We start from the raw sequence: 62264 nt of genomic DNA on the forward strand, positions 1-62264 counted from the left end.
TTTACACTGTAATAACATGCATTACTGCCCATTTACACCCCCAAATTTAAACAATGCTTATCCTCAAGCATAAGCTAAAGATTTCCTTTAGAAAGTCGACCGCCTTCTCTTTCCTAGATTTCTCAAGGATGCCTTATTCAAATCCTATACACCAAAATCTCCTTAATTCTTATCCAGGTCTCTTCTTAAAATATTTCTAACATTTAGGGACCACAAGTTTAACCTTCAAAAATACTTTACTCATCGCATGATTTATTTCAATAAAAAAACTTTTTCACTGGGGTATTTTCAAATGATTTTTTTATCCTTGCGTATTTTAGACACATTATATTTTTTCTTCTATGACCTTGCACTGATCCAAGTGCCTAGCCTTCGTTTTGGCTTGCCCCCACGTGTGTTATGCAGACATCCAACTACGAGCAAGGCACTTTTTCTTAGTCTAAACTCATGCCCATTTGGCAGTGGAGTTGCGATCATTTATTTATTCGTTGATCATGATTCCTACCTTCGTTTTGGCTTGCTCCCATGTATGTCATGCGCACATCCAACTACGAGTAGGATCCGATCGCAACATCATGACTTTTTTTTTAAAGCTAAAAAAAAATAGCAAGGTCTAAATTGAATACTGCACCCCAAAATTTAAAATGCAGCAATGTCCTCATTGCTAAAAGATTGAAAGAAGTCATGTGATGCTCTTAAGAAGTTTTGTAAAGGGTCAGTTTGAAAGAAAGCTAGCAGACCACTAACTTCTAGAAATATTTCATAAGGTGACTGTCCTAAAATTAAGTTGACTCTAGTATATACGAAAAAATAGAAGTATGTGTTTCATCATTGAAATCATAATTGGCAAAGAGAAATTATGCGGTGAGTTACTAAATTAATCAATGTTAAATGATTGCGCCAACTAAAGAGAATGCGATGATAAAAATTTTAGAGTTAAAATGCGATGCGATAGTGCAAAATTTGGAAATAATGAAGTCAAGAAAAGATACAACCCCCAAATTTGCGCTATCGCCCGTATTATTTGTGGACGCATCCTGCTTTGCGGCGAACTACTTTCTTTGATTGCAGTGACGAAATAAAGTACTTGCATCTTCGTGTAGCACCTCCGAAACTGTTCACCTCGATCATTGCAAAGAAAACATTGAGAGGGTCAAATAATAATAAAACAAAGTTAACAAAACACCTTCCTTTTTTTTATATATAAAGATAAATATACGATACTCAAAATAACATAAGAGTAATGAGAGTTTATGAATCATTGGTAAGAAAAGGATATTCCAAAAGACTTGTTCCCCTAATGATTTTCTGTTTCATGCCAACATAGGGGTCCCTCGATTTTTCTTCATTCCAGACTTCTCAGGTCTATAGAGGTCTTTTCCTGATGAAAATCACCCCTGCAATATGTCTTGACTCTTTGCCCGTTAACCTTAAATGTGCGGGTCCCTTCCTCATTAATCGGTCTAACCGCACCATGCGGGAATATTTCTTTGATTATAAAGGGTCCGGACCAGTGTGACTTTAATTTGCCGGGAAAAAGCTGTAGCTGCGAATTGAAAAGTAAGACCTTTTTTCCGACGTGGAGATTTTTCCCCCATAGATATTTGTCATGCCAACGTGTTGCTCGTTCTTAGTCAATTTTGGAATTTTCATAAACTTGCGTTCTCTACTCATCAAGCTCGACCAATTGGAGTTTCCTTGTTTCCCTTGCTGCCTTTAAGTCGAAGTTAAGCTTTTTCACCACCCACAGCGTTTTGTGCTCCAGCTCCAGTGGTAAATGACATGCTTTACAAAACACCAACGCATACGGAGACATGCCTATAGGTGTCTTATAGGCGGTTTTGTATGCCCACAGCACATCGCCTAGCTTTGTTGCCCAATCTTTTCGCGAAGGCTTTACCACCTTCTCCAATATCAGCTTGATTCTCCGGTTGGACACTTCAGCCTGACCATTCGTCTATGGATGGTATGCGGTGGCCACTTTATGGAGGATATTATATTTGAGCAGCAAGTTGTTGACTATGTGATTGACAAAGTGGGAGCCTTCATCACTTATTATGGCACGTAGAGTACCAAAATGAGCGAACATATTTTTCTTTAGGAATTGGAGACTACCACCACATCGCTTGCGGCACATGCTACTGCTTCTACCCACATGAAATGTAGTCGACGACTAACAAAATATATTTGTGACCATTCGATGGTGGAAATGGTCCCATGAAGTCAATACCCCAGATGTCGAACAATTCTAATTCTAAAATGATGTTCATGGGCATCGCATACTTCTATGAAATATTACCTGTGCATTGGCACCGATCACATTTCATCGCGTAGTTTCTTGCATCCTTAAATAGTGTTGGAAATTAATACCCACTTTGTAATACTTTCGTTGCTGTGCGTTGACCTCCAAAGTGCCCTCTATAAGGCGAGTCATGACACTAATAATATGTGTTGATGAGCAGTATCTGGTACACATAGGCACAGAATCTGGTTTGACCCCTTCTTATAAAGATTTGGCTCATCCCAATAATATGATCTGCATTCATGTTTGAGCCGCCTCTTTTGGTGGTCGGTATAATCTTCGGAAAATTGCTCGCAAACCAGATAATTTATCATGTCTGTGTACCATGGCAATTCTTTAATCTAAAATAACTGCTTGTCTAGGAACGTTGCGCTCACCTCTGACTGATTGCAGTCAACTTTTGGATTTTCTAATCTGGATAAATGATCCACAACTTGGTTCTCCGTCCCCTTGCGATCAATGATTTCCATATCGAATTCCTAGAGGAGGAGAACCCATCTAATAAACCTCGGCTTCGCATCTTTCTTTGTCATCAAATATTTTATTGTCAAGTGGTCAGTGTGGATGAGTACTTTCGTTCCTAGCAAATATGCTCTGATTTCTCCAACGCAAATATCACCGCAAACAATTTTTTTTCTATGGTGGTGTAGTTTGTTTGAGCAGGATTCAGGGTTTTACTCGCATATGCGATGGGATGTAGTATTGTTTTCCTCTTCTGTGCCAGCACTGCTCCCATCACATAACCGCTTGCGTTGCACATTAATTCAAAAGGCTGTGTCCAGTCTGGTGCGATCAACATAGGTGCGGTCGTTAATGCNCATCACATAACCGCTTGCGTTGCACATTAATTCAAAAGGCTGTGTCCAGTCTGGTGCGATCAACATAGGTGCGGTCGTTAATGCGTTCTTCAAAATCGTGAATGCATTGAGGCATTGGTCATCGAAGTCAAACTTCTATCTGCCTCCATCAACGCACTTAGTGGTCGTGCAATCTTTAAGAAATCTTTGACAAAACGTCTATAAAAGTCAACATGTCCCAAAAAGCTCCTGACAGCCTTTAAACTCACTGGAGGTGGGAGCTTTTCAATCGCCTCAATTTTTGCCTTGTCCACCTCCGACCCATCATTGGAGACCTTGTGCCCAAGCACAATACCTTCCTTTACTGAAATGGCATTTCTCCCAATTAAGCATGAGGTTCTTCTCCTCATACACCTTTGAAAAGTTGTTAAAACAGACTTCGTATGTTTGCCCATACACAAAGAAGTCGTCCATGAATATTTCTACAAAGTCTTCGAGATATTAAAAAAAGATGACCATCATACACCTTTGAAAAGTGCTCAGTGCATTGCAGAGGCCGAACGGCATGTGTCGATACGCAAATGTTCCATACGGACAGGTGAATGTGGTTTTTTATTGATCTTCGGGAGCAATCATGATCTGGTTATAACCGGCATACCCATCCAAGAAGTAGTAGAAGTCATTTCCAGCTAGGCGATCCAACATTTGGTCGATGAAAGGCAGAGAGAAATGATCCTTCTTTTTTGTTGCATTTAATTTGCGGTAGTCCATGCAAATTCGCCATCTGGTGACGGTTCTTTGTGGTATCAGTTCGTTATTTGCATTAGGGACTACTGTTATCCCTCCTTTCTTTGGCACGCATTGAATGGGGCTGACCCACGTGTTGTCGGCTATTGGATAGATGACGCCCGCATCTAACCACTTGATTATCTCATTCTTTACGACCTCCTACATACTTTCTCAGAATGCTCAGTAGCACATTTTCTTGGCATTCATTAAATGTAGAGGAAATGATTACAGGTAGCTTTTCATTTTGCCCTAGAAATGCATACTTCAGGTGGTTAGGAAGGGTTTTCAGCTCTATTGTTGGTGATTGTTCTAAGGATGGTTTTGTTGTTTTTCTTTCTTCGTTCGCTGTCAGCTTATCTTCTTGGGATGCGATCATCTCATCTTCTTTTATTGTTTTTTTTGTGATCGCATTACATTCTACAATGGTGCGATCACATCCTCATCTTCATTTTCATCTTCAGGTTTCTCTTCGTCATTCAAACATTGTTCATCGTCGGATTCATTAAGGTCTTCTTCATCGGGATATTTCATGGCTCAGATAATGTCAAACCTGAGCTTCTATCCATTCACGCACAGCATGATATCTCCTTTGTGCACATCAATCTGGGCGCGACCGGTGGATAAGAATGGTCGCCCCAAGATGATGGGTGATAACGGGCAGAAATGCACGTTATCATAGTGCTAAATTCTTAAACAATGTTGGATTGCGTTGATGAAATATGATAAATTGCGTCCATTAAGCATAAATTCTATAATATTGTGGTTGCATGCGTCCAACGCATTAGAATATTTGATCTTTATATTTTTGTGCAGAATATGCATTAACGCAATGCAAAAAATGCGATCATAGGAATTCATTGGCCGAGCACAACTTCACCGCAAGGCTTTGCGTTGATCATGCTCGCACACATTCGCCCTAGAAGGATCGCCGCAACATGGTCAGCGCAACAAGATGAGCGAATCTGGGTGAAAGGATAATTAAGAGCGATGGGACAGAAAGCTAATGACAGTCGGATCCAAATTAAGTTGACAGTCGATAACGGTCATGAAGTACATTCAGCTTTATCAGTGACAATTATCGGGCGCATCAGTCAGGAATTAAAGCTGTCCCATCTATACAACCAGGAGAGGGAAGTCGCCTTTCACCATTGAAGCTCTATAAATACCAAGTGCATTCTTCATAGAAGGGTTAAGCAGTCGATTAATTCACCACTTTCCATGTTCACGCCTCTGTCTATAGTTTCTTTCATTTTAAGGTGAATGCGAGGAGGAAAGTGTGCCAGTAGATCGTTCCGGTAAGCTTGGGAAAGTGATGTGTTATTTTTATGAATGAAAATATGGATGATATGCGTTGATGCATTGTGTTGATGCACTCAAGTTTCCCCAGTGGAATTCAAGTGTAAATTCCTCTGAGTTTCCTGGTAAGTCCAGGGTCGAACACAGGGACTCATGAAAATAATTGCGTTGGTGATTTTTATGAAAACTTGTGGTAACCAATTAAATGAATAAATCATTAGGTCTGTTGTTTGCGTTGATGAAAATAAATAACGAATGTGGAAGAGTTTGAAAAGAGTTGGTAAATGGGAAATACGATAAATATGCGGTGAACAAGTTGAGAAAAGTTTCGGCTAACACTCCCTAGAATGCATCCATGCCTTGCGATCATGCAACATTCATATAATAGTAAACCACCTCTCAGCGTGAATGCTACGGCTTTTAAGGCTAGAACGCATGCAATAAATATGCGATAAGTCTATAGGATTTACACATAAACCTCTATCTCTATTTATGCGATGACAACATGACATTCACACAAATATGCGACCACATAATATCACTCCCATTCCTAGGATGCATGCGATGCAAGTTGACAAACAGAGCTTATCTCTAAGTCCCTATCTCTTGTTTATGCAACTAATCTTGCTCTTTCGAGTCCAGATTCTAACCTAGCTCTCTCGAGTCATTAGGTTCTTTCTTTAGACTTTCTCAAGTAATTCTAAAGGATATTTTGCACAACATAAAACAAGACAATCACACGCAATGAACTTCCTAGGTCATGTTAGCTTAGTTCTTCTCAACCTATTCAACTTGTTTAGCTACTATGCGTATTAAGAGAGTGAGCAGATGTGAAAATAGAACTTCCATTGAATAGATATGAGATAAAATACAAGATAACAAAGCAAGTATAGTAAAGAGCTTGGTAGCAATTTCTTGCTGCCAAGCGTTTACATTGTTTCTACTCGTGCTCTAAAGATATTCTCGCTCTTGCGATAGTCAGCCCACTCCTGCTCTTACGCCCCAAAGTTCTCTTTCGAGCTGCCCTGGGTGATCTCTAGCACCACCACTCTTCTCTTGCTCCACCGTAAATGGAAAAGAAAACTATGAATAGAAGCGCTGGTGAACTTGTTAGTTGATCGACCGATTAACTAATTTTCTGAAGAATGCACTTGGTATTTATAGCGTATCAATGGTGAAAGATGACTTCTCTCTCCTAGTTGTACGAATGGGACAGCTTTAATTCCTGACTGATGCGTCAGATGATTGTCACCGATAAAGCTGAATGTACTTGTGACCGTTATCGACTGTCAACATAATTTAGATTCGACTGTCATCAGCTTTCTGTCCCATCGCTCTTAATTGGCCTTTCACCCAGATGCGCTCACCATGTTGTGCTGACCAAGTTGCGATGATTCTTCTCGGGCGAATGTTTGCTAGCACAATCAACGTAAAGTCTTGCGGTGAAGTTGTGCTCGACCGATGTTTTCTTATGATCACAATCTTGCATTGCGTAAACACATATTCTACATAAAAATACAAAAATCAATAGTTCTAATGCACTGAACTCATGCGACCACAATATTATAGAATTTATGCTTAATGGATGCAATTTGACATATTTTATTAACGCAATCCAACATTGTTTAATAACTTAGCACTATGATAACGTGCATTTTTGCCCGTTATCACACCCCTAAATTTAAATAATGCTTGTCCTCAAGCATAAGCTAAAGATTCCTTAAGCAAGTCCACCGCAAAGTTCTTTTCCTAGATTTCTCAAGGATAATTCACTCAAGTCCTATATACCATAATTTTCTTAAGTCTTATTCAAGTCTATTCTTAAAATATTTCTAAGACTTAGGGACTGCAAGTTTAACTTCCAAAGGGATTTTACTAAATTCCGGAACATCGCATGATTTATTTCAAAAAGAGAAAATTTTTCTTACCGGGGTGTCAAATGATTTATCCTTGCACAAAAATTTTCTTCATATATAATATATATATTCTAACCTTGTGCTGATCCAAGTGCCTTGCCTTCGTTTTGGCTTGCCCCCACGTGTGTCATGCAAACATCCAACTACGAGCAATGCACTCTTTCTCAAACTATACTCATACCAATTTGGTAGTGGAGTTGCGGTCATTTATTTATGCATTGATCCTGGTGACTTACTTTCGTTTTGGCTTGCCCCCACGTGTGTCCTGCGGACATCCAACTATAGGTAAGTGTCTTTCACAACTAAACTCTTATCAACATGGGTTTCCCATGCGTTGATAGTGGAGTTGTTATTCTTAATTTTTTTTTTTGTATAAATATAACAAGGTTGAAAATAAATACCTCACCCCCAAATTTAAAATGCAACAATGTCCTCATTGCCAAAAGATTAAAATAAGTCATGTGATGGTCATAGAATGCACTGTAAAAAAAAGTTTGAAAGAAAACTAACAAACCCCTAACTTCGAGAAATATATCATGAGGTGACTATCTTAAGATGAAGTTGACTCTAATATATATGAAAGAAATAAAAGCATATTTTTCATCATTGAAATCATACTTGGCAAAGAAAAAGAATGCGGTGACTCACTAAATTTATCTATGTCAAATGATTGTGGTGATTAAAGAGGATGCAGTGATAAAACTTTGAAGACTAAAATGCAATGTGATAGCGCAAAATTGGAAATAAAGATAAGGAAGAGTACACCCCCAAATTTTGCACTTTCGCCCGCATGGTATTGATGCATCCATCTTTGCGGCGATCTCTCTTCTTTGATTGCGGTGATGGAATAAGATAAGTGTTTTTTCGCATAACAGCTCTACAATCCAGCGTCTCGATCATTGTACGAAAAACAAAGAGAGGGTCAAATTATTTTAAACAAAATAAAAATCGTTATCGTAAATTTTTTTTGTATAATAACGATAGTAATAGTAAAATAAGGATAAATCAGAATTGAAAAGATATTGAAAATTCCGAGTAGTGGAGAAAATAGTTGAAAACTTGAAATTTTCCTAAAACTTGTGTCCCCGATAAGTTGCGATCATGTGATAATGCAGGGACCACCTACTTCCTTCTTTATTCAAAGTCTCTTAGTCCACGGAGTCGATTTGGCGATGCCAGTCTTCTCCATGGTATGCCTTTACTCGTTGTCCATTGACTTTGAATATGTTGGTTCCATCGTCATTTGATAATTCCACCGCGCCATGCGGAAGTACTTGTCGAATTATGAACCGTGACTTTAGCTTTCCTGGGAAGAGTCACAGATGTGAATTGAAAAGCAAGACTTTGTACCCGACTTAGAGGTTCTTACCGCATATGCGTTGATCATGCCAGTGCTTGGTGTGCTCTTTATAAATCTTCGCATTTTCATATGCGTTGTTCCTCCATTCTTCTAGCTCGACCAGTTTCATTTTTCGTGCTTCCCCTGCCTTCTTCAAATCAAAATTCAACTTCTTTACCACCCACAGTGCCTTATATTCTAGCTCCAAAGGCAAGTGACACGCCTTTCCGAATACCAACACATAGGGGGGACATACCTATAGGTGTTTTAAATGCAGTCTGGTATGCTCACAACGCATCATCAAGCTTCATTGCCCAATCCTTCTGCAAAGATTTTACTACTTTCTCAAGTATCAATTTAATTTCACGATCAGCCTGGCCATTTGTTTGCGGGTGGTATGCGGTGGCCACCTTGTGGAGGATATTGTACTTGTGCAACAGCTCCTTTATATTGTTGTTGACAAAGTGTGATCCTTCATCACTTATGATGGCACGGGGAGTGCCAAAATGAGTGAAAATATTTTTCTTCAAGAATTGGGAGACTACTACTGCATCACTTGCAGCGCATGCAGTTGCCTCTACCCACTTGGAGACATAGTCGACGACTAATAAAATATAATGTTTACCGTTTGAAGGAGGGAATGGTCCCATGAAATCAATCCCCCATACATCAAATAGTTCCAGCTCCAAGATAGTATTCATTGGCATTGCATACTTCCATGAAATGTTGCCTGTGCATTGACACCGATCACATTTCATTGCGTAGTCAGTAGCATCCTTAAATAATGAAGGCCAAAAGAATCCACTTTGCAAAACTTTGGCTGCAGTACGTTGTCCTCCAAAGTGCCCTCCATATGGTGAATCGTGAAACTGTGACAATATGCATTGTTGAGTAGCGTTTGGTACACATAATCAAATGATTTGGTCTGCACCTCTTTTATATAGATTCGGCTCATCCCAATAATAATGCTTGTGTTCATGCTTGACCTTCTTCTATTTATGGTATGTGTAATCTTCAGGGAATTGTTCACAAACTAAATAGTTAACGATGTTCGCATACCAGGGCAATTCTTTTATGTGGAACAGCTGCTCGTCCGGAAACACGACACTCACTTCAGATTCATTGTGGTCAACCTCGGGGTTTTCCAATCTGGACAAGTGATCTGCAACTTGATTCTCTGTCCCCTTCCGATCAATTATTTCAATATCAAGTTCTTGAAGGAGGAGAACCCATCTGATCAACCTCGGCTCTGCGTCCTTCTTTGTTATCAAATATTTGATTGCCTAGTGATCAGTGTGAATGAGTACCTTGGTTCCCAATAGATATGCCCAAAATTTTTCCAACGCAAAAATCACAGCCAGGAGTTCTTTTTCAGTTGTGGTATAATTGATTTGAGTAGGTTTCAGAGTTTTACTCGCATATGCGATGGGTTGCAAAATAGTTTTCTTCTTTTGCGCTAACGCGGCTCCCATCACCTACCCACTTGCATCGCACATGATTTTGAACGGCAGTTTCCAATCCGGTGCAATCAAGATGAGCACGGTAATCAATGCATCTTTTAAAACTCCGAATGCGTGGAGGCAATTATTGTCAAATTCAAATTTTCTGTCCGCCTCTAATAACGCATTCAGTGGTCATGCAATCTTAGAAAAATCTTTAACAAATCGTCTATAGAATCCAGCATGCCCCAAGAAGCTTCGTACAGCCTTCACGCTGGTTGGAGGTGGAAGCTTTTCAATTGCACCCCATCGCATATGCAAGTAAAACTCTAAACCCTGCTCAAATAAATTATACCACTACTGAGAAAGAACTCCTGGCTGTGATTTTTGTGTTGGAGAAATTCAGGGCATATCTGTTGGGAACCAAGGTATTCATATTCACACTAATCACTCGACAATCAAATATTTAATGACAAAAAAAAAACGTAAAGCTGAGGTTGAATAGATGGCTTCTCCTCCTTCAAGAATTTTATATCGAGATAATTGATCGGAAGGGGACAAAGAATCAAGTAGTGGATCACTTGTCCAGACTGAAAAATCCCGAGGTTGACCGTAAGGAATCTGAGGTGAGTGTTGTGTTCCCGGACGAGCAGCTGTCCCACATAGAAGAATTGCCCTAGTATGCAGACATCGTTAACTATTTGGTTTGTGAACAATTCCCTGAAGATTACATATACCATCAATAGAAGAAACTGGAGTATAAAGAATTGTGGACAGTCAAGAAACTAAATTTTGATTTGAAGAAGGTAGGGGAAGCGCGAAAAATACAGCTGGTCGAGCTAGAATAATGGAGGATCAATGCATATGAGAATGTAAAGATTTATAAGAGCACACCAAGCACTGGCATGATAAACGCATATACGTTAGAAACCTCCAAGTCGGGCAAAAGGTCTTTCTTTTCAATTCAAGATTGCGGCTCTTCCCGAGAAAATTAAAATTGCGTTGGTCCGGTCCCTTCATCATCAAAGAAATATTTCCATATGGTGCGGTGGAACTGATCACCGAGGATGGCAGTCAAACATTCAAGGTCAATGGACAGTAGATCAAGGCATATTGCGGAGGAGATTTCCAGCTAGAAACAGCCTCCGCAAAGTTGAAAAATCCGGACTACCCTCTTACATGACTTTTGAACTCTCTTTCCTTCGTCACTTTACTTTTACAAAGATATTACCAGAAGAAGCAAATGATCTCACTCCATCACCGTAATCCAAAGAAGCAAAGATCGTCACAAGGATGGATGCATCAATACACACTGCAGGCGACAGTGCAAAATTTATGGGTGTACTCTTCCTCATCCTTATTTCAAATTTTGTGCTATCACATTGCATTTCACTTTTCAAAGTTTTATCACCACATCCTCCTTGATTACCATAATCATTTAATAAGTAGATAAAATTAGTAGTTTACTGCATTTTGTTTCTTTGCCAAGTATGATTTCAATGATGACAAATATGCTTCTATCTCTTCTGCATATATTAGAGTCAACTTAATCTTAAGATAGTCACCTCATGAAATATTTCTAGAAGTTAGGGGTTTGCTAGCTTTCTTTCAAACTCTCTTTATAACGAATTCTATGATTATCGCATGACTTATTTTAATTTCTTTTGGCAATGAGAACATTTCCGCATTTTAAATTTTTGAGTGAGGTATTTATTTCGACCTTGCTATAAAAAATAAAAATAAAAAAAAAGATATAATAATATATATATATATATAGTGTTTTAGAACATAACAACTCCACTGTCAAATGCAATGAGAAACCCTTGTTGATAAGAGTTAAGTTGTGAAAGGCACTTACCCGTAGTTGGATGCCACATGACACACGTGGGGGCAAGCCAAAACGAAAGTAAGTCACCAGGATCAACACATAAATCAATGATCGCAACTCCAATGCCTAATCGGTAGAGTTTAGTCTGAGAAAAAGTGCATTGTTCATTGTTGGATGTCCACATGACACTAGTGGGGGCAAGCCAAAACGAAGGCAAGGCACTCAGATCAGCGCAAGGTCAGAAAAAATAGCAATAAAGAAAATTTTTATGGAAGGATAAATCATTTGACACCCTGATGGAAAATTTTCTTTTTAAAATAAATCATGCGATGTTTCGGAATTTAGTAAAGTCCTTTTGAAAGTTAAGCTTTCAATCCCTAAGTCTTAGAAATATTTTAGGAAAAGACTTAAATAAGACTTAAGGAAATTCTGGCATATAGGATTTGAACGAAGTATTCTTGAGAAATCTAGGAAAAGAAATTTGCGGTTGACTTGCTAAAGGAATCTTTAGCTTATGCTTGAGGACAAGCATTGTTTAAATTTGGGGGTGTGATAACGGGTAGAAATGCACGTTATCATAGTGCTAAGTTCTTAAACAATGTTGGATTGTGTTGATGAAATATGATAAATTGCGTCCATTAAGCATAAATTCTATAATATTGTAGTCGCATGCGTCCAACGTATTAGAACAGTTGATCTTTATATTTTTGTGCAAAATATGCATTAACGCAATGCAAAGATTGCGATCATAGAAATTCATTGGTCGAGTGTGTCATGCATTCGGTATGTATGATATTAAATGCTCACAATGATGCGATACTACTACTATTTATGCGTTAATTAGGGATTGCTCATGTAGTATGCCGTGCGTTGTCACAAGTTTCCTTACGATGGAACCAAGTGTAATTCCACCGCAAGTTTCTCGATGTGATCCGAGGTCGAACATGGGGAAGTGGTGTTGGTTATTGCGGTATGTTCATGGTATATGCGACCAAGTTTTTAATTCTTTATAAAAGGTGTGTACAGTATGTAAATTGCAGTAAAATAAAGAAAAGCGGTAAAGATGCGATAAGACATAAAAATACAATAAACCTAAGTTAGATGTTACAAGATACAGGCTTTATGTGCAAGATACTAGGATTAAGGCTAGCTATGAAGGTTGTGCAAAGACGTGGGATGCGACGACAAGTCTTGTGAATAGATTAGAAAAAGAAAGATAAGTATTACAAACAACGTAAGTTCTTAATTGAATTGAAAGTACAAATACTGTTCCGCTCTTCTCTTGGCGTACACCTCTCAGTGATTGGCTGCATTTCCCACACGTCTGTGGTGAAACAAAGTCTAACATAATGAACACAAGGTTGCTTCCATGTCTGGAAGTACTACTAGCTTTAGTTAATGCACTCTTCTGACCTTCTCTGGATAGATCAAAATGACATCTTCACTTCTGCTCTCACAGGTGAAGATGCCGTCTAGCATGTTTTAGCTAAACGTATTTTATAACTTTAATACATATTAAGTTCTTGGTGATTCATACTGCTCATTAAGGGATTAAGAAAACATCATGAAGAAAGTGACTAATGGGTGAACGAAAATAGACAGAAAACGGTAAACGAAATCTATCAAAACATTTAATATTTCTACTAAGTGTTTGATACATGATATTTGAACGAAGAGATAAAGAAAATATGGAATACAATGAAAGAAAGATAGAACAGATATAATCCGGTGCCAATGTCTTGGCACAGATTTGATTGAGATCTGCTTCCCAGATCAGATGGTTTCGATGACAGGAAGAGCTTCCCTCTCGAGCTTGCTCCACCGGTAGCAGGGGTCTCTGCACAGAGCTTCGATTGGGTATATGACATGTCGGATCTGAGATTTACCTCTTGGTCTTATCTCGTTCTCTTCCTGGATTTCTTCTCTTCAGCACTCAGCTCAGCCTTTTCTCTCTAAAATCTTACAGCACTTAGCCCAGTATCCAATGGCATACTTTTCTCTTAAATCACAGGGGTATTTATAGGAGCAGATCCTTTGACTCCAGCCTTGTGGTCCCCATGTGATGGTTATGGTAATCCCACAGATGGAGGGATATTATTCCTTCTGTTATGCAATCAGACCATCAACTATACACAACCATTAGTTGTACACGTGTCTCAATCCTCCGCTCTCGCGTTGCTCAGTTGCATCTTTCGATCATGGGTTCGTATGCGATGTTTATTTTTATTACCGCATGCGGTCGAAGCGTAGCTCTAGACCGACTGTCGCATTGCTCTGTTACTTCGGTAATTGTCTCTTCATGGTTGATCGACGGGTACAAAGTGACAGAGATGTGTTGATTAGTTTCTCATGAGCCTTGAGCGCAAGCGGTGAACTTGGTCTCCTGCAAAACAGAGTAAAGATTGGCTTGTCCTCCATCTCTTTGGCGTTAGTGGGTGTAATTGCAAACATTTATAATTATTGTCATACTAGGTTAATTTTCATACAATTTTGCGCATAATTACTAACTTTTGGCTGCAATATCTATATAAGGTGGCATAAATAACTTGTATTTCTATAAGTTATCACACCCCCAAATGTAGATATATGCTTGTCCTCAAGCTTATCTTCTACTAAGGCAATCATGCTCCATTTTTGCAATGATTGGTTGCTCCGAATGTTAAACTTAGGCACATTACCTGACATCGCACTTTCCTTCTATCCTTACTAATTCTTACTAAGCCTTACTTTATTCTTCTATGTAACAAAATTCTGCTCAAAAACACTTTTCGAGTTTTCAAAATAGAAAGTTTATCTCTTCTTTATCAAAACAACTTGATGTATCTACATGCGGTGAGCAACACTTTGCATCATTTATTCACTTAGAGACAGTTGGTCATGGTTACACTCTTCCTTTTGGCTTGTCTCCACGGGTGTCATGCGAACATCCAACTACGGTAGTGTGCCATTTCTAACTTTAACTCATGATAATCAAAGGAGCTATCCCTTGCATTCTTTTTGGTTTATACAACGTCGTTCTTGGAAACCCACCTTCATTTTGGCTTGCTTCTATGGGTGTCATACGAACATCCAACTACGAGTAGGCTCCTTTCACAACTAAACTCTTATCAGGTTGGGAACAGTTTTGAAATTTTCCCTTGCGCTGACGTTGGAGTTTTGCAATTTTTTCTTAAACGAAAATGGACGCATTTTCTGAAATACTGCATACTTTTGATTTCATCTGCTCAGACCTTCCTCACCCCTAATTTAAAGATGAGCAAGGTCCTCATTGCGTTTTTTTGATAGATTATACAAACACTTAGAAGAAAATTCCAAAAAGAAGGTTTGAGCAGGACTTTGAAAGATAGAAGGTAAAGTACTGCTAAACTAAGAGTTAACTAAGTGTTAGTCGAAATTTACTAAGTATGGGAAATGTTTCTAAGTGTAATATATAATACATCATAGCAATGCAATGAAGATCGTAAAAATACAAGAGTACAAATATAGCAAAGATTAACAAAGGAAGATAGAGAAAGAGACACAGGCAAAAAGTAGAGTGAATTATGTACTTTGATTGTATTGACTATTAACAAAGTATGTGAATATATTACAAATGGGCGCATTACAAACAAAATTTTCTCATGCCTGTACAAGAGTCAAAGAATTTGGTTATTACAAAATAATAAAAGAATTGAATAAAATTAAAGAATGGCCGCATTAAACTTAAAATTGAAGAAAGAATAAAAACTAAGGTTGAGGAGCAGAGGGATTTGGTGGAGGGTATTGAGGCGGTGCAACAGAGCCATCGTAAAAAATAAAGGGTTGCCTTAGATGTAGAGGCACCATCGGACCATGCAGATAGGCGGTGAGAAAGTTAAAGGATTCTTGATTGCGCTCCGCTATCTGCCGCTGGTATTGGAAGATCCTGTGCATATTACGCTAGATATTGATGAGTGCTTCCCTTGAAGTTGCAGCACTGCGTTGAATCTCATCAATGCGCTCCATTGCTACCTCAAATTGATGGTTGAAGAAGTGATGCTGCTGAGAGACAAGTTCTTGCTATTGGGTGAAGAGGATTCTCATTTCAGCTAGCTCAGCAGCTAAGGAGGTGGAGGATGGTTGTGCCTGCAATGTCTCGCCAACACCGTTTTGGGGTTGGCATATGTGGCCTATCACTCAAAGCGTGTGGGTCAATCAACTTGCCAAGCGGTGGAGGTAGTGGATGTGGTGATGACAGTTGTTGATGAAGGTGGGGCTGCTGGTTGAATAGGGGAGTTGGGAATAAGAGGAAGGTTGGTAATAGGTTCGTGAAGAGGGGAGGAAGTTTGCACAGCAGGCTTAGAGAGGCTTGGAGATTTGATGACTAAGGGAAAAGGGTTTATGGGCTCTAGATCATGCGCTGGTGACTCATGTACCCTCTCTTTCCTTTATCTTCTCTTTTTCTTCTTTTTGGTCTGGGTTCCTGCGGCGCATTCAAATCAATCACACGGTCTCTTTGCTGGCAGTTCCGAGCAATGTGGGGAATCCTTGAGGAGCATCCTCAGAATTTTGATGTTGATGAGGTTGTGCATTTTGGCATGGCTTCCTCATCAATGCCTACACCTGCACTTGGCATAAGCTTGAGACGATCCACGGGAAGAAGTACTGCCCCCATATATGCCCCCACTAGTGCTCTGATTTTCCCTCCAGATCAACTTCCCACGTCAATAGGAATGCCGCGTGCAATACAAAATGCGCGCCATCACTCGATCCTTGATACAGTTCTGTCATGCATTGTTGGGATCAGTCGCTTCTTGACCAAATACACCCAGAGTCTTCCCTCCGGCAGCAACGACTTAGACTCCAGAGTGCGGATGCCTTTAGGGGAGACTGTCCATCTTGTGCCTAGATACTTAATACCCTCAGCGCGTCTTTTATCAGTTCTTCTGTAGGATCATCAATGATTATGTTCTCTGGTGCATCAGGGTTGTCCCTCATCTTGATATAAGTTCATTGATGTCCTTTGCGCTGAAGTGTACTGTCTCACCCTTAAAAGTGACTGCATCCCTATTTCCATGCAGACGCTCGCGATAGAAGTATCGCACTACTGAGGCACGATGATGGATAGGAACTGACAGAAAGTGTCCCACCCATGCTCCACAATGACTCTCGTGATGAGATCAGGTAGTGGGGTCGACGTAGGTAGAAGCCCATCTTGATCAGCATGTTCATCATTCCTTTCTTTTAGCTGATCACTTCTTGGCCGATGCAGGCTCGCTGCTTTCTGCTACATCCTTTGCTGTTGATTTTTCCATGCAAAGTTGGGGTGGTTTCTCCACCCAGGGTTATATGTGTTAGAAAATTGATTATTCTTCACAAAATAGATTGACTGTGGGTTTCACGGGCATTCCTCTATTTGATGTCCTTCACTGCAAGTAGCACAACTTGCGGTCATTTGGTTGATTGCGTTTACTTGCCCACTATGCGTTGATTGGCTATTGATTGTGATTCTCTGTATCAAGTTCATCATACCAGTCATTTGACTCTGAAGGAATGCGATGGCACCATTTTTCGCGTCACTGTCCTTGATTCTCAATCTTTGATCGCTTTCTCTCCAGTCTTCATGTTTTTTAGAAATGCGATCAAGGATATTCTTGGCCTCATCATAAGTTTTATCTAGCAGACCTTTAGCTGCTGCCGCATTGGCAGTGGTCTGTGATGCAGGGTTTAATTTGTGATAAAAAATCTCCATCTGTAAGCTATCTGGTAAGCCATTATGTGGGCAATCTCTTACTAGCCACTTAAGCCTCGCCCACACGTCACTGAGCGATTCGTCAATATCCTATTCAAAATTGGTTATCAACTTCCTTCTACTAGCATTCTCTGTCGAAGGGAAGTATTTCTTCATAAACTTCTTTACTACTTGTTCCCATGAGGTAATCTCTACTGGCTCGAGAGAATAAGCCCATTTTCGTGCCTGGTCACACAATGAAAATGGAAACAAAGTTAGTCGAACCTCCTCAAGGGAGATGTTAGGGAACACAAAAGTGTTTCAGATCTCGATGAAACTTCAGAGGTTGGCGTGCAGATCCTCGCCACGACTTCCACTAAACTGTCCGGCAGTTTGGATCATCTACAGCATCACCGGTTTCATTTCGAATCTCGATCCGTCAAGAGCAGGCCTCATGATTCTTGGGGAGAAATCGTAGAGGTTGGGTGACACATAGTCCCGAATGGGCCTATTGCGGTCGTTCACCAATAGTATGGGATTCGCCATGACATTATTTTGATTTGGTGATCCATTTCCTGGTTGTTACGCCATGTTATCTTTCTCTTGTTGTTGTTGTTTGCGGTTATCTTTCAATCTTCATCGGAACATTCATTCAATCTCTGGGACGTAATTCGCCTGAGATTGAAAGCTGCAAAGAAAATAAAAAAATTACCGTTAGCACAATGTATTGCCGAAGTCCCTGACAATGGCACCAAAACCTACATTATTTTATGCGATGAAATAATGATAAGGATTGCCTGGTAAGCCCAGTAAGTTTTCCCAGTAAGCCCAGAAGTTGGTGGAAAATGCGTTAAGCATTCAAGTTTTCCCAGTAAGTTCCAAGTATAAATCCTACTGAGTTTCCTGGTAAGCCCAGGGTCGAATTCAGGGACTAAGGAAAACAATATGCGGTGGTAATTTTTTGATCACTTTGCAGTAACAAATAAATCAAAGAGTTGGTTGGTTTGTTGTTTATAGTATAAAAAGTATGCGGGCGGATTTGAGAAAAGAGTAATTATGCGACAGATACACTGAGTATGCAGAGGAACGGGTTGAGAAGGTCTTTAGCTAGTGTTTCCCGAGAATGCATTCAAGCTATGCGATCATGCTACACTCATGTGACCGCAACTCATTTTCCAATGCAAATGCAATGACTCCTAATTTTAGGACACATGCGATGAATGCGATAATGTCCATAAAGCTTATTCCTAAGTCTTTATTTCTACCTATGCGATGATGCAAGATGCACACAAGGACAAGGTGACCGCATACAATCATAACCTATCTCTAGGGTGCATGCGATGCGTTAATAGCAAATAGAACTTATTCCTCAACTTCTATCTCTTGATGATGTATTTCTAATCTTACTTTTCCAAGCCTAGATCCTATCCTTAGACTACCCTCTCGAGTATCTCTAATGGACGAATGACGCATACATAATACAAGATAATCACATAGAATGAAGATTCAAGGTTATGCTAGCTAAGTGCTTCTTAACCCATTTGATAGATTTAGCTACTCATGCATAATGTACAGAGAGTGAACAGATATAAAGATGCAATTTCCATTTCTATAAATAAGTTCAGAGTACAAAATGGCAATGGAAATAAGGGTAGAGAGCCTGGTAGTAATTCCTTGCTTCCCAAGACTTTTACACTGTGTTATCTCTATTCCGCCCAAAAGATGTTCTTGCTTTCGAAAGATTCAACCCTCTTTCTGGTTTCAACGCTTCCCGACACTCTTCCAAGTTCACCGGAGTGATCTCTCGGTATAATCTCCCTTCACTCGCTTCCACCTTCTAAGTAAAAGAAAAATATGAGCAAGGCTACTTCTATCTATAGGGAAAATTCTTTAAACTGAACGAACTCCTTCACTAAAGGTGGCCTTCGGTATTTATAGAGCTTCGGGGTGAAAGGTTTTTTCTCTCTTATGATTACACTGATGGGATGTCATTAATTCTCTGTCTGATGCGCCAAATATTTGTCACCGAAAAGTTGAGTGTACTTGCTACAGTAGGTCATTAACGGCTTGTCAACTTAATTCGGAATCGACCGTCATCAGCTTTCTATCTCATCGTGATTTATTAAGCTTTTCACCCAAATGCGCCCACCATGATGCGTCGGCTCTATGCGACCACCTTCTCGAGTAGATTTTCGAATGCAAACGATCGCATAGCCTTTCGATTGCAATCTTGAGAAGATTTTTGCGAGCGCAAATGATCGCATAGCCTTGTGGTCGCAATCTCTTATGTGTTCGAACGTTAATTTCTTCGGATCGCATTTCCGCCTTGCGTCAATGCATTTTCCTACACAAAAATACATAAGTTAACTGTTTTAATGTGATGGACGCATGCGATCACAATGTTGTGAACTTAATGCTTTTGGACGTAATATTGTATATTTTTATCATCGTAATCCTGCATTGTTTTATGACTTTGTGCTGTAATAACGTGCATTGTTGCCCGTTATCACACCCCACCGGTAACTTTTGTCCTGTCTCACTAGGGCATCATTGCGAAATAGATGTCATTTCACTTAGGGTACCTGGAAATTATTTTGCTAAAACTAAAATTGGTATTAAAAGTGGTAATGCATAGATTTATTAAGTTTATTCATTTTTCTGTAACATAATGGATACAACCACATTAGCTCTATTAAGCGTCGATAAGTTGACTGGCGAGAATTACGCTAGTTGAAAACACACGATAACTACAATTTTGATCATCGATGATCTAAGGTTTGTCCTTACGGAGGAGTGTCCTCATATTCCGACTCAGAACGCCACTCAAAATATCCGGGAGGCTTATGAGAGATGAACATGGGTGAACAAAAAGGCCCCAGCTTACGTCTTGGCCAGTCTAAAAGATGTTTTGGCTAAGAAGCATGAGCCTATGGTATCAATGCATGAGATCATGGAGTCCCTGCAGGGAATGTTCGAAAAACCGTATGGACAGCTCAAACACGAAACTCTGAAATGCATCTTCAACTCCAAAATGGAGGAGGGTACATCTGTTCGTGAACATGTTTTCAACATGATGGTCCACTTCAATGTGGCAGAGATGAATGGGTCATGCATCGATGAGGGCAGCCAGTTTAGCATCATTCTACACTCGTTGCTAGATAGCTTCCTGCATTTTGTCAGTAATGCTATATTGAATAAAGCTGACTATACCCTTACAACTCTCCTCAACGAGTTGCAGACATTCCAATCATTGTTGAAAAGTAAGGAGAAGAAGGTAGCTGAGGCAAATGTTACTTCATCTTCAAAGAAGTTTCATCGGGGTTCGACCTCAAGGACTAAGTCTGCACCTTCAACTTCTAACACTTTCAAGTGGAAGAAGAAAAAGGGTGGTAAGGATAAGAGGAAAGCACCTACTAACCCACAGCTTGTTGCACAACGGGGTAGGTGACCAATGCCATTTAACAAAGGAAAGTGCTTCCATTGCAACCAGGATGGGCATTGGAAGCGGAATCATCCTTACTGGTCGAAGGAGAAGAAGAAGGCTAAGGCCAAGGCGAAACAAGGTAAATATGATTTACTAGTTTTGGAAACCTGTTTTGTGGAGAATGATGATTCTACCTAGATTATTGACTCTGGGTCCACTAACCATGTTTGTTCTTTTTTTTAGGGGATTATATCTTGACGGCAGCTTGAGGCTGGTGAGATGACGATGTGAGTAGGCACCAGACACGTCGTTTCAGTTGTGGCAGTCGGAGGACTCCATTTGACTTTACTAGAAATTTATCATTTTGAATGATGTGTATGTTGTTCTCAAGTTAAAGTGGAACTTAATTTTTGTAAAGTGTCTGATTGAATGTAAATATACTCTACACTTTTTGGTGAATAAAGTGTTTATTCTGAAAGATGGTGTTGAGATTTATTCAGCAAAATTGGAAAATAATTTGTATGTGTTAAGGCCATTTGCAACAAATTCCCTCCATAACATAGAGATGTTTAAAACTATCGTAACTCAAAATAAACGACTTTTAAGGTTTCTCCCAAGGAAAATGCCCAACTTTGGCACATTCAGTTAGGGCACATCAATCTCAATAGGATTGAGAGGTTGGTGAAGAATGAACTTATAAGCGAGTTGAGGGAAAATTATTTACTTGTGTGCAAGTCATGCCTTGAATGCAAGATGACTAAAAGGTCTTTAACTGTAAAAGGTTATCGAGCCAAAGAGCCTCTAGAGTTAGTGCATTCAAACCTTTATGGTTCATCACCATTTATTGTGATAATAGTGGTGCTATGACAATTTCCAGGGAGCCTAGGAGTCACAAACGCGACAAACATATAGACGGAAGTATCATCTCATCCGTGAGATAGTGCATCGAGGGGATATGATAGTCACAAAGATCGCTTCAGAGCACAACGTTGCTAACCCGTTTACAAAGGCTCTCACAACTACAATTTTTTAGGGTCACCTTCAGAGCATGGGTTTACAAGACCGCCCGCGGCTGGACTAGGGCAACTGGGAGATTTTTATACTGGGCCTTAGTGCCCTAGTTTATTGTTTTGTACTTGTTGTTAAGCATATATGTGGAGACATACAAGTGGATCATGCCTTAAGTGATAACCTAAATGGTCTATAGTATAGAAGTGTTGTGATGTGCTATAGATAGTCCGCTTTGTAGATAGTTACAAGTGTTTTAACGTGCTACAGATGGTTTGATCTTGTTCATTCATATGGAAATAGAGCGAGGGTGTCCTATACAAAGGAGTTTGTATAAGACCGGATCACGAAATGTTTAGTCTCGTTATATAACGCTGTTCATGACAGAGGCTTTCATTTCACTAGGATGACCATGGGTAACATGACCTTAATCCTGAGTGAGTAGGAAACTCCTACCTATGAGAGCGGTCCTTTAATTTGCATGGGTGTGAGTGGCCAAATTGCTGACTCAAACCTGCCACTTTGGGGATTCGTCTGATTGGGGAGCTGGGAACTCAACTACACAAGATGGAATTCACTCCTTCCCCGAAGTAGGGGTAAGTAGATAGATTACTCCCTTAAGGGCTTATTCCAGGGCTTGAACGATGTGGCACCACACACCTTCTCATGGCCCAAGAGGTGTCCCCTCATAGTAGGACTATAATGTATTGTTCATTAGAAGGATCGGTGGTACTTAAGAAGTTAGATGTAACTATTGTTGACGCATAAAATTTGATGCTTCTATTTTAAGCACATGCACTACGATATATGATGCATGATACAAGTCCATGTCCCCGACAACAACGCCATAAACTTGTAAGCACATAATGTGTAATGATATACGTAATGCGATGATATGTGATAATACTTCTAGATGTATGCGTTATTAGTGAAATGTTTGTAGTATGTTATGCATTGTCACAAGTTTCCTTGCGTTGAACCCAAGTATAATTCCACCGCAAGTTTCTCGGAGTGATCTGAGGTCGAATACAGGGATTGCATAGTTAATGCGTTATGTTCGTGATAAATGCGACCAGGTGTTTTTGAATTAATAAAAGTTGTGTTTATACAGGTATTTAAATTGCATTAAAGTAAAATTATGCGGTAAAGTAAAGTTGCGATAATAAAATAAAATGCGATAAAAGAAGCTATTATGATACAAGATACATGATACTGATATATGATACTGAGTTTGGGACTGACTGTGAAGATTATACAAAGGGTCGTGTTATGTAGTAGTAAGTCTTTATGTATGAAACAGAGATAGAAAGGGTAATTAATATAAACATCGCAAGTTCATTAATTGCATTAAAGATATAACTACGGTTCCGCTTTCCCTTGGCGTACACCTCTTGGTGATTGACCGTGTTCCCATATCTTTGTGGTGAAACAGAGATGAACGTAATGAACGCAAGGTTGCTTCCATCTCTGGAAGTACTTCTCGCTTTAGTTAACGCATTCTTCTAACCTTCTCACGACAAGCAGAATGGCATCTTCACTTCTGCTCTCACAGGCGAAGATGCCGTCTAGCATGCTTTAGCTAAACATATTTATTCCTTTAGCACAGATTAATTTACTTGTATAATTCATTCTAATTACCAAGGGATTAAGAAAACATCATGGAGAAAGCGATTAATGGAGGAAGGGAAATAGACAGAAAGATGGAGATGACAATGATCATGACATTCAATACTAATATTTAGCGTCTGATACATGGTGTGAATGATAGGAATTAAGAAGATGAATACAATTGATGATAAGAGATAGAAACAAATACAGAAAAGTGCCAACATCTTGATACAGATCTGGACGGTGGATGTGCTTGCCAGCGAATGGAGTGAATGGAAGAAAGAACTTCCCTCACAGGCTTGCTGGTCTGGTAGAGGTGACCTTGGTACAGAGCTTTATGGTGAGGATTGAAAGGATTTGCCCTAAGACTCACCTCTCGGCCTTGTCTCTTAAATCTTCCCGAATCTTCTCCGATCAGCACTCAGACCAGTCTCTCTCTCAATATACAAATATCAAAATATGCTCGTATCAAGTATATTTTCTCATAGAATTTCAGAGGCTCAGCTTTGACTCTCTACAGTGTGGACCCCACTTTATTGTTATGGCAGCTCTGGAAATGGTGGAGTGAATATTCCTTCTGTTACGCGATCAATCCCGTCAGAAATGCACAATGGTCAACTGTACACGTGTCAAGATCCTCCGCAATTGCGTTGCTATTTTGCATCTTCAATCGTTTGCCTGCATGAGGTGTTGTTTTTTATTACCGCATGTGGTTGAAGTTGCGTTGATCGCTTAGCTCTTGATTGATTGTCGCATGCGTCGTCATTGCGTTGATCGTTTATTCATTTCTGAATGATTGGTGTAATACGACGTACATGCGTTGTTCTTTTTATCTTGAGCCATAAACACATACAGTGACTTGATTTCCTGCAAAACAGAATTGAAATATTCTTTTCTACCATCGCAATGGTGTCAGTGGGTGTATTGATGACAATTTATAATTCTTACATTTCTTAGCTAATTTCTCTACAATTGACACAACTTTCCTTTCTTTTGGCCACAATATCTAAATAAAACAGTATAAATAACTTGTGTTTCTACAAGTTTATCAACTATAGGGGCAAAACAGTAAATTGGCTTAACTGTACTTTCGAGGATCTATGAAGGGTTATCTTACTATTGACTGGTTATATCCGATGGACACATAAATATATCTATAGTGAGAAGAATGTGATTGTTGGTCTTTAGTGGAGTGTCTGGTAGTTAATAGATGGTGGATCTCGTGATTAAAGAGTTTAATCAATTATTCACGTACCATTGGAGCTTTAAGCTACAAGTCCATAAGGTCCCCTTGGTAGTTCAATGAATTTAAGTTGAGAATCAGTTTTTGGGTCAGTTTGAAGTGTTCAAATTGACAAGAGGAAGTTTGATTATATATGATATGTTTAAACTGGTTCAATTATATGTGATATAATTGATATGATGTATACGATACATTAATTGGAGAAATTTGATATAAATATGATTTATATCAAGTAAATGAGAAAAGAACTATGGTTTAAATGTTACATATGATGTGATATTAAAACTATAGGTTATAAATATAATAAGATAAGTTAGTTATTATATTTATTTATAATTAAAACAATTATGCGATAATTGTAGGCGGTTTCTCCTTTAACCGTGCGTGAAGTGGAAAGTTATGTTAAGTTTTCACAACTGAAGGATAAAATAAAATATGTTTTCATTTTATAAAGAATCGCTTCATTAAGAAAATTGCTAATCGTTTTGTTTTAAGCGAGAGACTACACGATAGCCCTCAGTAAGATACTAAACGATAGCGAGAGAGATCTAAACGATCGTGTAGTAACGAGAGATTTACTAAACGATCGTGTAAATGATCTTAGCGAGAGACTAAGCGACCATGTAGACAATTCTTACAAGAGTGAGATTTACTAAACGATCAAGTATCTTATGTGTCTATGCAATAGACCTTCTCCCACTTACTTAATCGTTTAGTTCAGTTGTTGCTTTCCTTCGTCCCTCTACCAAATCCAACAGAGCCCATAGCTCCTGGATTCTCACACCGAGAATACCAAGGTTGTTGAGTGGTGGTGTCCGAGAGGTTGCCTGTTCGTGGAGAAGAATGTTCATGATCTAAGCAAAAGCAAGAGCGAGATCGGGTAGGCGTTCTCAGCAAGAGTGAGAGGCTGCTTTTCCAGTCTTCACAGAGCTAGAGATTAATAGAAGAAGAGTTCTTCAAAGGTAAGTCTCTCATTCCTTTTGTATTTAATTTTGAAAACATGCTGTAATTTGTTAGAAAATGCATAACTGTTCTATTCAGTTTGAAAGCATGCGTGAAGTGGGAGGTTATGTTTAGTTTTCATAACTGAAGGATAAAATGAAAAATGTTTTCATTTTGTAAGGAATCGCTTCATTAAGAAAATTGCTAATCTTTTTGCTTTAAGAGAAAGACTGCATGATAACCCTCAGTGAGATACTAAACGATATCGAGAGATTTCTAAACGATCATGTGATAGCCAGATTTCTAAACGATCGTGTAAACGATCTAGTAAGATTTCTAAACGATCATGTAGTAACAAGAGATTTACTAAATGATCTGAGCGAGAGACTAAGCGATCGTGTAAATGATTCTCACGAGAACGAGATTTACTAAATGATCAAGTATCTTTTGTGTCTATGCGATAGACTTTCTCCCAATTATTTAATCATTTAGTTCGGTTGTTGCCTTCCTCCATCCCTCTACCAAATCCAACAGAGCCTACAACTCCTGAATTATCACTCCGAGAATACCAAGGTTGCTGAGTGGTGGTGTCTGAGAGGTTGCCTGTTCGTGGAGAAGACTGTTCATGATCTAAGCAAGAGTGAGAGCGAGATCGGGTAGGCATTCTCAGCGAGAGCGGGTGATTATTGTTCCAGTCTCATGAGAGCGAGAGATCAGTGGAAGAAGAGTTCTTCAAAGGTAAGTCACTCGTTCCTTTTGTATTTAATTTTGAAAGCATGCTGTAATTTGTTAGAAAATGCATAAATGTTTTATATATTTGTGAATGCCTTTAATTCTATCACAATGGATTTGGATCAATCGTGCTTCCACTCATGGGTTCTCTGTGATATGAGTTCCTTCAAGAACTTCATTTGTAAACAGTCTTCATAGTGAATCTTTTGTCTTCCTGTGGATGTAGGTCATCTTGATCGAACCAAGTACATCTTTGTATTCATTTTTTCTTCTCCTTCATCTTCAAGACGTGCATGTGCTGATTTATTTCTCTAGCAAAAGATTGCCACTAGAGAAGTAAAAATTTTGCAAATGAGAGAGCTTCAACTTGATTAGAGAGAAAGACAGAGTTTTAGAGAGAGATATTTTCTTTCAAAATGAAATCAAATTAAATTGAAAATAATTAATTTCAATGGAAAGAAACTTACTGGAAATGTGTAGACCTCCTTCTGCTACGTGGCCTCACATTAGCCACATCTATCAACTATGCCATTTCCAAATATGGATCAGATCGTGATTTTGGGCCTCTTTCATTCTGCAAAGCCCAACAGAATGGATGCATCATTTCTGGATCCAAGACATAATGAGAGTGCTACAGATGTGTCAACCTCGTTGAGATATCCTAATATAACTACTGATCACATAATCCCTTAATATTTTGTTAAAAAAAATGAACTTTCAGCATTATATTTTTAGTGACTAGTTCTTAATAATGTTATTGTGTATGAGTGTGTGAAAGAAATCGACGGCTCAAAATTTCAAACAACTTAACTCAATCCATATGATTTTGATTGGGTCAAAAGTTTATATTGAATTATTTTTTCAAAAACACAAATAGAGTTTGATTTGGTTCTTAAATCTATGAGATTGAATCAACCCAATCTATCATGCCGTTATAAAATAACTCAAATTAACTAATTTTAAATCGCAAACGACCCAAATAATAATGGTTAGGTTAGATATTTGGAATTTTTGAATAGTTAGACTTTTGCTTTTTCTTTTTCTTTTAATCATATGTATAAAAGGCATATTTTGAAAATAAATTGAGCATAGTACTACCTCACAACGTCCATTGGTTATGAATTATAATTGCAATTTAATATAAGAATCAAACTTACTTTAATTGGTTGGCCGGGTTTAGAATTTAATAAGAGTTGTTTAAATTATAAGCAATTTGAACGATTAGATTAAATCCATAAAATTCAATCAATGAACTTTAGTTGTATAATAATTCATGAATTAACTTAGAAAGAATGTTTATAATAAGTTTTTTGAAATTTCTTTTTTTTTTACTAAACATAGTCATGATTTATTGTAAGTTGAGAATTAAAAAAAAAAACAAGAAATCAAGTGGAAGGGAGTGTTGAGGATCCCACATTTAAAAAAAAAATTTGAAAAAACCTCTCAATCTTTTTAAGTTACATAGGAATTGTGACTCTGTTTTGATCATTACCAATTAGTTTTGAGATTCACTACAAAAGGACACTCAAAACTAATTGGTAACAATCAGAGTATGAATAACACTTAAAACTACTGTGTGACTTGAGACTAACTGTATATTCTCTTTTTCTCTCATGGTTGTAAGGTTCAGGATTTGCAGGCGCGTCAGATGGTTGGTACGGGTCATATGGTGGGAAGATTATTTGAGCTCATGTCTTTTCAGCCTCCTATCCTGCCATCTGTTTCTGCAGTTGTCACAGATACCGACACGTATCATCTTCGTCTTGGTCGTATGTCATCTGACAAACTTCGTAATCTAATTTATATTGGTACCTTAAGTAATGTTTCTCAATTCTGTTCATTTGATTATTTACATTACAAATTGGCAAAACAACCTACTTTGTACTTCCCTACTTCAGCTTCTCTATGTGATAAACCATTTTTTCTTATTCATTCTGATATTTAGGGCTATGCTCCTACCCCTACAATAAATGGTTATCGATATTTTGTATTATTCATTGATGACTACTCTCATTTTACTTGGATATATTTTCTTAGGAATCATTCCTATTTACCCCAAGTTTACATTGAATTTGCAAAAATGATTCACACTTAATTTTTTCAAACTATTAAAATTCTTCAGACTGACAATACAATGGAGTATAAGGATTCACACCTGTTCTCCTTCCTGACCCAATGGGGCACTCTTGTCCAACACTCATGTCCTTATACTTCTCAACGGAATGGTTGAATTGAAAGAAAACATCGTCATATTCTTGACTCTGTCCGTGCACAACTTCTCTCCGCATTTTGTCCTGAAAAGTTCTAGGGTGAAGCTGTACTCACGTCTATTTATATTATCAACAACCTTCCTTCTACTCTTTTCCACAACATGTCTCCTTTTGAGCGGTTGTATGGAACTCCTCCCTCTTATTCTCTTTTCAAAGTTTTTAATTGTGCATGCTTTGTTTTACTTTACCCTCATGAACAATCCAAACTTGAACCCCGGGCTCGTTTCTGTTGCTTTCTTGATTATGGAACTGAACATAAAGGGTTCTAGTGTTGGGATCCCATATCCAACCGGTTACGTATCTCTTGTCATGTCACCTTCTGGGAACATCGTATGTTTTCTAATATTTCTTCTTTTCATGTTTCCCTTTTTGATACCCAATCATTCCTCACTAATTCTACCTTGGATCTATCTCCTACCTGCGAATCTTCATCTAGTTCTGAGTCTCCCACTCCACTTGTACCAGGGCTCAAGGCTTCCACTCCATCTATCCTAGAGCTTGATCAATGTTTTTGCTCTCCTTCACTCTCAGATCTACCATCTATCCCTGATGCTGATCATGACCTTGCACTTGTTCGTTGGTCTACCCGAGTAAAAGAAACCCTTCATTATCTACACGACTATCATTGTTTTTCCACTACTACATCCTTAGTTGAACCGCAGTCCTATTGTGAGGCGTGTACTAACCCTCTTTGGCAGCAAGCTATGGATGAGGAACTTCAGACTTTAGAAAAGACTCACACTTAGGAGTATGTTGATCTACTACCTGGCAAGAAATCTATTGCATGTAGGTGGATCTATAAAAAATCAAGACCCATTCTGATGGATCTGTCGAATGCTATAAGCCTCGTCTGGTGGCCAAAGGGTATTCATAGGAATATGGTATTGACTATGAGAAAACATTCGCTCCAGCTGCACAAATGACTTCTGTCCGGAGTCTATTAACCATAAAAGCTGCCAAGTAGTGGCCCATTCTTTAAATGGATGTTAAGAATACTTTCCTCAATGACACACTGTCTGAAGAAGTCTATATGCAGCCACCACCTACGTCTCCTCTCTACCAAAGAAGGTCCGTCTTCTTCATCGAGCATTATATGGGCTCAAACAAGCTTATGTGCCTGGTTTGCAACCTTCAATTCTACTATTACTCAGCTTGGGTTTACCTCAAGTGCTCATACTAATCCAAAGATACCATCATTCTGGAATCCGATTGTGGAGAAATGCGAAATGAAATTCAACTCGTGGAAGTACTCATACATTTCAAAATGAGGTAGATTAACATTATTACAAGCTGTCTTTAACAATCTCCATACTTACTATCTATCGATCTTCAAAGTTCCAATAGCCATATGTAAAAAGCTAGACAAATCAATGAGAGATTTCCTAAATGGGAACTAGGCTTCAAAGGCAGACTGGACAGGAAGTCGAGCTAGGACTACTATTGAAAGAACTCGTTGGGTTGCATTAGACCAAACTCTAAAGTCAACTTCAACGGGAGCTAATAAAACTAGCGGTGCTCATCTAGTCTGATGGTATTTGATCACTATGGCCAAAGAAAAGGGAGGTCTTTCCATCGATAAAATCAAAATTACAAATGATACTCAGTTATGTAAGTAGATTTGGAGATATTTCGATGAAAATGACGGCTTATGGAAGGCTCTTATTAAATCCAAATACGATTCCCCAAGGGAAAGAAGAACTTTATTCTCTACTAAATAAGTCTCTCTATGAACTTAAGCAGTCTTTTATATGCTGGTACAGAATATTCAATGACTACATTGAGAGCATTGAATTTCAAAGGAGTTCTTATGATATATGTGCATATATTAACACAACTTCCTACAAGGATAAAGTGTATCTACTCCTTTATGTTGATGATATGCTGCTAATAGGGAGTTTTAAAGCATATTTAACTCATGTCAAAGATTAGAGAGAATTTGACATGAAGGACACGGGTCAGTTAAAAAATATCCATGGGATTGAAATCATAAGAGACAGATAGACATCTATTCTACAAAACTACTATGAGAAAATCATCAAGAGATTCCACCTATCCAATGCTAAACTTGTGACTATACCTATTGTACGAAATTTTAAGTTGTCCATAGCTAATTCATCTGCAGAAACTGACTTGAAACATCTAAATCAGATGTCAATAGTCCATTATAGTCAAGTTGTTGGCATCCTTATGTATCTAATTGTTGGATTTTATGTCTTAAAACTCGTAGTTTGTAAATTAATAAACATATTCTGTTTTTTTTTTCTGATAAAGTTGTTATTGAAATAGTAATCTTGAATCCAATAAACTAAGGTCCTGAGGCTATTTAATGTAGTTTGAACTTTATGTAGTGCCATAAATGTGGATCAAGTTCAAATATATAGCCAAAATGGTCTATAGTATATGAATGAGGTTGGGCGCCTTGTTCTAGGGACATTATGGATGCGGCCCACTTTGTAGTTAGTACAAACGATGTGATCCTGAATCGTTCTTATAGAGATATGTGAGTAGGGGCATCCTATGCAATGATTTTGCATAAGAATGAACCATGAAATAGTCACTTTTTACGTTCTAAATGTCGTTTTATGTATAAAACTGACTATTTCATTAATTGATGACCTAGGTAACTTAATCTTAATCCTGAGCTAATTATGAAGTTCTGTTTACTCAGAATTATCCTTAGATCTTCATAGGTGAGGGCAGCTCATCATCGCTGGCCCAATAAACCTCCCATTTCAGGAGTAAAATCAGGTGGATAGCTAGGAACATAGGGTGCAAGATGGAATTCACTCCTACCTGTTATAGGGATAGTAGATAGGTTGTTCCCTTTAATACTGAATCTAGGTCTTGAACAAGGGGCCCCACCCTCTCCTTGGCCTGAGAGGGATTCGGTTTATACGTTGGACCTTAAACCAATTGTTCATTAAAGGATCAGTTGAACTTAAGGAATAAGATGTAGTCTCTAGGGTAAAACGACTTTTATGACCCAGTCGAGATTACGAACAACCTGTGAAGGATTAGCTTACTAATCATGGTTATATCTAATGGACACAAATATATCTATAGTGAGAGGAGTGCAACTACGGGACTCTAGTGGAATGACCCGTTAGTTAACGAATGTTAATTAACTCCGTTTAAAGAGTTTAGCCAGCTAATCTCGGATCGTTGGAGCCCATGATCTATAGGTTCATTAGGTTCCCCTACTAGCTCATATGGAATAAACTTAGAACAGTATGATAGAATGATTCGAATTGTTCGAATTAGGTGAAGAGAGAGAAATCGACAAGTATATGTGATATAGTGGTCGGGTTTCTCAATTAGAGATACAGCTTTAATATTTAAATGTGATTTAAATATCAAGAATATGAATACGTTCATATTCGGAAGATCGAAAATAATGGAAATGGTCAAAGATGTAAAAAGTCAAAGAGTTGACTTTTGACTTTGAAAAGTCAAACTTTGACTGACCTTACATTCAAATGTGATTTGAATTTTGAGAAAATGAATGTGGATTCATGCTCAGGAGGTCAAAATTAGTCAACACAGAAAAATCATAAAAAGTCAAAATGTTGACTTTTTGGTCAAAGTTTGACTTTGACCAAATGACTATTTTGCCCTTTGACTATAGTTAGTGGGAAAATCCAAATTTTTGTTGGATAATTCCACTAACAAAATAGTGGGCTAGGTGTTGACTTATAGTGGAGACATTAAGCCCACTAAGATAGGGGATTATAGTTGTTGGGTTTTTATGGATTTGATTCATACAATTGTTGCATGACTCTTTTCTATAAATTGGGCTTTTTATTTTGGATTAAAAAGTTTTTGCCAATTTTGCCAAATTATTTTCTAAATTTAGGCTGGAAAAATCATTTTCTTGAGTGAAGTCCAAAACCCAAACCTAACCCAAATTTCCATCTCTTTCTCTCTCTCAGTTTTCTTTATCCACCGGGTCCCACAACCCGATTCTGAGTCCAGAGGATAGTAGGTCAACTCTAGTGGTGGTCCGTTCATGTTCAGGTCAAGATTCAATGAGGAAGACAGATTTTCGGGAGCTACAAAGGTAATTATAATTACTGTTTTTCCTTCAATTGCATGCATCTTTTCCTTTAAATTAAAAACAATTAAAGTGTAATTAGATCCTAATTTCGCTGCATATGTCTCGTGTTCCATCACTAATGGTATCAACTAGAGCAGACCTCTCCTATAGTGCAAGCTTAGTAAATAGATATATGTCTACCCATGCAAAAGATATTGGGAGGCCTTGAAATAGATACTGAGGTATCTAATTTGGTCCAAAAATCTCTCCTATAGTGCAAGCTTGGTAAGTAGATATATGTCTAACCCATGCCAAAGACATTGGGAAGCCTCGAAATGGCCACTGAGATATCTAATTTGGTCAAAAAATGCAAGCCTAACCTATCAGATTGCATAAGAATTAGAGTTAGAACTATATGGATATTGTTGACTATGATTTTTCAAGAGATCTAGACAAGAGATGATCTTTAACAAGTTATGCATTTCTTTGTGGTTTGAATCTACTCAGTTGGAAAGCAACATTACAATCAATTGTAGCATCATCTACGACAGAAGCAGAATTTATTGCACTATCAGAAGCAATTAAAGAGGGATCATGACTTAAGTGCTTGATAGAGGACTTTAATTTAAATCAAATAGTAGTAAAGAATTATTGTGACAACCAAAGTGGCATTCATCTTTCCAAAAATCTACAATACCACAGTCAAAGTAAATACATCGATGTTAAGTTCTACTTTGTTCATTATAAAATAGAAAAAGAGGAAGTCGAAGTACGCTAAAGGTTCATAGCTCTGAAAAATGCAATTGACATGCTCACGAAGCTCGTTCTAAAGCTTAAGCTCCTCAAATGCTTTGAGTTAGTTGGCTTCAACCTACCAGAAAAATGGTGAAGACAAGTCAGAGATGGAAAGACAAAAGATTACATGTGTTAGAATCAAGGTGGAGAATTGAAGAAAAATGATTCCAACGGCTATTTTTTTAAATAACTTACTCGACTGTAAAATATTCTTCTATAAAAGGGAGATTACATTCAAATCAAAAGAGAGTGACCAAGAAATCTGTAAAAAGAGAGAACTTAATTTGTAAACAGTCTTCATAATGAATCTTTTGTCTTCCTTCTTGATCAAACCACGTGTATCTTTGTGTTCATTCTTTCTTCTCCTTCATCTTCAAGATGTGCATTTGATGATTTGTTTCTCTAGCAAAAGATTGCCACTAGAGAAGTAAAAAGTTTGCAAATGATAGAGCTTCAAACTGATCAGACAAAAAGACAGAGTTTTAGAGAGAGAGAGATTTTCTTTCAAAATGAAATTAAATTAGATTGAAAACAATTAATTTCAACAGAAAGAAACTCACTGGAAACGTGTAGACCTTCTTCTTCTACATGGCCTCATATTGTCCACATCTGTCGACTACTCCATTTCCAAATTTGGATCAGATCGTGATTTTGGGTCTCCTTCATTCTACAAAGCCCAACAGAATGGACGCATCACTTTTGGATCCGAGACATAACGAGAGTTACGGATGTGCCAACCTAGTTGAGATATTCTAATTTAACTACTGATCACATACTGCCTTAATATCTTGTTTAAAAAAAAGTGAACTTTCAAAATTATATTTTTAGTGAATGGTTCTTGATAATGATATTGTGTATGAATGTGCGAAAGAAACCGACGGCTCAAAATTTCAAACAACTCAATTCAATCCATATGATTTTGATTGGGTCAAAAGTTTAAATTGAATTGGGTTTTTTAAAACACAATTACAGTTTGATTCGGTTCTCAAACCCATGAGATTAAATCAAACGAATCTAACCTGCCATTATAAAATAACTCAAAATAACTAATTTTAAATCCCAAATGGCCCAAATAATAATGGTTAGGTTAGATATTTGGAATTGTTGAATAGTTAGACTTTTTCTTTTAATCACACCCTTATGTATAAAAGGCATATTTTGAAATTAAATTGCGCATATCACTACCTAACAACGTCCATCAAAAAAAAAAAAAAAAAAAAAAAAAAAAAAAAAAAAAAAAAAAATATTTAAATCATAGTCTAATTGATTTGGGCTCCTAGAATATGGCGCCCTTGGGGCTTTCTATAATTACAATTTAATATAAGGAATTAAACTTACTTTAATGGATTGGCCGGGTTTAAATTATTAGCAATTTGAAGGATTAGATTGAATCCATAAAATTCAATCAATGAACACTTTAGTTGTATAATAAATTCATGAATTAATTTAAAAAGAATGTTAATAATAAGTTTTTGAAATTTCAATATATATATATATATATATTTTACGAAACATAGTCATGATTTATTGTAAGTTGAGAATTAAAAAAATCAAAAAATCAAGTGAGAAGGAGTATTGAGGATCCCACATTAAAAAGAAAAATGAAAAAACCTCTCAATCTTTATAAGTTGAATATGAATTGTGACTCGTGCTTCGATTATTATCAATTAGTTTTGAGATCACAACAAAAAGACACTCAAAACTGACGTGTAACAATCAGAGTATGAATAACATATGCATAATTTCAATGAAACCTCATATAGTTTCTTTAATATGGTATTATAGCTATGTAAAGTCGAAATGAATATTTGATAGAAAAAAATCAGATCCAAATATCGAATGGTGAACCCCACGGAGTGACATATTTCAACTATAAAACCCCCCATAGATTGGCCACTCAATTCATCACACAAATATATCCTTTTTAGGCTAATTAAAGAAAAGAATGGAATCTATTAAGATGAGCCCTGAAGAAACCATTACTGTTGTTGATAAGTACAGAGTTTTCTTGAATTTGAAGGATCCTACCATTCAGTGGAGGAATGGAAAGCCCCCAACTTATGAAAGTCTTAACAAGTTCTTTGAGGATGGAAGAACCAAGGTTTTTCTTTTCTTTTTTTTTTTAAAAAAAAAATTTAAAACAAACATTATTACTTATTTATTTATTTTCTTTCTGTGTCATATTATTCTGTAATTACTTAATTTGTTTAGTTTATGTTATAGGAGTGGCCAAAAGGATCTCTTGAAGAAACAGTGCAAAATATTATAAAATCATCGCAAATGGAGTTCGCTCACAAGACTAGATTACAGGATTTCGAGACCATAAACCCTCAGAAATTCAACTTTTTTGTCAATGGTAATTTCTTTCGTTCTTACATATTTAATCATGTCACTAAATTTAGGTTAAACGTGTGTGCTTTTTCTAATAATTATTGTTAATCTGTTCAATTTAGCTAATTTTTAATTATGTATTAACCAATATATACCTTTTTTCAATTGTATTTTTTTCATGGATGAATAAAACAAAATAGACTTACTCTGTTGGATGCCTAATTCCTCACTACCTCTATTTTTACGTCGGTAATACTTGGATACATCTTGGATAATACTAATTTTTATGCATTTCACTCTCATCACTCATATAAAAAATCATTCAAATATTTTAGAAAATAAATAAGAAGAATTTGTCACATGTCAAATTATAATTGGATATTTTGATAGAATACACCTAAGTATTTTTCTTTTATGTATATTCAAGATGTATGTTTGTCTAAGTTCATCATTCATACGAGTAGCTATTTAAGCGCACAATTTGATTTTTCTTTTTATTTAAAAACCAAGTCTATTTCTCTCAATTTCTTATAATAATTTTTGTATTTCTTAAATAAAAGAGTTAAATTCTTAGTTAAATTCCAAAAACAAAAACATATTTTTTAAAACTATTTTTAGTTTTTAAATTTTTGTTTGATTTTTAAAAGCATTGGTAGAAAGGAGATAACAAAGTAAGGATTTTGGAGATGAAATGACATTTATAGGCTTAATTTTCAAAAACTAAAATCTCAAACAAAATGGTTACTAGCGGTGCCTTAACTTTTAGTTTTTGTTATTAGTTTTTGAAAGCTAAACTTATAAATATTAGAGAAATTATTTTAAATGATAAGACTGTTGAAAATATTTACATATAATAACAAAATATCATAGTCTATACGATAGACTACTATCTATGCTTATTATGATAATAAACACAGATAGTAGTCTATCTAGTCTATCGCAGATAGACAATAAAATCTTACTATAGTTATAAACATTTTGATTCATTTTCTTATATTTGAAAACAATTCTAAATATTAGTATAATCATTAAGTTTTATTGTTTTCTTTGTCTATCAATGTTGTATAATAAATAAATAAAATAAAATAAAAATCAAGTTTTACAAATAAAAATTTAAATTTTATTCATGTTATTTTCAAACATAACAATATGAATTAAAATATTTACAAATATGGTAAAATGTCAGGATCTATTAGTGATAGACACTGATGATTATCATGTATCACTGACAGCCACTAATAGGTATCTATCAGTCACTGATAAACACTGATATTTTACTATATTTACAAATATTTTCAATAATTTTGTCATTTAAAACAGTTACTTATTTTATTTTCGTTTTCAATAAGTATTCAAAGGTTTCTTTAAGAAAATATGAAAATCATATCCTAACAGAATTATGAGGAAACAAGCATAAATAAAAAAAAAACATATTGAAAACTAAAAACAAAAATGTTTTCTAAGATTTTTATTTAGACGTTGCTCGTAAGTACTTCTAATTGAACTGTAGTATTGGAAGGAATTTGCAATTACTAGTGCCCTAAATTAATCAATAAATTAAGGGTGTGTTTGGATTAACTTTCTAAGTGTTTAAGTAAGTGTTTATAAGTGAAAAAAAGTGTTTATAAACACTTAAGTCCCGTTTGGTAACTATTTGGTCTATTATTTTTGTTTTTAAAATTAAGCATCTGGACACTAGTTCTACCTCCAAATCCCTTCCTTTGTTATCTACTTTTTACCAATGGTTTAAAAAAATAAAGCCAAATTTTGAAAGCAAAACAACAAAAAAATTACCAAACGAGACCTTAGAAAGTCATTCTAAACGGACTTTAAAAGATGAATTAATTAACTTCCTCTCTCTCTGGTAAGGTAGGTAGGGAGGGGCTATCAGGTGAAGAAACAATGGAACTTGGAGTCTTCAATGCATTGCTGAAGAATTCCTTACCAGAGAAGTTTCATTATTTCAAAGTAGAGGAAGAGACATTTGAATCAACCCGTAATGACTTCAAGACTTGTTTTCCAAGAGGATTTGCATTCGAAGTTATGGAGGTTTATTCACCTCCTCCTTTGATTGCTTACAAATTTAGGCATTGGGGTTTCTTTGAAGGTCCTTACAAAACCCATTCTCCAACTGGTCAATTGGTTCAATTCTATGGCTTGGGAATTCTCAAGGTAAAACAAAAGTTGACATCTCATTATATTTATTTCGGAGATTATTCAAGTTTGTGTATATCACGACTAGTCATTTACAAATCTTAAATTGAGTCTATCCATAATTTGAATTATTCTATCGTTCCATATTTTTCGAAACAAAAGATTTTAAAAAACATTTGATAATATTCCCATTTCTTGTTTTTTTATAATTTTGTAAAAACATTTACTAAATTGGTAAGAACAAATTTTGGAAACAATAAAATCAAGTTTTCAATTTTTTATTTCTTATTTTATCATTTTTTTCAGGTAAATATTTTAATGATAAAATTGTTGAAAAGATTTTTAAGTATAACGAAATGTCATTATCTATCCATGATTGATCGCGATAGACTTCTATTACTGACATTAATATATGTCTATTGCAGTTTATCACTGATAAATAATAAAATATTACTATATTTGTAAATAAGTTGACTCATTTTTGTTATTTGAAAAGAACTCATACTTAATTTTAATAGTTACTTTTAGGTCAAAGTTTTATAATAATTTAAAATTTCGTAGAATTAAAGAAAAGAATGTTACCAAATATTTTTTTAAGAAAAAAATAACAAGAACTCATAAATCAAGATGTTACATTATCAATAGCGTATTATTAGTGTTTTGAAAATTAGTATTTTAATTTAAAATATACTTTTATTAAAGTGAATATAACTTAATTGACACAAACATTTAAACTGTGGAGTTTGCGATTACGACTTACAAGTTGTATGATTTTGTTGAACAGGTAAATTTATCAATGAAGATTGAAGAAGTTCATATCTATTATGATCCAACGGAGCTACTTGGAGGTCTTCTGAAAGGCAAAAACACTGCCTCGGAATCCAAAACTCAACACAACAATGACAAAGATTTGGCTACTTCAGTTGGCTGTCCATTCTCCAAGGCTCAATAATTAGTTTTCATAATAATAATAATAATAATAATAATAATAAAAGAAAGTCTAAAATATGCGATATGTAATTGTAGCCTTCAATAAATTATCTATGTATCCAATAAAAAAAGTCCTCAACATACAATTCCCTAAAGAGAAAAGACCAGACTTTTTCTTTTAGGCCTCAAGGAGTTATATCCACGATAATAATAAAGAATTATATTTATATATTTTCCTAGCTGTTTTACTTTTAGTGACACTCCAAGAATTTTGGGTTTTAATGTGGATGAAAAAGTTAAACCGGATGTATAACGTCGGTTTAAAAAAAAAGTAGATCTTTAATGTGGTTTTAAACCGACATTAAAAATAAGCTACAAAGTCGATTTAAAATCGACATTATAGACATCCATTTATTTTTTCCCTTTAGTGTAAATATATCCCCTCTTCCATTTCATATCTTTTTTCTCTCTCCTTTCGTGCGCAGATTTGGGCGGACGAGAGAAAAATTCTTATATATTCGTTTTGTTTGCCATGGATCCCTAGATTCACAAGTTCAGGCATCACCTCTCGTTTGGTTTCATCGGTCTCGTTTTGGTACCCCTTCACTTTCGGTTTGCTCCATTCTTCGATCTCTGCTTTTGATGATGCTTTTGGGACCCAACATCTTTGCTTTTGATGTACTTGAATGAATATGCTTTGAATTCCAAAAGCCAAACAACATACTTAACAACATAATTGATGTTTTTGCTATTCTATTCAGGGATGAGATTTTCTTGTTTTAAAATAGGTTATGTTTGGTCAGGTTTGGTTTTTATGTTAGATTTTTTCTCGTAAACTAGAAAGAGAGGTTGTTTGATGTATTTTATGGTATATTCTGTTGGAGTTGATGCCCTAAAGTCTCGTATCCTGTAGTTTTTAAACAGTTTGTACGAATGCTTTGTTGTGTAATATATGATATTTACTTCACATCATGTTTTTACTCAGTTGCATGTTTTATTTGCTTTACAACAAACCAATAAACTTAATATCCCTGGTTATCTGTGAAAAAAACCGGATTCGAGATTTCCATGAGTAGCGGAAACAAGATTATTGCAAATCACAATCATGAATAAATAATACATTTACAGTCAACTTCAAACAAGTGGTTATATAATTAATTTAGAAATTATAGCATGAATAAGTCAAATGAACAAAGAGCAAGCTCTACGCACATTTGAAGATGCATCTCCACGGTCTGTTGTGCACGACTGCTCGAACAACAGTAACCTCGAACGCTCAATCTACATGCCCGCAACACAGCACAAACACTTCGTGCTCGTCCTCAACAATCGCCTCGGCCACGAACTCCTCAGCAACAACACGGATGGACTCCAGAAAACCTCGACAATGTCAAGTTGAGTATGACACCACCAACAAGGCTACCTAGGTATTCTCGGTATGAGAATCCAGAGGGTGAGCTCTGTTCAAACTTGGTATGAGGCAGACGAAGGAGGAAACAACGATTGTGTACACGACTGAGCAAGTGGGAGGTGGCGGAGTCCTATTGTATAGGTCGATGCCCAATCGTTTAGATAAAACTATGCGATCGTCTAGCAAAAGCTATGCGATCGTTTAGCTCATTGTTTAGCTCAGTTTTTCGCCTACAAATTCTACACGATTGTTTACTTTAGGCACGCGATCGTCTAGCAAAACTATGCGAAGTTTGGTAAATACTGCATGATCGCAGTTTGCCATTGAACGATCGTTTAGCTCGCCACTGCATGGTCGTTTAGCTCGCTCAGTCGTCGTTTAGTAAATCTATATTTACTTGATGACTACATGAGTTTCTTTTTCACGAGAGAGAAAACTCAAAAACTTTTTACGAAAACTTTTCAGCGTTTGTAAATTATCTCTTTTTTCTGAAAATAGGAAAACCATTTTCCTTTTAAACTCACGGTTACCATGAATTCAATAACCATCCACTCACTTGGTTATTAAAGAAAATAAATTAATTATCCAATAATTAATATTATTATAAATATAAATGATAACCAACTTATCATACTATATTTATAACCTATAGTTTTAATATTTCATCTCATGAAACATAACCCATAGTTCTTTTTCTATTCCAATGGTACTTAATGTAAATCTCATTTACATCAATCCTCCACTAGATGTATCTTATACATCATACCGATTATATCATATATAATCAAAATACCTCTTGTCAATTTGAACATTTCAAATCAACACCAAGAACTGATCTTCAACTGAATCCATTGAGCTACGAAGGAGACCTTATGGACCTGTAGCTCGAAGTTCCAACGGTACGTGAATAACTGACTAAACTCTTTAGTCATGGGATCCACCATTCGTTAACTGTTAAGCACTTCACTAAAGACTGACAGCTGAACTCTCTTTACCACAGATACATTATGTGTCCATCTTAACCAATCAGCAGTGCGATAACCCTTCATAGATTGCTCGTAAGTATAGTTAGGCCAAATACCGTTATGCCCCTGTAGTTACATCTGTCTCCTTAAGTACCACTGATCCCTCTAATGAACATAAGTCATAGTTCTACTATGATTGAGTCTTCTCTTCCAAAAAGAGTTGTGCCCACTATGTTCAAGCCCCGAAATCCGCCCTTATGGGAGCAATCTCTCTACTTATTCCTGCTTTGGGAAAGGAGTGAATTCCATCGTGTGGATTGAATTCCCAACTCCCAGATCAGACAAGTCTCCAAAAAGGTAGGCATGTTGAGTTGGCAATCTGGCCACTCTCACTCATACTAATCAAAGGACTGCCCTCAAAGGCGGGAGTTCCCAAAACACTTAGGATTGAGGTCATGTCACATACGGTCGTTTAGGTGAGATGTAAGTCTCTAGTATCAACGACATTATATACAAAGTCTAGACATCTCGTAGTCTAGGTTTTATACAAACTCTTTGTATAGGACACCCCCGCTTGCATGTATCCACATGAATGGTCAAGATCAACCATATGTAGTAGTTTACAACACTTGCAAACCTTTACAAAGTGGGCCCTATCCGTAGTGTCACCAGGATCAGATATCCCAACTTAATCCTTATACTACAGACTTATTTAGGTTATCACTTAAGGCATGATCTACTTATATATCACATATACATGCTTAAGTTCACATAAGATAACCAAGGAGCTTTGTTTATTGGATATGAGTAAATGCTAGAATTAAATAACACTTATTTTATTCATTAAACAATGTGTATCTTTACAAAACAACGAGACTCTAGGAGAATTAGGACACCAATCCCAACAATATGTACGTAACTTAAGCATGTATGTGGTGACATATAAATGGATCATGTCTTGAGTGATAACCAAAATGGTCCATAGTATATGGATATAGGAGGGAAACCTTATCCTGGTAACGCTACAGATGCGACTCGCTTTGTGGAATGGTCACAAATATTGCGATTTGTCACAGATGGTCTGATCCCTATTATTCGTGTTGGGGACATGCGAGCGGGGGCGTCCTAGACAAAGAGTTTGTATAAGACCTGACCACAAAGTGTTAACGTCTCATTATATAACACGGTTCATGATAGAGACTTCACTTCACTAGGATAACCATAGATAACATGACCTCAATCCTGAGTGAGTTGGGAACTCCTACCATTGAGGGCGGTCCTTTAATTTGTATGGGTGCGAGTGACCAGGTCACCGATTCAAAGTTACCATTTTGAGGATTCCTCGAGGCAGGGGTAAGTAGATAGATAGCTTCCTTAAGGGCTGATTCCAAGGCTTGAATGATGTGGTGCCACACACATTCTCTTGGCCCGAGAGGTGTTCACACATAGTTGGACTATGTTGTATTGTTCATTAGTGGAATCGGTGGTACTTAAGGAGTGAGATGTAACTACAGGGGAAAAACGGTATTTTGGCCAAGCTATACTTATGAGTATCTGTGAAGGGTCATCGTACTCATGATTGGTTATATCCGATGGACACAAAAATATATTTGTGGTAAGAAGAGTTCAGCTATTGGTCTTTAGTGGAATGCCTGATAGTTAACGAATGGTAGATCTCGTGGCTAAAGAGTTTAGTCAGCTATTCACGGATCGTTGGAGCTTCGAGCCACAGGTCCATTAGGTCCCCTGGGTAGCTTGGATAAAGTCGAGAATCAGTGTTTGGGTTAATTTGAAATGTTCAAATTGACAAAAGGAAGTTCAATTATATAAGATATAATTGGCTTGGGTAATTATATATGATATAATTGGCTAAATATATGAGATACATTATTTTAGAGGAAATTAGATATAAATATGATTATATCAAGTAGCGAGAAATTACTATAGTAGATATGTCAAACTATAGGGTAAAAATATAATATGATTATGTTTATTAATAATTTAATTGGTTAGTTACATGATAATTAACCTAAAATCTCTCTCGGACGTGCATTAGTGGGAAAACAACGTCGGTTATTGTAATCGAAGAATAAAAATGAAATTTGGTTTCATTTTGAAAGTTTGGACAAAGATCGAAGGTTTTTGTGTTGGCGTGGAAACGTAAACGATTGCTTAAAGTCGGGAGCCTATACGATAGTGACTCAGCACCTAAATGATCAGTGTGTCGTGTTTGCTAAACGATCGCCTACTGATACTTAATTTTATAAAGTGGAAATTATGGATGATATGCGTTGATGGATTGCGTTGTGCACTCAAGTTTCCCCAGAGGAATCCAAGTGTAAATTCCTTTGAGTTTCCTGGTAAATCCAGGGTCGAACACAGGACTTGTTAAAATAGTTGCGTTGGAGATTTTTATGAAAACTTGTGGCAACCAGTTGAATAAATAAGTGTTGGGTTGTTGTTGTGTTAATGAAAATAATAACGAATGCAACAGAGTTTGAAAAGAGTTGGTAAATGGGAAATACGATGAATATACGGTGAACGGGTTGAGAAGGGTTTCGGCTAACACTCCCTAGGATGCATTCATGCCTTGCGATTATGCAACATGCATACAATAGTAAACTACCTCTAGGCGTGAATGCCACTGCTTCTAAGTCTAGAATGCATGCGATAAGTATGTGATAAGTCTACAGGGTTTACACATAAACCTCTATTACTATTTATGTGATGACAACATGACATTCACACAAATATGTGACCACATCATTCCTATTCCTAGAATGCATGCGATGCGAGTTGACAAACAGAGCTTATCTCTAAGTCCTATCTCTTATTTATGCAAGCCTAATCTTGCTCTTTCGAGTCCAGATTTCAACCTAGCTCTCTCGAGACATTAGTTTCTTTCTTTAGATTCTCTCTCGAGTAACTTAAAGGGGTATTTTGCACAACATAAAACAAGACAATCGCAATCAATGAACTTCTTAGATCATGTTAGCTTAGTTCCTCTCAACCCATTCAACTAGTTTAGCTACTCATGCGTATTAAGAAAGCGAGCAGATGTAGAAATAGAACTTCCATTGAATAGATATAAGATGAAGTACAGAATAACAATGCAAGTATAGTAAAGAGCCTGGAGAAATTTCTTACTGCCAGGCATTACACTGTTTCTACTTGTGCTCTAAAGATATTCTCGCTTTCGCGAGATTCAGCCCATTCTCTACTCTTACGCCCCAAGGTTCTCTCTCGAGCCGCCTTGGACAATCTCTGGCATCACCACTCTTCTCTTGATCTGTCGTAAAATGGAAAAGAAAACTATGGACAGAGACGTGAACTTGTAATGGTGGTGAGATAATCGACTGCTTAACCCCTTCTCTGAAGAATGCACTTGGTATTTATAGGGCACCAAGGGTGAAAGGCGGCTTCTCTTTCCTGGTTGTATAGATGAGACAACTTTAATTCCTGACTGATGCACCGGATAATTGTCACTGATAAAGTTGGATGTACTTTGTGATCATTATCGGCTGTCAACTTAATTTGGATCCGACTGTCATCAGCTTTCTGTCTCATCGATCTTAATTGTCCTTTCGTCTGGATGCGTCCACCATGTTGCGGTGATTCTTCTTGGGTGAATGTTTGCGAGCGCGATCAACACAAAGTCTTACGGTGAAGTTGCGTTCAACCAATGTATTCCTATGATTGCATTCTTTGCATTGCGTTAACGCATTATTCTGCACAAAAATATAAAGATCAACTACTTTAATGCATTGGACGCATGCAACCACAATATTATAGAATTTATGCTTAATGGACGCAATTTAACATCTTTCATCAATGCAATCCGATATTGTTTAAGGATTTAGCACTATGATAATGTGCATTTCTGCCCGTTATCACACCCCCAAATTTAAACAATGGTTGTCCTCAAGCATAAGCTAAAGATTCCTTTAACAAGTTACCTGCAAAGTTCTTTCCCTAGATTTTTCAAGGATACTTCGCTCAAATCCTATATGCCAGAATTTCCTTAAGTCTTATTCAAATCTCTTCCTAAGATATTTCTAATACTTAGGGATTGCAAGCTTAACTTTCAAAAGGAATTTACTGAATTTCGGAACATCGCATGATTTATTTCAAACAGAAAATTTTCCACTGGGGTGTTAAATGATTTATCCTTGTACAAAAATTTTCTTCATTGCTATTTTTTTCTGACCTTGTGCTTATCCGAGTGTCTTGCCTTCGTTTTGGCTTGCCCCCATGGGTGTCATGTGGACATCCAACTACGAGCAATGCACTTTTCCTCAGACTAAACTCATACCAATTTGGCAATGGAGTTACGGTTATTTATTTATGTATTGATCTTGGCGACTTACTTTCGTTTTGGCTTACCCCCACGTGTGTCATGCAGACATCCAACTACGGGTAAATGCCTTTCACAACTTAACTCTTATCAATCAGGGGTTTCCCATTGCGTTGACAGTGGAGTTGTTATTCTCAAAATCATCTTTTTTTTTTTGTAGCAAGGTTGGAAACAAATACCCCACCCCCAAATTTAAAATGCGGCAATGTCTTCATTGCCAAAAGATTAAAATAAGTCATGCGATGGTCAAAAAATCGTTGTAAAGAGAGTGTGAAAGAAAGCTAGCAAACCCCTAACTTTGAGAAATATTTCATGAGGTGAGTGTCCTAAGATTTACGTTGACTCTAGTATATACGGAAAAGATAGAAGCATATTTTTCATCATTGAAATCATACTTGGTAAAGAACAACATGCGGTAAACTACTAAAGTTATCTACTGGTGATATGATTGCGGTAATCAAGAAGGATGCGGTGATAAAACTTTGAAAAATAATATGCAATATGATAGCGCAAAATTTGAAGTCAAGATAAGGAAGAGTACACCCCCAAATTTAATGCTGCACCCACATGGTATTGACGCATCCATCTTGCGGCGATCATTCTTCGTTGGGTTGCGATGATGGAATAAGATGTGTGTTGCTTCCCGTACGTTCCCGCAATCTAGTGCCTCGATCATTGTAAGGAAAACAAAGAAAGGGTCAAATTATTTTAAACAAAAGAAAAGGCTTTTATTATTTTATTTATTTTATTTTATTTTAGAAATAATACTGAAAAATGAAAAGATAGCTAAAAAGATAGTGAAGATTCTGAGTAGTGAAGAAAAGAGTTGAAGACTTGAAGTTTTCCAAAATTTGTGTCCCTGATAAATTGCGATCATTTGACAATGCAGAGACCACCTACTTCTTTCTTTATTCAAAGTTTCTTAGTTCCATGGAGTCGAATTGGCGATGCTAGTCTTCTCCATGGTATGCCTTTACTCACTGCCCATTGACTTTGAATATATTGGTACCGTCGTAATTTGATAATTCCACCGCGGAAGTACTTGTCGAATTATAAACAGTCCGGACCAACGAGACTTTAGCTTTCCCGGGATGAGTCGCAGATGTGAATTGAAAAGCAAAACCTTCTACCCAACTTGGAGGTTCTTGCAGCATATGCGTTGATCATGCCAGCACTTGGTGCGCTCCTTATAAACTTTCGCATTTTCATATGCGTTGTTTCTCCATTCTTCTAGCTCGACCAATTGCATTTTCCGCGCTTCCCTTACTTTCTTTAAATCGAAATTCAGTTTCTTGATTGCCCACAATGCTTTATATTCCAGCTCCAAGGGCAAGTGACACACTTTGCCGAATACCAATGCATAGGGAGACATACCTATAGGTGTTTTAAATGCGGTCCGGTATGCCCATAATGCATCATCAAGCTTCATTGCCCAGTAAAGTAAATTGCAATAAAGTAAACCTAAGCTAAGATGACACAAGATACAGGTTTCATGATACAAGATATCAAGGTTGAGGCTGACTGTGAAGATTATACAAAGATCGTGTTATGTGGTGACAAGTCTTATGTGTGAAGCAAAAAGAGAAAGCATAATTAATATAAACAGCGTAAGTTCCTTAATTGCATTAAAGGTATAAGTACGGTTCCGCTTTTCCCTTGGTGTACACCTCTAGGTGATTGGACGTGTTCCCACATCTCTATGGTAAATCAGGGACGAATGTAATGAACGTAAGGTTGCTTCCATCTTTGGAAGTACTACTCGCTTTAGTCAACGCATTCTTCTAACCTTCTCTCGATAGATCAGAATGACATCTTCACTTCTGCTCTCACAGGTGAAGATGTCGTCTAGCATACCTTAGCTAAACGCATTTATCTCTTTAGCATAGATTAAGTTACTTGTTTAATCCATATTAATTAACAAGGGATTAAGAAAACTTCATGGAGAAAACAATTAATGGAGGAACGGTAGACAGAAAAGTGGAAATGGAAATGATCAAGACATTCAATAACACTATTTAGCATCTGATACATGATTTGTGAATGAAGAGATTAAGAAGATGAAATACAGTTGATGAATAGAGTTAGAAACAAATACAAATAAGCGCCAATTTGGATAGAGATTTGCTTACCGGCATGGATGGATCGTGTGGAAGGATGAGATTCCCTCTCAGGCTTACTCAACCGATAGCAAGGATCTAAGCACAGAGCTTCATGGCGGGGATTTGGCAGAATTGCACTGAGACTCACCTCTCGACCTTGTCTCCTTTCTTCCTGGATTTCTTCTCATCAATACTCAGCTCAGCCTCTCTCTCAAGAATCTAACATCAATTAGCCCTCGTATCAAGTATATTTTCTCTGAATTCTATGGGGATATTTATAGGTGAAAAAGCTTTGACTCTTGGCTTGTGGACCCCATTTCTTTTATGGAAATTCCAAAGATGGAGGAATAAATATTCCTTTTGTTATGTAATTAGACTGTCAAATCTGCACAACGGTTAGTTGTACACGTGTCACAATCCTCCACATTTGCGTTGCTCAGCTGCATCTTTTGATCGGGTGCTCGCATGCGGTGTTGTTTTTATTACCGCATACGGTTGAAATTCAGCTCTGGATCGACTGTCACATTACACCGTCATTGCGTTGATCGTCTCTTCATTGTGGTTTGAAGGGCACAATATGACAGAGATGCATTGTTCAGTTTCTCGTTGAGTCTTGATCGCAAGCGGTGACTTGTTTCCTGCAAAACAGAGTAGAAATATCGTCTTCTACCATCTTGATGATGTTAGTGGGTGTAATTGCAATAATTTATATTTATTGTAGTTTTGAGCTAATTTTCATACAATTGATGAATATTTTCTCTCTTTTGGCCGTAATATCTGAATAAGGCAACATAAATAACTTGTATTTCTACAAGTTATCAGTGCTCGCATTCAATTTGCGGTAGTCCATACAGATGCGCCATCCAGTGATGGTCCTCTGCGGTATTAATTCATTGTTCTCATTAGGGACTACCGTCATTCCGCCCTTCTTTGGCACACATTGCACGAGGTTGACCCGTGTGCTATCTGCAATGGGATAGATAATGCCCACATCCAGCCACTTGATAATCTCCTTTTTGACGACCTTCTTCATCGCACGGTTAAGTCTGCGTTGATTTTCAATGGTTGCTTTGTGGTCGTCCTCAAGACGAATGTGGTGCATGTAGTACGTGGGGCTAATTCCTTTGATGTCAGCGAGCGTCCATCCGATTGCTCGCACATGCTTTTTGAGAATGCTCATTAACGCATTCTCTTGATCTGCGTTGAGCGCAGAGGAAATTATTACTGGCAGCTTCTCATTTTGCCCTAGAAATGTGTACTTTAGATGTGTTGATAGGGTTTTTAATTCAAGGGTAGGTGGCTCCACGAGAGAAGGTTGCGTTATTTTTATTTCTTCCTCCGGCTCTTCTTCTTGTGCTGCGATCGATCCTTCTTCCTTGTTTGTTTTTGCTACGATCACATTGTAGGCAGCAACGGATGTGTTGGCATCCTCTTCTTCATACTCTTCATCAGACTTTTCTTCTTCAATAAAATTCAAGTCATCTTTCGAATCTGGTAGGTCTTCCTCATCAGGAAATTTCATGGCACGAATTATATTAAATTTTAGCTTCTGTCTGTTTATGCTCAAAGTGATCTCGCCCTTGTGCACATCAATTTGAGCGTGACCTGTTGATAGGAAATGTTGCCCCAAAATGATGGGCACATCTTTATCGGCCTCATAATCCAGGATGATGAAGTCAGCTGGAAAAATAAATTTATCAATCGTGATCAGCACGTTCTTCACCTTACCCTCTAGATGAACCAGAGATCTGTCGGCTAGTTGAAGAGTCACGGGTGTGGGCACAAGTTGCCCCACATTTAGTTGTTGAAAGATTGACAGTGACATCAAATTTATGCTGACCCCCAAATCATACAGAGCTTGCCCAATATAGAGTTCTTCTATGGAGCAAGGAATAGTGAAGCTCCCAGGATCGCTCATCTTCGGTGGGATAATAGATTTGGAACTTTGCGTTAGTGCCACCATGGCAAATTTTCCAGCGCCACTTTTCTTTATTACCTTGTCCTTCAGAAACTTGGCATAGGCAGGCATTTCCTCAATCGCTTCACTGAAAGGAATATTAACATGTAATTGTTTCAGCATAGACATGAAGCGTTGGTACTGTACCTCTTCGTTTTTCTTCTTCTTTAGCCTCTAAGGGAAAGGTGGTAACTGGACTTTCACAGTTCCTGTTTCATTTGACTTTGAGGTTGACACAACCTCAGGTTCTACTGCTTCATTTTCTTTTTCTTCTTCTTGTGTTGCCGCAATCTCAGGTTTAGCTGTGATGGAGGTTGATTTGTTTTGCTCCTTCTTTTCTCCCTCCACAGTCTTTCACTGTGCAATGTCATAACCTGACATTACTCCTTACCTGAAGCCCCTGGGTTGCGTGGAAGCTCGGTTGAACCTGGCAGCACCCCTTGCGGTCTACTTTTGAGCTCATTTGCAATTCAAGATTGCGGATGAACGTAGCCTGACTTTGAAGCATCGTCTCATTTTTCTCGATATATTGCTTCAATAGGCTTTCTAAAGAAGAAGATTGTGGTGGTTGTTGTGAGCTACTTGCTTGGTATCTTTGTTGACCGTTGTTGCGTTGAAAAAATCCTGGTGGCCCTTTTTTTTGCGCCACAGATTGAAACTTTTGTTGTTGATTCCTCCAAGCAAAATTTGGGTGGTTTTTCCACCCGGGGTTGTAGGTGTTGGAAAAGGGATTGTTCTTTAAGAAATATACAGAATGTGGGTTTTGTGGGCAATCCTCCATCGCATGCCCATCATTGCAAGTCGCACACCTTGCGGTGTTTTGACTTATTGCGTTGATTTGTCCACCTTGTGGTGTTGGGTTGCTGATCGTCATTCTTTGAATCAAATTCATCATTACGGTCATTTGGTTTTTCAATGAAACAATAACACCGTTATTTGCATCTGAATCTTTGAGTCTTAATCTCTGGTCACTCTCCCTTTAGTCTTCATGATTCTTGGAGATACGATCTAGGATATTCTTCGCATCATTGGCAGCGGTCTGCGAAGTAGGATTCAAACCGTGGTAGAAAATTTCCATTTGAAGGCAGTCTAGCAGCCCATTATGCAGACAATATTGGACCAACCTTTTAAACCTTGCCCAAGCATCGCTAAGTGATTCGTCCATATCTTGTTCAAAATTAGTAATAAGCTTTCTTCGTCTAGTATTTTTTGTAGGTGGGAAATACTTCTTCATAAACTTTTCCACCACCTACTCCCAAGAAGTGATCTCTCTTGGTTTGAGCGAATAAGCCCATTTCCTAGCCTGATCACAGAGAGGAAATGGAAACAACGTTAGTCGAACCTCCTCAGCAGAGATATTCGAGAACACAAAAGTATTGCAAATTTCAATAAAACTTCGGAAGTGGGCGTGCGAATCCTAGCCACGCCTTCCTCCCAATTGTCCTGCAGCCTAGATCATCTGCAAAATCACCGGTTTCATTTTAAATCTACTTCTGTCTAAGGCAGGCCTCATGATTCCCGGAGAGAAATCATAGAGGTTTGGTGATGCATAGTCCTTAATGGGCCTATTGCGATCATTTGCCAACAAAATGGGATTTTCCATGACATTGTTGTTGTTTGTTGCTTCATTCCTAGGCTGCTCTGCCATCTCTTCTTTATCAGATTGTGGTTACTATTGAAGGTCTCTTAGTCTCCTTCGAAATGTTCTCTCAATCTCCGGGTCGTAGTTCGCCAGAGTTTGAGAGTTCTACAAAGAAATCAAAAAAATTACCATTAACGACTATTTTGCCGAAGTCCCCGACAACGGCGCCAAAAACTTGATGCTTAATTTTATAAAGTGGAAAATATGGATGACATGCATTGATGGATTGTCTTGTGCACTCAAGTTTCCCTAGAGGAATCCAAGTGTAAATTCCTCTGAGTTTCCTGGTAAGTCCAGGATCGAACACAAAGACTTGTAAAAATAGTTGCGTTGGAGATTTTTATGAAAACTTGCGGTAACCAGTTGAATAAATAAGTGTTGGGTTGTTGTTGCGTTAATGAAAATAATAATGCATGCGGTAGAGTTTGAAAAGAGATGGTAAACGGGAAATACGATGAATATGCGGTGAACGAGTTGAGAAGGGTTTCGACTAATACTCCCTGGGATGCGTTCATGCCTTGCATTCATGCAACATGCATACAATAGTAAACCACCTCTTGACGTGAATGCCATGGCTTCTAAGGCTAGAACGCATGCGATAAATATGTGATAAGTCTACAAGGTTTACACATAAACCTCATTTATGCGATGACAACATGACATTCACACAAATATGTGACCACGTAATATCATTCCTATTCCTAGAATGCATGCGATGTAAGTTGACAAACAGAGCTTATCTCTAAGTCCCCATCTCTTGTTTATGCAAGCCTAATCTTGCTCTTTCGAGTCCAGATTTTAACCTAGCTCCCTCGAGACATTAGGTTCTTTCTTTTGATTCTCTCTCAAGTAACACTAAAGGGGTATTTTGCACAACATAAAACAAGAAAATCGCAAGCAATGAACTTCCTAGATAATGTTAGCTTAGTTCCTCTCAACCCATTCAACTAGTTTAGCTACTCATGCATATTAAGAGAGTGAGCATATGTAGAAATAGAACTTCCATTGAATAGATATAAGATGAAGTACAAAATAACAATGCAAGTATAGTGAGCTTGGAGCAATTTCTTGCTACCAGACGTTACACTGTTTCTACTCATGCTTTAAAGATATTCTCACTTTCATGAGAGTCAGCCCGCTCTCTACTCTTACGCCCCAAGGTTCTCTCTCGAGCTGCCTTGGACGATCTCCGACGTCACCACTCTTCTCTTGCTCCGCTATAAAATGGAAAAGAAAACTATGCATAGAGACATGAACTTGTAATGGTGGTGAGGTAATCGACTGCTTAACCCCTTCTCTGAAGAATGCACTTGGTATTTGAAGGGCATCAAGGGTGAAAGGCGGCTTCTCTTTCCTGGTTGTATAGATGAGACAACTTTAATTCCTGACTAATGCATCGAACAATTGTCACCGATAAAGCTGGATGTACTTTATGATCGTTATCGGCTGTCAACATAATTGGGATCCAACTGTCTTTAGCTTTCTGTCCCATCGATCTTAAATGTCCTTTCGTCTGAATGTGCCTACCATGTTGTGGTGAATCTTCTTGGTGAATGTTTGCGAGCACGATCAACGCAAAGTCTTGCAGTGAAGTTGCGCTCGACCAATGTATTCCTATGATCGCATTCTTTGCATTGCGTTAACGCATTATTCTGCACAAAAATATAAAGATCAACTGCTCTAATGCATTGGATGCATGCGACTGCAATATTATAGAATTTATGCTTAATGGACGCAATTTAACATATTTCATCAATGCAATCCGACATTGTTTAAGGATTTAGCACTATGATAACGTGCATTTCTACCCGTTATCACCTACCTTTTTCTAAACGATCGTTTAGTAAAATCTACACGATCGTGTAATTTCTTCTAAGTGATAAGCATCTAGCTATGCGATAGCTTCTCATTCTCCCTCACTTGCTTATCGTCTACACGATCAGTTCTTCCTCCTACCTCTACCAAACTCACCAAAGACCACGTTTTGGTTTCTCACTCCGAGAATACCTAAGGCTCCTTTCTGGTGGTGTCGTCTCTGCTGCATTCGTTTGTTTGCGGTTGTTCGTGCTGCTGTAGTCGACACATCTACTAGGCATTGGTTGATCGGGTAGAGGTCTTTTGCTGCATTGAGTTCCATAGCTTGAAGAGTATCTTCAACTAGCATGAGAACTCTCTCCATTGTTATTTTTTATTCAAAGCATGTCGTTAATTACTGTTTGTTTGCATAACTGTGCATTTGAATGTATATGGTGTATTTCGATCACGATGAAATTCGAGCGATTCGAACACGCTCATGGAACTCTTCGTTAAGAGATCCTTCAATTGGTATCAGCTCCAAGTTACATGAAATTACAAATGGTTAGGGCAGGATTCTGGCACCGAAATCGAGGGGTCAAACTTACATGAAATTGTTAAAGGTTAATAGTTCTGGACCCAAAAATGGTGGCTGTTAGGTTCAGTTCCAAGAGTTGGTTCTGCCTAATGGTTGAAAATGTCTCATCCCAGCGAAGGGGCAACTGATCACCCCATCGGTGATGTTTGTCCTGCCTCACTAGGGTATCACTGCAAAATAGAAGTCTATAACTTAGGGTACTTGAAACTATTTTACAAAACTGATTGGTTTAAAAGTGGTTTAGCAAAATCTAATAAAGTTTTGTTCGTATTTTCAGCAACAACACTTTTTCAAAATGGCAACAGCCACATTGGCTTTATTAAGCACTGAAAAACTAATTGGCAATAATTTAGCAACATGGAAACACATGATCACGATGATCCTGATCATCGAGGATCTCATATTCGCTCTCACGGAGGCTTGTCCTCTTATTTCAGCTTCTAATGCCACTCAAATGTTCGAGAGGCATACGAGCGATGGACAACGGCGAATGAGAAAGCCCGAGTCTACATCTTGGTAAGCCTTTCTGAAGTCTTGCCCAATAAGCATGAGCCCATGCTCACAACTCGTGAGATCAAGAAGCTGTCTCTTATACACATCTAGATGTGTATAAGAGACAGCGTCTGAATAGCTTATGCATGAGGCTCTTAAATACATATTCAACTCCAAAATGGAAGAAGGCACCTCTGTTCGTGAAAATGTGCTAAACATGATGGTCCACTTTAATGTGGCGGAGTTGAATGGCTCTACCATCGATGAGGGCAGCCAGGTTAGCATATTTCTGCATTCATTGCCGGAGAGCTTCCTGCACTTTGTTAGCAATGTGATTATTAACAAAGTGAAATATAACCTTACAACTCTCTTCAACGAGTGTTAAAGTCTCGTTATATAACACCATTCATGACAGAGACTTCACTTCACTAGGATAATCATAGGTAACATGACCTCAATCCTGAGTGAGTTGGGAACTCTTGCCATTGAGGGCGATCCTTTGATTTGTATGGGTGCGAATGGCTAGGTCGCTGATTCAAACCTACCATTTTGGGGATTTGTCTGATTTGGGAGCTGGGAACTCAGCTACACAAGATGGAATTCACTCCTTCCTCGAGGCAGGGGTAAGTAGATAGATAGCTCCCTTAAGGGCTGATTCCAGAGCTTGAACGATGTGGCGCCATACACCTTCTCTTGGCCCGAAAGGTGTTCACGAATAATTGGACTATGTTGTATTGTTCATTAGAGGAATCAGTGGTACTTAAGAAGTGAGATGTAACTACAAGGCAAAACGGTATTTTGGCCCAGCTATACTTACGAGCATCTATAAAGGGTCATCGTACTCATGATTGGTTATATCCGACGGACACATAAATATATCTGTGGTAAGAAGAGTTTAGTTGTTGGTCTTTTGTGGAATGCCTGACAGTTAACAGATGGTGGATCTTGTGCCTAAAGAGTTTAGCCAACTACTCATGGACCGTTGGAGCTTCGAGCCATAGGTCAATTAGGTCCCCTGGGTAGCTTGGATAAAGCTGAGAATCAATGTTTGGGTTAATTTGAAATGTTCAAATTGACAAGAGGAAGTTCGATTATATATGATATATAATTGGACTGGTTAATTATATATGATATAGTTGGCTAAATGTATGAAATACATTATTTTGGAGGAAATTAGATATAAATATGATTTATATCAAGTAGAGGAGAAATTATTATAGTAGATATGTGATATCAAACTATAGGGTAAAAATATAATATGAATAATTTAATTGGTTAATTATATGATAATTAATCTAAAATCTCTCTCGGACGTGCGTTAGTGGGAAAACAACGTCAGTTATTGTAACCGAAGAATAAAAATGAAATTTGGTTTCATTTTGAAAGTTCGTAATAAGATCGATGGTTTTTACGTTGGTGTGGAAATGTAAATGATCCCTTAAAGTCGAGAGCCTATACGATAGTTGCTCAGTGCCTAAACAATCGCATACCTCGCGTCTAAACGATCGCCTACCTAACGTCTAAACGATTGCACACTTATTCCTAAATGATCGGTTGGCTTTCTTAAACGATCGTATAGTGTTCTGTATTTGCTAAAAGATCGCCTACCTTTATCTAAATGATCGTTTAGTAAAATCTACACGATCGTGTAGTTTCTTGTAAGCGATAAGCATCTAGCTATGCGATAGCTTCTCATTCTCTCTCACTTGCTTATCATCTACATGATCATTTCTTTCTCCTACCTCTACCAAATTCACCAAAGACCATGCTTTAGGTTCTCACTCCGAGAATACCTAAGGCTCCTTTTGGGTGGTGTCGTCCCTGCTGCATTCGTTTGTTTTCGGTTGTTCGTGCTGCTGTAATCGACACATCTGCTGGGCGTTGGTTGATCGGGTAGAGGTCTTCCACTGCATTGAGTTTTATAGCTTGAAGAGCATCTTCAACTGGTATGAGAACTCTCTCCCTTATTATTTTTTGTTCAAGGCATGCCATTAATTACTATTTGTTTGCATAACTATGCGTTTGAATGCATATTGTGTATTTCGGTCACAGTGAAATTGGAGCGATCCGAACGCGCTCATGGAACTCTTCGTTAAGAGATCCTCATATTCAACTCTGATCCTGCATTTCAGTGAAGTGGTTATTGATGTTTTGAATGTTAATCTTGGCATAGCATCGTGTCATTGTGTGGCATTGGACGTGGAAGGGCGTTGCAATACCTGGGGATGCAATGAGGCATGTTTACTCTTAATTATGCAGCTTATAACCATTTCATTTTCTTTTATGTATTCTTTCTGGTCTATTAATTGAATTCTTCCTAAACTATGAAGTTATTTGTGTTCAAAAAGGCCAATTGGGTCATAAAGATTTGATTCAGCGAGATAGGTCTACTATAGTATCTAACCTTTCGAAGTATGTTACTATATTCGACAGAGGTTTAATCCATCAGACTATTCAAGTTTAGTATGTTTGTTATTATCATCTCTCTATATATGCTACTTATGTATTTATTATTTTTTTTAAAAGTTGTGTTTGAAAAGAAGATCAAAATTTTCTATGGTTAATGACAAAGGCTTCAAGTTCTTAATTTTTTTAATTTCCTTTTCATCTTGTTTGGTGTTCTTAGTTCAATTTGACTTTTCTTAAGCAAATTGTGTATTCCAAAGTCTGGAATCTTTTCAGAGAATACTTCAAAGATGTTATTTATAGGTAACTTCAAGTATGTGATTTATTGTTTTTGTTACTTAAATTTTGTTTACATGTTCTGCACATGGATGATTTATTTGTCGCATTGCACAACATGAGCGTGGGCGTCCTTGAATAGCGTTGGCCAAAAATAGCCACTCTATAGAACTTTTGCGGTGGTCCATTGCCCCCAAAATGTCCTCCATAAGGGGACTCATGACAAAGTTCTAAAATGTGCATGGTTTCGTGCTCAGGAACGCATCGACGCATAATATTATCAAGTTCGAGTCGATACAAGAATGGGTCATCCCAAAAATAAAACTTGACTTCGTACCTCAACTTCTTCTTCTGTTGGTATGAATAGTCTTCTGGTACTTGGCCATAAACTATGAAGTTTACAATATCCGCATACCATGGGACGTAAACGCATACTATAATAAGGTGCTCGTCGGGGAATCTCTTTTCAATCTCTTTCTCTCTCTTCTGAACCTCGCAATTTTCTAGTTGTGATAAATGATCTGTGACTTGGTTCTTAGTGTCCTTCCGGTCTTTGATTTCTAGGTCAAATTCTTGCAAGAGTAATACCCACCTAATCAATCTTGGTTTTGTGTCCTTTATCGTCATGAGGTATTTGATTGCAGAATGATAAGTATACACCACTACATTTGATCCAATCAGGTACTGCCAAAATTTCTCCAGGGAAAACACCACTACGAGCATTTCTTTTTCTGTGGTTGTATAATTTTCTTGTGAATCATTCAGTGTCTTATTGGCATAATAGATAGGATCCAAAACTCTATCTCTTTGCTGGCTCAAGATTGCGCCCACTGCATATCCACTTACGTCACACATCAGCGCAAACGGTTGCGTCCAGTCGGGTGCAACTAGAATTGGTGCGATGATGAATGCATTTCTCAGCGTGTGGAACGCTTCGGCGCATACGTCATTAAAATCATATTCATGGTCAATCTCAAGGAATGCACTTATGGGTCTTGCAATTTGAGAAAAGTTGCGAATGAATCTTCGATAGAACCCTGCATGTCCTAAAACACTCCTAAGTGTTTTCACATTGACTGGTGGTGGTAACTTGGATATTGTGTCAATTTTTGCTTGGTCCACTTCCAATCTTGCCTTTGATATCTTGTGACCTAGCACTATTCCTTCTTCTACCATAAAATGGCATTTCTCCCAGTTCAAAACCAAATTTGTTTCAACGCATCTCTTCAAAACTTTTTCCAGATTTGATAAACAAGATTCATAGGTGTTGCCAAAAATCGAAAAGTCATCCATGAACACCTCTACTGACTCCTCCAGGAAATCTGAGAAAATGGCCATCATACACCTTTGGAAGGTGCCTGGTGTGTTATGGAGTCCAAATGGCATGCGATGGAATACAAATGTGCCGAATGGGCATGTGAAAGTTGTCTTATCCTGATCTTCCGGCGCAATCGTGATCTGGTTATACCCTGAAAGCAAAAGAATTCATTCCCTGCAAGTCGATCCAACATTTGATCAATAAACGGTAGTGGAAAATGGTCCTTCTTTGTGGCCAGATTTTAGCTTGCGGTAATCCATGTATATTCTCAACCCCGTGGTTGTTCTGGTTGGAATTAATTCGTTTTTGCTGTTGGTGACGACTGTCATGCCCCCTTTCTTTGGAACGCACTGCACTGGGCTTACCCAGCTGCTATCAGAAATGGGGTAAATTACACCTGCATCAAGCCACTTCACAATTTCTTTCTTGACAACCTCCCTTATGGCAGGGTTCAGACGGCGTTTCCTCTCTATGGATCCTGTTTTTCCCTCTTCAAGACGGATCTTGTGCATGCAATACGAGGGATTGATTCCTCAAATGTCCGCTAAGGTCCATCTCAAGGCTTTTGCATATTTCTTAAGGATCTGAATAAGTGCTTCCTTCTTTTCTTTGCTCAGTGAGGCAAAGATTATGACTGGTAGAGTGTCATTGCCTCCTAAATAAACATATTTGAGCTTCACTGGTAGCGCCTTCAATTCCAACATGGGTGGTTCTTCCATTGATGGCTTAGTTCACTGTGTTGATCGTTCAAATAACTTTATTGATTCAAAATCTGGGTCAGTCTATATTGCAGCACAATTCTCCTCCAGCATTGTGCCAACCTCAAAGTCTTATTCTTCTGATTCTTCTTAAAACTTGTGCCATTGTTTTTCCTGTAGTTCTCCAATATACTGGCAGTTTTCCATATCATCTGGGTATTTCAACGCATTGAGAACATTGAACTTTGCTTGCTGATTTTCGACTCTTATAATGAGCTTTCCTTTTTGTACGTCGATCAGCGGTCGCCTTGTTGTGAGAAACGGGTGACTCAATATGATTGGCACCTCAGTGTCAGCTTCGTAATCCAGTATAATAAAGTCAGTTAGAAAAATGAATTTATCCACTTGCACAAGTACGTCCTCTATCTTTCCCTTTGGATGCATTATTGATCTGTCAGCCAACTGCAACGTGACTGTGGTGGATCTTGTGTTGCTAATGTTTAGTTTCTTGAAGATTGAGAAGGGCATCAGGTTGATACTTGCCCCTAAGTCATAGTGCGCATTTTCAACTTCTTTACCCCCGATTGAGCATGGCAATGTGAAGTTCCTTGGATCTTTCATTTTCATGGGGATGTTGTTCTGGAAGAGCGCACTACACTCATATGTTAGTGCGACAGTTTCATTTTCCCCGATCTTCCTCTTATTGATGAGTATATCCTTGAGGAACTTCACATAGCTGGGCATCTGTTCCAGTGCTTCTACTAAGGGAATGTTGATATGTAGCTGTCAGAGAGCATCCAGAAACCTTTTGAATTGTTTACTATCATCTTTCTTTTACAACCTAGATGGGAATGGTGGAGGATACCGCTATACTTCTTGTTCATTTGACTATTCCTTAAGGTCCCTCACTTCCTATGTTCTTGGGGCTGGAGTTTACGATGACTTCGGCTTTAGGTTTTGTGAAGATTCATTCTGCGTAGTGGTAGTTTCTTCTAAACTGGTACATTTTTTGTTTGCAATCGAGTGGTCATTGTTGGTGATTGTGTCTTCTGGTCGTTCTACTGATTCTGGTACTGTTGGCATAGGGACCGTCTTTCTATTGCTTCTCAATATCACCGCTTGACATTGTTCCTTGCCACTTGGTCCCGGTGCTTCCGAGCTGCTGGGCAGCGTACTAGGTGCTCTATTTTTAAGCTCGTTCACAAGCTGTCTGACCTGCACCTCCAAATTCCTAATGCAGGAAGCTTGCGATTGCATGATTGCCTTGTTCTTTTTGATATATTGCTTCAGTAGTGCTTCCAAGGACGAGGTACTAGATGAGATGTTAGATGAGGATGGTTGGTTATGTGGCTGCCTACTCTGATAATTACCCTGGCTTTGATTCTGATGATGAAAAACTAGAGGATTGCCTCGATTCCCGGATTGATTGTTCTGTATATTTCTTTGGCCCCCCTAGTCGTTGTTCCCTCCCCAACTAAAGTTGGGATGATTCCTCCAACCTGGGTTGTAAGTGTTGCTAAATGGGTTGTTAGGGATAGAGTATACTGACTGTGGATTTGGTGGGCATACTTCCACTGAATAACCCTTTTCGCACTATAGATTTGATTGGCATACTTCCACTGAATAACCCTCTTCGCACTATACACAGCTTTTTGCTGCCACTTGCGTTAGGTGGCTTGTGTTGTACCCTAGGAGAGAGTTCCCTGATTTGTGGTCATTATTTGGAGGAGCGAGGTGACTACGACAATTTGGGTGGCTAATGTGGTCATTGTATCAGCCGATACAATGGCGCTTTCCATTTTTCTTCGCTTTGAGCCTCTTCCTCCATACCCATCATCAACCTAGTCATCTGTATTTTGCAAGATACGATCTAAGATGAATTTGCTTCAGTATACATCTTATCCATAAATCCTCCTGTCGCGGAGGCATCTGCAATAACTTGCGTCGCTCTATCTAGGCCGTTATAAAAGGTTTCCATGAGAACGTAATCAGGAATCCCTATATGTGGATAGTTTTTCACCATTCTTCTAAATCGCACCCATGCAGTTTTCATAGTCTCATTTTCCGTTTGCTCAAAATTTAACACGTCCCTTCATCTTCTTGTGTTGACTGTGGGAGGGAAAAATTTCTTCATGAACCCTTCAACCAACTGATCCCAAGAATTGATCTCATTTGGCTCTAACGAATGAGCCCACCTCTTTGCTTCATCCCGAAGTGTATACGGGAAGAGATATAGTTTTATGCCCTCTGGAGTCACGTCAGGGATGGAGAAGGTATTACACATCTCTATAAAGCCGGTCAGATGCGCATGAGGGTCCTCTCCTTGAAGACCTCCAAGCTGACCCGCATTCTGAATCATTTGGAGCATGATCGACTTAATTTCAAATCTTGCATTCTCCTCCACCGTAGGCCTTGCGATACCAGACGAGAAGTCGTATAAATTAGGCGCTACATAGTTCCTTATGGGAATGTTGCAGTCAGCGGCCAGAAAGACTGGGTCTTGCGCTGGCTGATTCCTTCCCTGATTCCCCTCGAGCCTATCATTGTTGTTTGTCATGTTTCTTCTTCGCCTATCATTATTGTTTGTCATGTTTCTTCTTCCCCTTGTACGGTTCTGGCATGCTCTTGCACGAAAGGTTTGCTCGATCTCTGGGCCAGCGTCGAATTTTGGCTTTGTACCAGTACTCATACACCGTCAGCTTGCTCTCCGTGTAAATAGACTGTACAATAGAAATCCGTCCTGCAAAATACCACAAAAATATTCAGCCCTAAAAATCACCAATCTCCGGCTACGGCGCCAAAAACTTGTTGATGATTTTTGTAATCGTGTATTGCCAACAACTTGTAATGTTGTGACGTATGTGCTTTGCGATAATAATAATATGCGATACTACGTTCTAAATGATGTATGCGGTGATGCTTAGATGAGTTTGTAGTATGCGTTCGTGTAGTGTGCGTATGTCACAAGTTTTCTTACGCTAGAACCAAATATAATTCCAATGCAAGTTCCTCAGAGTTATCTGAGGTCGAACACGGGGATTGCGGTGATTAATGCGATACTAATGTGATATATGCGACCGGGAAAACAAATAATAATGAATTGGGTTTGAAAAAGTAAAATGCGGTGAAAATTAAAATGCGATAATAAAATAACATGCGATGATAAATAAAGTGCGATAATAAATTTTGGTGATAAAATAAGATGTGGTAATAAAGTGGAATGCGGTAACAAATAAATGAATAAACAATTAAATATACAAATTGAGGATTGACTGTGAAGATGTGTAAGTATCTGATTGTATGGCAAGTCTTGTGAAATGCGTCAGAAAAAGAATGGGTTGAGGGAAAGGACATCGTAAGTTCGTCAATCTTGTTGAGGATGCAACTAA

General features: G+C 37.9%; 2 protein-coding genes across 2 annotated transcripts; one reads left to right on the forward strand and one right to left on the reverse strand.

Moving 5' to 3' along the window:
- The first annotated feature begins 35362 nt into the window (after positions 1 to 35362).
- On the forward strand, positions 35363 to 39096 carry LOC120090899 (pathogen-related protein-like). The gene is made up of 4 exons (XM_039048596.1): positions 35363 to 35551; positions 35674 to 35806; positions 37655 to 37953; positions 38720 to 39096. Exons 1-4 carry the CDS (start codon positions 35396 to 35398, stop codon positions 38885 to 38887), a joined length of 756 nt encoding a protein of 251 aa, XP_038904524.1. The 5' UTR covers positions 35363 to 35395; the 3' UTR covers positions 38888 to 39096.
- Positions 39097 to 59025: 19929 nt separating this feature from the next.
- On the reverse strand, positions 59026 to 59619 carry LOC120079491. Its single transcript, XM_039033697.1, has one exon. It carries the CDS (start codon positions 59617 to 59619, stop codon positions 59026 to 59028), a length of 594 nt encoding a protein of 197 aa, XP_038889625.1.
- Positions 59620 to 62264: the final 2645 nt, after the last annotated feature.

Source organism: Benincasa hispida, chromosome 1 (genome assembly GCF_009727055.1).
Source record: "Benincasa hispida cultivar B227 chromosome 1, ASM972705v1, whole genome shotgun sequence".
Classification (NCBI taxonomy): Eukaryota; Viridiplantae; Streptophyta; class Magnoliopsida; order Cucurbitales; family Cucurbitaceae; genus Benincasa; species Benincasa hispida.

Coding starts and splice junctions, on each gene's coding strand:
- LOC120090899 (XM_039048596.1), top strand. CDS start 35,396: ATGGAATCTATTAAGATGAGCCCTGAAGAAACCATTACTGTTGTTGAT. Junction 35,807..37,654: donor ATTCAACTTTTTTGTCAATG/GTAATTTCTTTC, acceptor CTGGTAAGGTAG/GTAGGGAGGGGCTATCAGGT. Junction 37,954..38,719: donor ATGGCTTGGGAATTCTCAAG/GTAAAACAAAAG, acceptor TTTGTTGAACAG/GTAAATTTATCAATGAAGAT.
- LOC120079491 (XM_039033697.1), bottom strand. CDS start 59,619: ATGCCCAGCTATGTGAAGTTCCTCAAGGATATACTCATCAATAAGAGG.